This window comes from Rhinichthys klamathensis, unplaced genomic scaffold (assembly GCF_029890125.1).
Source record: "Rhinichthys klamathensis goyatoka isolate OS25496 unplaced genomic scaffold, OSU_Roscu_1.1 h1tg000111l_1, whole genome shotgun sequence".
Lineage (NCBI taxonomy): Eukaryota > Metazoa > Chordata > Actinopteri > Cypriniformes > Leuciscidae > Rhinichthys > Rhinichthys klamathensis.
This window is the reverse complement of record NW_026606649.1, coordinates 8,898,538-8,970,626: the sequence shown is the minus strand read 5'-3', so window position 1 is coordinate 8,970,626 and position 72,089 is coordinate 8,898,538. Positions and strand designations below refer to the sequence as shown.

Below are 72,089 nucleotides of genomic sequence, written 5' to 3'. Positions count from 1 at the left end.
TCATTGATCGCTCTGAGATACCGACGCCTGATGCAGCCTGCCACCATCCTCATCTACGAAGTGTAGCAGCACACATACCAGAACTCGACCCCAATGCGGAAATCCTCCTCTTGCTAGGCAGAGACATTGTGAGAGTCCATAAAGGACGACAGCAAGTGAGCGGATCAAACAACGCCCCATTTGCACAAAGACTGGATTTGGGATGGGTCCTGGTAGGAGACGTGTGCCTAGGAAATGCACACAAACCAGCTGTGAGCGCGTTTAAGACAAGTGTGTTAGAGAATGGTCGACCCTCTATTCTAAGACCATGTGAAGGCTTCATGAAGCTGACTGAAGATGTGTCCCATAGCAGGGAGCAGAAGAACAAAACACACAAGACATCGTTGGAGGCCCTTGAACTACAGGTCTTCAGCGAGACTGAGTCCGACAACAAAGCCGCCCCGTCCATGGAGGACACAATCTTTTTGGAAATCATAAGAACAAGAAATGTACAGAGACAAGTTAAACAACCGGGTCGCTCCTCTCCCCTTTAGAGTTCCCCATCAACGTTTGTCCAACAACCGTGAACAGGTGTTCACTCGCTTCACCGCCCTGGAGAAAACGCTGCGGAGAAAAACTGAGATGAGAGACCAGTTTCTAGAATTCATGAAGAAAATATTTGACAACAGACATGCATAAATGGCTCCTCCACTGGAGGAGAATGAAGAGTGTTGGTACCTGCCTACTTTCGGAGTCTACCACCCGCAGAAGCTTGGAAGCATCCGCGTGGTGTTTGACTCCAGTGCAAAGTACTTTGGCACATCTTTAAATGGTGTTCTTCTGTCAGGCCCAGACCTCAATAACTCACTCATTGGGGTGCTAATACGCTTCCGCAAGGAACAGGTAGCAGTGATCGCTGACATACAGCAAATGTTCCACTGCTTTCTTGTCCGCAGAGACCATAGAGACTACCTGAGGTTTTTGTGGTACAGAGACAATGACATGTCTAAGGACATTATCGACTACAGGATGAGGGTCCATGTTTTCGGCAACAGTCCGTCACCATCCGTAGCCATCTACGGATTAAGGAGAGCCATCCATGAAGGTGCACACAAACATGGAAAAGACACGGTCCAGTTTGTCGAACATCATTTTTATGTAGATGATGGGCTCATCAGTGTGCCAACTGAAGCCGAAGCCATCAGTCTGCTACAGAGAACACAGACCTCTCTCAGTGAATCGAACCTGAGGCTTCACAAGTTTGCCTCAAACAGTGAAGCCGTCCTTCAGGCCTTTGCACCAGAGGATAGAGCAGTTCAGAAAGACCTTGACCTTAGCGGTGAAGTTACACCAGTGCAACGCAGTTTGGGACTGCTGTGGGAGTCCTGTCAACAGTGAATAGCGTTTTCGATCCTTTAGGCATGGTTGCACCGGCGACTATTGAAGGCAAACGTCTCTTGAGGGAACTCCGTGTCAACACATGTGACTGGGATGCTCCTCTTCCAGACCAAAAGTTGAAGCAATGGGAAGCATGGCGTGAGTCACTGCATGACTTAAGCAAGCTGCATATCCCACGTTCATACACAGCAACGTCACTTTCCAATGCTGTACACACAGAGCTATGCGTGTTCTCCAATGCGTCCACAAAGGCAATTGGAGTTGTGGCGTATCCCAGGACCATTCAAGCTGAAGGACAAGTCGAAGTAGGATTCATCTTGAGGAAGGCTAAGCTGGCCCCACAGTCCGAACCATTCCTCGGTTGGAATTGTGTGCTGCAGTATTAGCCGTGGAAGTGGCCGAACTTATGCAAGATGAATTGGACCTGAAGCTGGATGAAATCAAGTTCTATTGTGACAGCAAGGTCGTGCTTGGATATATTCACAATCAGACAAAACGCTTCTACGTCTACGTTCACAATAGAGTCAGACGAATTTGTCAATCCACAAGACCTAACCAATGGTTCTACGTCAACACCGAGGACAACCCGGTTGACCATGCATCCAGGTCAGTTCCTGCATCTCAATTGACAAAGACTATGTGGTTTACTGGACCAGCGTTTTTACACAAACCAAATCCATCTGACATAGATACAAGCCGGACGTTTGAACTGGTTAACCCAGAATCAGACATGGAAATACGACCTGAAGTGAGTAGTTTTCTTACTCAGACTCAAAACCGAGGCCTTACCGCCACACGGTTACAGCGCTTTTCATGCATGTGCTCCCTCACCAGGGCTATTGCACTACTCATCCACATAGCCAGCACTTTCAAACACGACAAGTCCAGTGAATGTAAAGGATGGCATCACTGCAACCTCCCACGCACTGCGGATGAGTTGTCTCAGGCGAGAAACATCATCATCAGAGCCGCACAGGAAGATGTTTATGCAAAAGAGCTCACAGTTCTTGAGCTCGGACAAGCTGTAATCAAGGACAGTTCTTTTCACAAGCTCAGACCTGTTCTTGAAGGCGATTTGATTTGTGTTGGTGGCAGATTAAAACACGCCGACTTGAGCACTCAGGAAAAAAACCCCATAATTTTGCCCAAGACCAGCCACGTTTCTCTACTGTTGGTGCGACAATATCATGAAGAGGTAAAGCATCAAGGCCGCCACTTCACAGAAGGGGCCCTGAGAGCAGCGGGCTTCTGGGTCATGGGTGGAAAACGACTTATTGCCTCTGTCTTGCACAAATGTGTAGTGTGCCGAAAGATACGCCGAAGAACAGAGGAACAACTTATGGCAGACTTGCCTCCAGAACGCTTGCACACATGTCCACCCTTCAGCTATGTAGGAGTGGATGTGTTCGGACCGTGGCAAATCGTCTCCAGGCGTACACGAGGTGGACAGGCCCAAAGCAAACAATGGGCCATGCTCTTCTGCTGTATGGGCTCCCGAGCTGAGCTCATCGACTCCCTAGACACGTCCAGTTGCATCAATGCATTGAGACGTTTCTTTGCCATACGGGGACCTGCGAAGCAGATAAGATCGGACTGCGGAACAAACTTTGTAGCCGCTGCAAAGGAACTGGAATTAAGCCGACAACAACCTGACTTCACAGTGCAGAACTTCTTGAGTCAACAGGGTTGCTCATGGGTGTTCAATCCTCCTCATGCGTCCCATATGGGAGGATCATGGGAACGTATGATAGGCCTATCAAGACGGATCCTTAATGCAATCCTGCTTCAAGAGAACATCCAACTCACCCACGACGTCCTTTGCACACTCATGTGCAAGTGACTGCAATAATCAATGCCAGGCCTCTCGTTCCAGTCTCCACTGACCCAGAGTCACCGTTCATTTTGTCTCCTGCAATGATACTTACCCAGAAGGTTGGGGTGGCCCCACCGCACGGAGATTTCACAGATAAGGATCTTCTCAGCAGACAATGGAAACAAGTCCAAGCTCTCGCTGACAGATTCTGGCGTCGCTGGCGTCAGGAGTTCCTTCCCACTCTACAAGTCCGCCGAAAATGGAAAGATTCTTAACGTGACCTGAAAGAAGGGGACATTGTGCTCCTGAAGGACAGTCAAGCTGCGCGTAACACGTGGCCTATGGCAAGGACCACAGCTGTCTTCCCTGGTAGAGACAGCAAAGTAAGGAAGGTGGAGCTCAGGACATCGGATCAAGGTTCTGCGAAGGTGTTCTTGAGACCAGTGTCAGAAGTAGTTCTTCTTCTGCCCAAAGACTGAAGGTTCAGAGACATTTAATAGTTTATAGTGACCTTTAAGGTCAGACGGGGAGTGTTCTGCCTTCAGGCATTTAAGTTTAATTTTATGCTTTTATTTGGTATACTTTCAGTTTCTTTCAGACTCTTATTTCGACGTTTGTTTACTGAGCTAAAAACGGGAAGTAGGAAGCCACATTAGAAATGCATTAGAAAACGGCAGACTGGTTAAAAAATGCAGACGGTCATTGCGCCAGAGAAAATTCATCCTGCCCGTTGACTTCCCAGTAGAAGCATCGCTTGTATGTATATAATCTTTGTTCTGACTAAGTTATCTTTTAAGCATATTGGATTTGTGCTGTAAAAGTAATGTTCATGAAAGCTAGGTGGCTTAGCTAATTTCAGTATTTTGCTGTTTGTTTCCTAGTTTCACTCTCTCATCACTCATCTCATATGTATGGATTCAGTACAATGTGAAGAAAATAAAACTGCATACAAAGAATTCAGGATTTCTTCATGTTCATGAATAGAGAGAGTTTAGCTCACTGTTTAGTTGGAGTTGGTACACCTCATTGAGAACAGTACAATGCAAATTAATTTTTTTCAAAATGTTTTTTTTTACATTGATTTATTACATGGACCATGATGTGTTTCCATGCATTTTGTTAATGTCTTTTCTTGTATAGCCTATTGTATATACATGGTTGATTTATTCATGCTGCTTATGTATTATACTATTTTTTTGTGTATTCAATTAATTGATATTAATCTAGCTTTTTCTCCCAAGTGCATGGAAGTGTATGCAGGGTTTTTCCTGGGTCAAAATGAGGCGGAGGTGGTAAAACACTAGGGAGGTAATTTTGTACATTTTAAAGATAAATTCATTAATCTGGTGCACTTTGAGTCACTCGAATCTGTTGTTAAAAAATAAATAATAATCCACCCGCCAACCACCCATATTCTTTGATTTAGATATCTGCATCTGATCATCACATTACAATTATTCAATTAAGCATGATAATATGGTAACATCACACTGAAGTAGGCTGATTTAAAATTAACATTAATTTAAATTAAAAGTTCTTCTTTTGGCAAAATTACATTTCCTTTATAGCCTAAACAGAGTTACTCCCTTTAATCTTAAATTGTCAATGCTTCATTTTTGAAAACACTCTTATCGGAATATTATTTTGTGCCTTTATAAAGGGTATTTTCCCCCTAATTTTATTTAATGTATGCTCTAAATTTCATTTCAAATTCTTACATTTTATCAATACATTCAATTAAAATAATAAGACACTGGCTGTTACCAATCAAATTAAATAATTTACATTGAAAAAGTATAACTGTATTAAATGAGATTATGAGATGGTTTTAAATATTTTTTGAATATACAAATAAGGAATTGTAGCGTTTATACGCCCGTATAAATATAACTAATTATTATTCATAACGGATTATGATCAATAATTAATAGTTTAATTATTTTCAGAATTTACTGTAGCAGAATCAATAGTATGATCATTTTATCAGTTCATCCAATGAACGGAAAGCATAAACAATTATTAATTCTAGGAAATATAATATCTTCCTGGCCAAGAAAGACTAATTCCCAGCTAACAGCTAAATTAAGAAATAATCAAGGGTAATAGCATAGGTAACTTAGATCGCAGTTCAAGACAATAAATCTGTAAGCACATAACACAAGTAATTATCTTTTAAATATAAACAAGACTTTATTGATTATTCTAAAACATAAAACTAATATCTAACCCAAACACACGCACACACACATTCATACGAGTTGCAAAAAGAAAGAGAGTGAGGAAAGAAATTAGTTTTAAGAGTAAGATGGTGAAATCCCAAGTTTCTATATGCACTTATAAGACATGACCTGAACGAACCATCAATCATTAATTTAACCCTTCTATCGTTTCTTAGGCGGGTTATTCAATTTTATATCAATATACACCAGTTCAGCGAGTCTGGAGGTACTTGCTTGTCCTTGCGTTGCTTTGGGTGATTCCTTTTTCGTCATAAAGGGGGTTTCCCGGTCCTTTGCTTGGCTGGCGGTCTCCTCGTGCTTGCTAGATCTTGGGCAGCCAGTCACGTGGTGTGTTGGCGGATGGATGAAAGTCTTTGAAGTTGGAAGCGCGTTGCAGTCGAAACGTTTAAACGAAACTTTGCAGCAAAACTTAACTTAGAACCGAGACTTTTAACGGAAAAGAAAACAAAGGAAAAGAAAGGAAGGTGAGACGAGTTAGATGGCTTGAATAAATCTGTTTTAAACCCTGATTTTGAGTTGGGTCATTTGTCTCTATGCGTCTACATGGTTACTATAACCATCGTCTGCTCCACCCGACTTGTTGTTCTGCCGAGACCTTTTTCGAGAGAGAGCCCGCCCGACTTCTGTTCTATTCTTCTAGCGCATTATTCTACTACAGCTCTGTTCGGGTCTAAGGTTTTAAACTCCGATGTTTTGTCCCGCCTCCTGGAGGAATTTGGAATTCGGACAATAAGATACTATATGGTTATTTGAGAAGGGGGTCTTTTCTATTAATTTAAACGATTCGTTCAAACGGCTCATTTATTCAGAATGAGGCGGTTTAATAATGGGTAATTTGAATCTTTGACTCAAGCGATTAGGTCAAAACACTGAATCATTCAGTAATGCAACATGGATGAGTGTTGCTGTGAGATGTGCTATGGTTCTGTTGTTTGGAACTATTTTCGCTGCTGAAACAGAACAAAAACAGTCATTGCGTCTAAAAATGTAAGTAACTTAATTTTAACTATTTGTTTATTGAACTGTTATGAAATCAATATCTCGGTTTCAATCGTGATGGCATTCAGGTCGTGTGTAGCCTATTGTATACTAACTATAATTAATATAAATAACTGCGCGAGCCTCAACAGCGCAACTTTGTTACCGTCCATTACATTAGGTAGGCCTATATTATTATCAACTATAAGCTATATCAATTGCCATTTACATTAAATGAAATAAAACAGAATCTTCCTCGCGTTTTTCGGTGATGAACTAAAACAAACAAAAACAAGCGGACAAGCGTTAATGTCGAGCCTTGATATGTTTTCCATGATTGGTTTTCCCTGAGGAGAATTACGTTGTTGAAAACGAAACCAAAAGAGTGACACAGGTTAATTGCATTTTACCGTGATGGGAGTACCCTGTCTTTATTACACTTTATTACACATTATAATGATTTATCTGTCATCCACCCTCAATTGAATAGAATGTTTTTATTACTTGGCCCGCTCGACCTGCGGATTATGACCCGTGCAGTACTATCGGCAATATATACGGTTTGAGAATGGACACAAGCGGGAACCGCAACAGAACCCTCACGGTGGAAAAAGTGTATATGAGCACGTGACTGTCTGTCCGAGTTTTGTGGAGAGGCGGAGGCGGCACGAAATTTGACGGAGGCGGCCGCCTCATAATTGTCTATGAGTGTTTGTATTAAAATAGATCTAAAATATGTAATAAACAAATCTTATTTTGTAGAAAAGGGAATCCAAGGCACTCTTCTTTAGAAAATTAAAAAGCCTTTATTAAACTGGCTCTATCATGATTGAAAAAATTATTAAAACATGTGGGGGAAAATACAACCCACGCGTAGCGGCACAACCAGCCTTCTTCAGGGTATATTTTCCAAACAAACAATTTCCTCATTTATAGATGCTAATTGGGAACACCTGATTGACAAATAGCCTGCACATACAGAGAAGGTCCACTAGGAGGTAGTAAAAAAAAAAAAAAAAAAAAAAAACATCACAGAAAAGGGCTGTGATGGATATATATAAAATGTTTCTCTCTGTAGAAGTAATTTTAATCGGTCACCACCCCGAATACTCTTTTTGATTGTTTCTAAACCCTCAACCATTAGACCTTCTGGGTTGTTATTGTGCACGTTTTGGAAGTGTTTTGCCATAGGATAATCTAAATTGGCTTTTCTAATGGCATTCTTATGCTCAGATACTCTGTCTTTAAGACGTCTCTTGGTCCGGCCTACATAAAAGCATCCACATATGCATGATAACCTATATATCACGAAAGTGGTATTGCAATTAATGAATGTCTTTATGTCATACTTTTTATCTGTCTTAAAATTAAATAATTCTTTACATACTTTAATATTAGAGCAATGATTACAAGACCCACATTTGTAAACTCCTTTTAAATGTGTGTTAAGCCAAGTGGTCCGTTTTTCGGCAGGAAGATGGCTAGATACTAGCCTATCTCGTAGAGTTGGAGCCCTCTTGAAACTTATTTTTGGAGATGCAGAAAATACTTCTCTAAGAACAGGATCACTCTTAATAAGATTCCAATTAGAATATATAATTCTTTTTATGGAATTGGCCAAGGAGCTATATTCTGTCACAAAATAGGCCTGATTTTGTAAAGCGGATGGTTTTTTCTTCTTCTGGAATAACTCTGGTCTAGAGATGGCCTGGGCTTTCTTATAAGCATTTTGTATAATTTCTGTATGATAGCCCCTTTCTAAAAATCGGTTGGACAGAATTTTAGCTTGCACTTCATATTCGTTATCTGTATCACAAATCCGTCTAAGACGTTGAAACTGGCCAAAAGGTATGTTATTCTTTAGCCAATTTGGATGGAAACTATCTGCTTTTAACATGGTGTTCCTATCAGTTGTTTTGCGATATACAGTAGTGTGGAGTTTCCCATCTTTACCAATAGAAATGGTTAGGGACCGTTCGGAATTTATGGAAAGGGCCACCGGAGGAAAATAGGGGAGGGTCATGTCTTTTTATTCTTTGTTGAGGGGAGGGTCATCCAACTTTTTTTAGTCAATAGGGGAGGGTCACCCAACTTTTGTATTCATCAAAACAGCTAAATTTCAAAGTGGCTTGTTTGGTGCATATTTCTTTCCATGTAGCTACAGCTCTCTCGGTCTCGGCCCCCCATCGCTATCAGATTGGTCTGACCCAACAAAAATCCAGTTTGGCGCTGTCTGACAGTGCGCGCGCGCTTCAGTAGGCTACGCGCTCAGAAAAAGTGCATTAGAACAGAACGCCATGTTTACCCGGCAAAGCTTTAAAGCACGAGCAAATAATGAACTTTTTTTGGATTGCGAATAAGTGCAGTGTCCTGTGAGTGCTAGTCTACCGCTGCATTAACATGTGATGTGAATGTACGTCGAGTTTTACAGTAATGGGACTGAGGCGCCAGAACTGCAGCTGATGTGCGCTGTAGCACGATACTATTTTAGTTTCCATTCTTATTGTGTTTCCACAACAATGTTAGTGAGCAAATCTACTGAAATTGCCACAATAACAGTGGAGTGTGATGTGTTGGACATAGGGCTACCACATTTTTAAATTACTATTCGTATTATTTGAAGTTAACATAATAAAATACGTAGACTTAGGGTGTACTCACACTAGCCAGTTTGAACCGTGCCCGAGTGCGTTTGACCACCAAAGCGCGGTTCGTTTGACTAGTGTGAGTGCTCCGAACCGTGCCCGGGCGCGGCTCGATTAGCCGGCCCTGGCCCGCTTGGAAGAGGTGGGCCAGAGCACGGTTCAGTTGGACTCGGGCGCGGTTCGCATGCAGTGTGAGCGCTAACCGTGCTGGAGCACGGAACAGGACGCGTGATGTCATGGTTTTGCAACGCTCCAAAACCAACACAGTCCGTAATCAAAGCTGCAAAGTCCTTGCTGCACTTCAGCTGGTACCTTGCAAACCTCCTCATACGAGCAGCACGATTACGTGAAAATGTTCGCGCCACTAAGGCGACGCATCTGTTTAACAACAGGCTGTGAGAGGGCTGTGGACCACCGTGGACCAAACGACACAAAATTATCCACAAAGAAAACAGAGCGATGGACTAATTCTGTTCAGAGAGCGCCGCTCTTCTTGTTTATCCCGAAACCGTCGCACGCACCATAATGACGTAAGCGTGCTCCGGCACGAATGCTGAAACCCTATGTGAGTGCAGGCCAGAGGGGGTGTGGGGAGGGGGGACAATCGTACTCGGGCCCGGTTCATGGCAACCGTGCCTAGTGTGAGTACACCCCTACACCAAAAAAACTTGTTGAGGATAAATTCTTTAAAATTGGGCACTTCCAGCGTTGTGGACGTAACATTTGCAGTCAAAACTTGAAATATAAATTCTCAGAAAATGCATTTAATAACGTCTGAAACGTCTGTTTATATTCATACTCCCTTAAGGCGAGCTTACACAGTGCGATTTTTTTTGCTGTTTTACGAGCTCGCAGATGATTTTTTTCACTCGGGAGAAATCGCGTGGAAATCGGTTGTGGTCGCATGTTGCGGCTCGTGTGTGCTAGGAAGATACGAGCCGAGCCGAGCCGAGCCGAACCTCACGATAATTTTTAAACATGTCTAAAAAGTTCGGGAGCTGTAGGCTTGAATTCGTGAGGTGTGTGCGCTGTGCAGTTGAATGAGCCGATTTGTCGATCTATCTGAATTTGACCAATCGGGAGCTGAATAAATCCACAGAAGAAAGACGTAATAAGCGCATTTAGTTTCATATTTATTATAATGTTTTTTTTTCATCTATGTTTATTATGAAAAGTAGGCTATAGCCTATAGGCCTACGCAATATATCGGGAGACATGGCCAGACATGATTTTGACCACTTTATTAAGTGTTGTTTTGTAGAAAGCCTTTCTTTAAAGTGAATTTCGTTTTGTATAAATTGTATCTTAATTTTAATAAATTGTTCATCAACCAAACCTGGATTTAATTAATAAAAAGCAAATATAGCTGGATTTACAAATGCACATCTTGATTGTTGCATGCAGCACAAATATGTCGAAATAAAACATAACCACAACAAACATCGAATTGTCCTGGTTTGAGACTGTTAATAACACAAAATATTATTTTTATTTTTTCCTTGTTCGCATTTATGAGGGAATTTTTTTTTTTACTGACGTGACAGTTCTCCGTTACGGACATGACCGTTCTGAAAGTGACTTTAAAACTTTTACAGATAAATATATTGAAAGCTTGACATGTGTACTTTTTAACAGAATAATTCAAAACGAAAGAAAACAGCCTACAGACTCTGCTTCTGTAATCCGTAAATGTGCATTTCTCTCTGGCGCGTTCACTACTGCGAAGATCGCGAGTCAGCATAATCACCTTTATATTTGCAGCCACACTGACAAAGACTTCTTTATTAATAAACAATTAAAATGACCCCTTGAAATTATTCATAATCATTACTTTTGCCGGTTCTTTGTGGCAGCTTTAAGATACTGTATTGGCAGCGCCACCCACATTTTACATGAACGCATCACCACGGCATCAGCACCGAAAACATGATTTTTTAAAATTTTTTTTTTTTTTTTCAAATCAAAAATCGTGATACGAACCGAATTGTAGGTTTGGTCTATCGTGCAGCCGCAAGATGAGAAAGCAGGAGTTTAGTCGTTTATCGTGGAATGGCTATCTGAACATTATCGGGGAGGGTCATGCCTTTTTTCACAATCATTTTGGAGGGTAATAGAAAAAAATATTGCTGGCGAAGGGAGGGTCAAGTCTTTTTTGACAACAGATCTCAAAACTCCTCCGGTGGCCCCTTAAATAAATAACGAACAGTCCCTTAGATCTAAGAAGTTAATAGTCGTTTTGGAATGTTCCATACACAATTTTATATTCCTATCATTATTGTTCAAGTACTCATAAAATTGTAACAATTCATCAAAAGAACCTCCCCAAATCAAAAGAATATCATCAATATACCTCCCCCACCATTTAATCTTGTCAATATACCTGTGTGGATAGACGAGATCACTCTCCCACAAACCTAAAAAAAGGTTAGCATAGTTAGGGGCAAAACATGCACCCATCGCAGTGCCCTGAACTTGAATATACATTTGGTCCTGGAAAAGGAAAACATTGTTCTTAAGTGTCCATTCGGTAAGCTGAATGGAAACAGTCATCAGGAACTTCATATCGTTTAATACCTTCAACACATGAGTGGTATCATATCGTCCAATGGGTCCCTTACAGAACCAGCTTCACAATTTATAGACTTTCATATTAAGCCATTGGTTCAACGACTTCCTTCCTATATACAGGATACCACTCATGTGTTGAAGGTATTAAACGATATGAAAGTTCCTGATGACTGTTTCCTAGTCACATTGGATGTGGAATCTCTTTATACAAATATTGCTCACACTTTGCCTCCCTCCGAGTTCATCGTTCAGCTTACCGAATGGACACTTAAGAACAATGTTTTCCTTTTCCAGGACCAAATGTATATTCAAGTTCAGGGCACTGCGATGGGTGCATGTTTTGCCCCTAACTATGCTAACCTTTTTTTAGGTTTGTGGGAGAGTGATCTCGTCTATCCACACAGGTATATTGACAAGATTAAATGGTGGGGGAGGTATATTGATGATATTCTTTTGATTTGGGGAGGTTCTTTTGATGAATTGTTACAATTTTATGAGTACTTGAACAATAATGATAGGAATATAAAATTGTGTATGGAACATTCCAAAACGACTATTAACTTCTTAGATCTAACCATATTGGTAAAGATGGGAAACTCCACACTACTGTATATCGCAAAACAACTGATAGGAACACCATGTTAAAAGCAGATAGTTTCCATCCAAATTGGCTAAAGAATAACATACCTTTTGGCCAGTTTCAACGTCTTAGACGGATTTGTGATACAGATAACGAATATGAAGTGCAAGCTAAAATTCTGTCCAACCGATTTTTAGAAAGGGGCTATCATACAGAAATTATACAAAATGCTTATAAGAAAGCCCAGGCCATCTCTAGACCAGAGTTATTCCAGAAGAAGAAAAAACCATCCGCTTTACAAAATCAGGCCTATTTTGTGACAGAATATAGCTCCTTGGCCAATTCCATAAAAAGAATTATATATTCTAATTGGAATCTTATTAAGAGTGATCCTGTTCTTAGAGAAGTATTTTCTGCATCTCCAAAAATAAGTTTCAAGAGGGCTCCAACTCTACGAGATAGGCTAGTATCTAGCCATCTTCCTGCCGAAAAACGGACCACTTGGCTTAACACACATTTAAAAGGAGTTTACAAATGTGGGTCTTGTAATCATTGCTCTAATATTAAAGTATGTAAAGAATTATTTAATTTTAAGACAGATAAAAAGTATGACATAAAGACATTCATTAATTGCAATACCACTTTCGTGATATATAGGTTATCATGCATATGTGGATGCTTTTATGTAGGCCGGACCAAGAGACGTCTTAAAGACATAGCATAAGAATAGCATAGCAGATCTGAGCATAAGAATGCCATTAGAAAAGCCAATTTAGATTATCCTAGTGCAAAACACTTCCAAAACGTGCACAATAACAACCCAGAAGGTCTAATGGTTGAGGGTTTAGAAACAATCAAAAAGAGTATTCGGGGTGGTGACCGATTAAAATTACTTCTACAGAGAAACATTTTATATATATGAATTACAGGCCACAGTATATCCTGGTTTAAATGAAGAAATAGATTTCAGCCCTTTTCTGTGATGTTTTTTTTTTGTTTTGTTTTTTGTACTACCTCCTAGTGGACCTTCTCTGTATGTGCAGGCTATTTGTCAATCAGGTGTTCCCAATTAGCATCTATAAATGAGGAAATTGTTTGTTTGGAAAATATACCCTGAAGAAGGCTGGTTGTGCCGCTACGCGTGGGTTGTATTTTCCCCCACATGTTTTAATAATTTTTTCAATCATGATAGAGCCAGTTTAATAAAGGCTTTTTAATTTTCTAAAGAAGAGTGCCTTGGATTCCCTTTTCTACATGACATTGAACTCTCGACCCCAAAGAGCACCTTCTAATACTTTTTTTGAACTCCTTGAGCACCCTGGACTTTTTGTCTCTAAATCTTATTTTGTATTTGGTTCAGTTTGCTTATTATATATATACAGTTAACGGTAACCGTAGTAACAACATGAAAAAAAGAAAAGAAAAATTGGTTCCTTGAGGCACCCAAACCGGTTCCACACAGTGCCTAATATAAGAGTTCCTCAGGAAACCTGTGTGGTTCCTCAGAGAACCACCCGTTTTTAAATGGTGCCTAGAGGATCTATAGATGGTTCCGCAGGTGTGGCAAAGTGAAGAACCCCAAAAGGTTCCTTCAGGCACATTTTATTTTTACAGTGTACAGCACATCCTCTCAGGATGCAAGGTTGCGCTGACACAGAGATGATTTAGGTGGCGTCATGACCAAGCCCTCACTAAGCTGGCTGAAGTCTTGGAGAGGAGTAGGATAGCAGCAAAGTACATGCCTGAGACGCCAACGTTTACACTATCATCCTTTGTCAGACCAGATGACATCTACCGGGTACCGGCAGAAGAAAGAAATACTCTCCTCAAGGAGGGAGTGGCAAATGTTGGTGGACCTCAAAAAGCAGCTTGTCTTCCCAAGAGAGATAACAATAACTACTCTCCGGCCAGACATCGTCATGTGGTCAGCTGAGGATAAAACAGTCATCATCATTGAAGTTACCGTCCCATGGGAAGGAAACGTTATAGCAGCCCATGAAAGGAAACATCTAAAGTATTCCGAGCTGGTGGCGGAGTGCCAAGAGGCAGGCTGGAATGCCAAGCTTTACCCCGTGGAGGTCGGATGCCGGTGCTTTGTAGGGATGGCTCAATACCACAATTTTGGCTTCGGTGCGATACCAGAACCTAATACCTCGGTATCGATACTAAATCGATACCACAGGTTAAAAAAAAAAATTTCTGTCTCAATTTAAGTGACACTTAAAAAACACTGCTTGAAATTCTCCACTACCAAATGTGCAAAGAAAATGTACCAAATTGTAGAAGAAAAAAAAAAAAACAGTCAAGGAACATACAGTAGTTTAAATTTTGATTTTGAAAACAAAAAAACAGAAATTATACAATTAAAATAGGTTAATATCTATACTAATAGATTCACATATAATAATAATAATAATAATAGAATAATGAAATGACATGTAAACTATTAGCTGTCATGCATCAACAGAGATTTATCAACATTTATTGCATTTATTCATCTTGGTTTGGTTACTGTTTGGGTTCATATTAGTTTAATCATTAATGCATTGCATAAAGTAATGTTAACATGCTAAAAACATGTATTAGTCAATTTAATTTTCTAGGTAATTTAATTACTGATATAGATTAATAAATGCTATATTACTGTTAGGTCAGGTTACCTAATGAATGTTGACAAATGTAGCTTAATTGTAATATTAGTAATATTCATATTACTACTATTACTATCTCCCTCTCTCGGCTTATTGTTCTAGGGGTCACCACAGCGGCACTAATATGCCATTCATTGTACTATCACTAATACTAAAATTAATATTATTCACATTTCAATTAATATATGTTTGTTTGAAAGTGCAAAAATGATGAGACCTAAACTTAATTGGTTCTAGCGTCTCATGCAAGCAGATTTGAGCTTTCGTGTTTACCGTATCATGATAAGCTCGTATGTATGTGCGCTGTTCAATAAAAGTCTAAATTAAATCAGTTGAATGATGGACTAACCTGTCGATCTCTGGACTCTTTGAACAAGTCAAGATGAGCAACTGACAAGTCAAGTGCTTCGGCAGATTTGATGTGTTGCCTCCCCGTTTGCAGAGTGGTGAATTGAGATATGTTTCTTTACTTTTCTCATTACTTTTGTTGGCAAAGTAATGCCTTATTTCACTCATACTGCTCTCTCTATTTATTACGGTGGCCGAGAGAGCTCAACACGCTGCAACAGAAGAAAACACATACAAATAGAAAAAAACGCATGCAAATAGAAAAAAACGTGCGCAAATAGAAAAAAACACATGCAAATAAAAAAAACACCCGCAAATTAAGAAAACATCTTCATCAGTTTCACAACACACGTGTGCTCCAAATACTCACAACACCACCAATACAGAAACGCGCTGCAAAAGCTCACAACACAAATACATAAACGCGCTGCAAATAACACGGACCACAACGGAAATGTTTCCAGGGGAACCAAATAAGTGACGAACCCGGCTGTGACGTGCTGGCATAGATAGATATCCATAAATCTATGCGTGCTGGTGCTTACAGCTTAAAATTCTACTTTATTTATTTATTTATTTGTGCAAAACATACAGAGATTAATTTTTTTTATGACATACAACTTGTATACAATGTACAAAATGTATTAACAATATGTTCAATGTCATCAGAATACAAATGAGAAAAGAACAATGAGCTGGAAACTAAAATAAATAAATAAAAAAGATAAAGAAGAAAAACATGAAGGAAAGATATTTATCTATACATCAGTTACACTGTACAAATTGTTTCATGTTATGTTTACATTTTCATAAAGAAAAGTTTCGTAATAAATGTTAGGTAATGTAGGGTCCAAAATTTTAAAGTTGAGACACACAGATATATAACGCATATTTAAAAAAAAGTAAAAATACAAATGTAATTGCAACCGTTATGTTAACAGCATTATATTTCTGTCTTAAGACCAGCTCTTCAGCTGATGGACGCTGTGCTGCGTTGTCATGGGAACATCCCAGGTGAAAATAATGAGGAATTAATTACGTTGTCTTTAGTTGCTCCTTCATCAAGTGCGTTTCACACGGCTATAATGGCACACTAGAGCCCTGCTCACTCCAAAGTCCCACTTTAAGGGCTCTGCCGTCTGCCCTTCGAAGGGAGTAGGGCACAGAGACGCTCACGAGCAGTAAGCACGTCCTAGCCGGGTTCGTCACTTATTTGGTTCCCCTGGAAACATTTCCGTTGTGGTCTGTGTTATTTGCAGCGCGTTTATGTATTTGGTTGTGTTGTGAACTTTTGCAGCGCGTTTCTGGATTTGGAGCACACATGTGTTGTCAAAAACTGATGCAAGATGTTTTTTTTTTTATTTGCAGGTGTTTTTTTCTATTTGCACGCGTTTTTTTCTATTTGCATGTGTTTTTTTCTATTTGCATGTGTTTTTTTCTATTTGCACACGTTTTTTTCTATTTACATGTGTTTGCTTCAGTTGCAGCGCGTTGAGCTGTCTCGGCCACCGTAATTTATTAATTTCGGGCGTGTAGAAATTCGAATGAGCTTCGTTTGATCCATCGTGTTCCTCTGTTGTCACCGTTTGCCGGTTTCGCATGACCCGCGTCAGTTTAGGTAGTGCACTGCCGCCTAGCGGTGAACTTCGAAACAGCAGCGCATCAAATACCGAATTGAACAAAATTATGATATTGTACCGTTTGAAATATAATATATACCGGTATTTTTGCAGTACCGGTATACCGCGCATCCCTAGTGCTTTGTCAGCAGAGCAATGGAACTACTGTGTGAGTCTGGCACGGCGGGGGTAATAATAATAATTTGTTACATTTATATAGCGCTTTTTCTGGGACCTCAAAGCGCTTTACATATGGAAGGGGGAATCTCCTCAACCACCACCAATGTGCAGCATCCACCTGGATGATGCGACGGCAGCCATATTGTGCCAGAACGCCCACCACACACCAGCTTACTGGTGGAGAGGAGACAGAGTGATGAAGCCAATCAGTATATGGGGATGATTAGGAGGCCATGATGGACAGAGGCCAAGGGGCAAGTTTGGCCAGGATGCCGGGGTTACACTCCTACTCTTTTTCAAAGGACATCCTGGGATTTTTAATGACCACGAAGAGTCAAGACCTCGGTTTAACGTCTCATCCGAAGGACGGGTAAACCTGCGGAAGGCGGTGAATTAGTTTGAGGAGGAGCCAGAGAAAGCCAGCTTTTGGCTGTGGCTACAGAGGAAGGAGAAAGGCTGGGAGCTAACGCCCCAATAAAGGCAGGTGCAGGGGGTGGCAGGGAGATGTCCTTGATATGCCACTGCCCCCTCACCGGGAGATGTACTGGTATACTGGTGTGTATATATATATATATATATATATATATATATTAGGGGTGTAACGATACACATATTCATATTGAACCGTTCGGTACGAGGCTTTCGGTTCGGTTTTCGGTACGCATTTTCAAACCGAACGGTTCGTTGGACCATTTTTCCTGCCGACCAAAATTTTGTTATTTCAAATGTAGGCGCGTCCATAATGTAAGAGACGCTGACGCGACCACAACATTGCCCAACATCAAATGGCAAACGGCAAGCGGAACGAAACTGAGCTATTCGTTATTGTGTGGTTGACGGACCGTTTATCAGTTTGGACCAAAGCAGCGCGAGCCGATCTTGATCAAGCGACACTGTTACTACACAGCGCTAAGAGATCCAGTAAAGAAAGCATTGAATTCGCCACTGAAGTAATAACATCGCTGCGAGATCTAGTGAGAAGCATTCAAATTTCTCTGTTATTAACCGATCAAACAGCGCTAACGTGAAAACCAGGGATAAACATTGTGCCATGAATGAATCCAGTGTCCATCAGCAACATTCACCATGGATTTACTGTAGTAACAACACTAACTGCAACCATGGAAGTTTGGCAGGAATAGTAGGCTATAATGCTTTCAAGTAACATTACGTTGGTTTTATTTTGACATTATGAATACAATTGCTGCCCTCAAATGTTAATCTGAACTAAAATAAACCTTTGTTTATAACTACTACAATATTACATTTCATTTTTCCAAGGAGCTGTTTTGTTTTATATGCTCCTAAGAAGAGTCAATTATAGCTCCATCATTGCTCAAAGTAAAAAAATATCATACTTTATGATGTTAGTTTTAATAAATAAAGAATTAAAAAAATTAAATCAAGGAAATTTCTCTGGCATTTCTTTCTTTTTGCTCTATCGAAAACGTACCGAACCGTGACACAAGTGTATCATATCGAACAGAACCGTGAATTTTGTGAACCGTTACACCCCTAATATATATATATATACACTCACCGGCCACTTTATTAGGTACACCTGTCCAACTGCTCGTTAACACTTAATTTCTAAGCAGCCAATCACATGGCGGCAACTCAGTGCATTTAGGCATGTAGACATGGTCAAGACAATCTCCTGCAGTTCAAACCGAGCATCAGTATGGGGAAGAAAGTTGATTTGAGTGACTTTGAACGTGGCATGATTGTTGGTGCCAGAAGGGCTGGTCTGAGTATTTCAGAAACTGCTAATCTACTGGGATTTTCACGCACAACCATCTCTAGGATTTACAGAGAATGGTCCGAAAAAGAAAAAACATCCAGTGAGCGGCAGTTCTGTGGGCGGAAATGCCTTGTTGATGCCAGAGGTCAGAGGAGAATGGCCAGACTGGTTCGAGCTGATAGAAGGGCAACAGTGACTGAAATAACCACTCGTTACAACCGAGGTATGCAGCAAAGCATTTGTGAAGCCACAACACGCACAACCTTGAGGCGGATGGGCTACAACAGCAGAAGACTCCACCGGGTACCACTCATCTCCACTACAAATAGGAAAAAGAGGCTACAATTTGCAAGAGCTCACCAAAATTGAACAGTTGAAGACTGGAAAAATGTTGCCTGGTCTGATGAGTCTCGATTTCTGTTGAGACATTCAGATGTTAGAGTCAGAATTTGGCGTAAACAGAATGAGAACATGGAACCATCATGCCTTGTTACCACTGTGCAGGCTGGTGGTGGTGGTGTAATGGTGTGGGGGATGTTTTCCTGGCACACTTTAGGCCCCTTAGTGCCAATTGGGCATCGTTTAAATGCCACGGCCTACCTGAGCATTGTTTCTGACCATGTCCATCCCTTTATGGCCACCATGTACCCATCCTCTGATGGCTACTTCCACCATGTCACAAAGCTCTAATCATTTCAAATTGGTTTCTTGAACATGACAATGAGTTCACTCTACTAAAATGGCCTCCACAGTCACCAGATCTCAACCCAATAGAGCATCTTTGGGATGTGGTGGAACGGGAGATTCGCATCATGGATGTGCAGCCGACAAATCTGCGGCAACTGTGTGATGCCATCATGTCAATATGGACCAAACTCACTGAGGAATGCTTCCAGCACCTTGTTGAATCTATGCCACGAAGAATTGAGGCAGTTCTGAAGGCAAAAGGGGGTCCAACCCGTTACTAGCATGGGGTACCTAATAAAGTGGCCGGTGAGTGTATATATATATATATATATATGTGACCCTGGACCACAAAACCAGTCACATGGGTCAATTTGTCATTGAGATTTATACATCAATCTGAAAGCTGAATAAATAAGCTTTCCATTGATGTATGATTTGTTAGGATAGGACAATATTTGGCCGAGATACAACTAGAAAATCTGGAATCTGAGGGTGCAAAAAAATCGAAACATTGAGAAAATCGCCTTTAAAGCTCTCCATTTATGTTCGCGATTGTGCTGCATTCACTCACAAAAATAAATGTTTTATATATTTACGGTAGGAAATTTACAAAGTATCTTCATGGAACATGATCTTTACTTAATATCCTAGTGATTTTTGGTATAAAAGAAAAAACTTTAATTTTGACCCATACAATGTATTGTTGGCTATTGCCACAAATATACCCGTGTGACTGTTTTTGTGATCCAGGGTCACATATATTCATTATTATTATCCAGTTAAAGTCATATAATTTCTACTTTAATCCTCTGCAGTTACAATAAACATTCATTCTGAGAAATTTATAAACTCTCAGAAGTATAAACTTCTTAAGAAGCCCAGCAGGCTTAATGGTCAAATAAGGACACGTGTCTCTGCCTGCCCCTCCCCATCAGACTGTCTGAAGGAGGCTCTCTAATAAGCTCAAACCCTGAGGGCCTGTGGGAGGGTAAGAGACACTGCTGTTGTTCCAGCATCCCCTCCACCCACGCTCTGCTTTCAGCCAGCAGCCTCAACTCTAAACATTGTCCCTTAAGGCCCCAGCTCTTCCTATTGTGGCTTCCTCTGATGTACCATAAATTGTAAGGTGCCAGAACCCTCTGCAAAGTACAGTTTTGGAGAGCGCAATCTTCAAATGGAAGCTTCCATTTAAATGGCATCAAAAAGAGAATGCATTTTTGTATTCAGTTAGAATTCGAGTTGAAATCCATTAAGGGCCTTTAGTTGCCCATTTTGACATAAACACAGCACAAGAATGGTGTTGCTCTGATTTTTTGTTTTGCATGGTTACAATGCATTGCATTGCATTGTAGCATGGTCTCAGCTGACTTCTAGACAATTAATAAAGTATGTGTACTAATGTAAACCCATGCGATTCAATAACAATATCATGACATTATTTTAAAAATGTGCTTAATATTTTGTGTGGAAACCATGATACACATTTTTTACAGCATTCTTTGATTAATATATAATGTTCAAAAGACCAGCATTTTTTGTTTGTTTAAATATAATTTTTTTGTTACATATTAAATGCTTTTGTCACCTTTGATCAATTTAAAAAAAATTATATCTATCTATCTATCTATCTATCTATCTATCTATCTATCTATCTATCTATCTATCTATCTATCTATCTATCTATCTATCTATCTATCTATCCCCATAATGATTTGATCTCTTTCTGTCTTGTGTTGTCTGTTGTAGTGTGTTGTTCTTGTGTTGTCATGTCATGTTCTCATCTTGTTTTCGGTGTTCCTCATTAGGGATGCCAGGTGGCCCACCTGGACCACTTCTGACTGGACCACCATGTCACTTCGGTCTAGTTTATTCTTGGTTTTGTGACAGAACCCTGATGCTCCTGTATTGTCTTGTCTTGTGTGTTTCGAGCGTGCTTGAGCTGTGCGCAGTTCTGTCCATGTGAGTTGTCTTGTGTGCGGGGCGTGGTGTTTGGATCCTGGCACTTCAGTCTAGTTTGGTTTCGGTTCTGTGTCGGAATTCGGACATTCATGCTCTGCGTGTTTGTATTTGTGTGTGCAAGCGGTTTCAAGTAGTGTTGCTTTCGTCAACGAAAATTATGACTAAATATCGTCGTCAACGAACCTTTTACACGTGACGAAAACCAGCTGCGTGAGTTACGGCTGTTTCACACGGGTGTAGTGCTTATGTTGTTGCGTGTTGCGGTGTGTATGCAGGAGCAGCACGCGCTATTGTGCTTTCACGTGTGCTGCGTTTGCAGTGCGCAACTGATCTACGGCTGTACCACCACAATCAATATTCAAATCAATATTTTTAGCCTACATCCATTATGTCGCGTTGTTGAGGTACTGTGTAGATCTCTGCTCTGCTGTTATGCACGCACCGCTCCTGGAGCGCATTGCCGGACCGCATCTGCGTGCGGTGTGAGCGCTCTAACCTATTAACATGGGTGCGGGGAAAAATACGCACCACCACATACGCACTGCAAACGGAGTGTGAAACAGGCATTAGCATAAACGACAACAAACAAAGTTAAGTCTGACACAGAGAAAGGGATTCGTCTTTGGGAGAAAAAGAAATGACATTTGGAAAATCTTTCATTTCATGTAGGCTACTTCTAACATGTTTGGTTGGCAAAATAAATATGTTGTAAATTCAAATCAGAGCGTCTTCCGTGTCTGGAATGGATGTATTCTTGAGTCTATAATCTAACAATAATATAATAAGATAACTATAATAAGATAATATTGTTTGAAATGGGTTTGGCTAAAATAAAATTTTGGTTTTGTCTATAGGCTACTACTAGGTACTTATACTATATTGACTGGGTTAAATAGAATTTCATTACTAAAAAGAGACAAATACAATTTTCATTGACTAAAACTAGACTATGTCTTTCGTCGACTAAAACTAGACTAAAATGTCATCAGTTCTCTTACGAGAGGTTGTCTCGTATTGCGTAAGCTAGCTTACGCTACGGGAAAGATTCATCTTTTCTGAGATATTGAAGCCAAAAAATTATCCTTAATTTTGTATCCATTGTCAACGCAGTGCAGCAGCTGCAGACCTTGAGCGGGCTAGCTAGCGAGCTCATTGGTTGCTCTGCGGCAACTGCTGCAGCCTATAGACGAACTTGAGTGAACTCGCGTCCAATGAGAGGCGCTCGCGCCTTCATCGCATCATAGCCCGCCAGAATGGGCGTGGCTAGAGTGTATATAAGCGATGTTCGTAGGCTGTATCCCTGATTTTCATCTCTTCAGCGAAGCTTTTCGCATCTCTGAACTGCAGAAGCCGTGTCGCCGTTCGAGGGGCATCAAGCAAGCTTGGACAGCGCTTGAAGAAGCCGGCCGTCTTCGCCACCTTCAGCCATCCGGCGAGCTACGCTATCCGGCGACATATCCTTTTAAGCTCTATATTCTGTGTTCTACACTTCCTAAAAGAGCAGCGAGACGTCTTTTTCAAGATGTCTCGCACTTCCTGTGGCTCGTGCAGAGCCGCTCAGCGTTGGAGACCGTCATCTGCGCTCTCTGCCTGGGCCAGGAACACGCAGCCCTCGCCCTCTCGTGGAGGATGCGAGCACTACGAGGAACTTCCGATGTTGACCCTGCGGGCTCGAATCGAAGTCTTTAACCACAGCGCCACGCGGCTAGCTCTCTTTACGTTACAAGAGAGCTACCCCGCCCCCGTTTCGCGCGTCATGCAGAGCCCTCTCGAGCTCTCTGCATGACCCGGACGGGCATCATCTGTGTCACATGTAGGTCCCGTGCCCACTACTAGTGTGCGCGCGCCCTCATACAAACACTATTCCCAGTAACTGCTCGACCAACGACCACGCGGCTAGCTCTCTTTACGTTACAAGAGAGCTACCCCGCCCTCGCGTCCCCGTTTCGCGCGTCATGCAGAGCCCTCTCGAGCTCTCTGCATGACCCGGACGGGCTTGCGCGCCACCGTCGAAATGTCTCGCCCTGTCAGTCCCCTTAAAAAAGGCTACTGCAGTGGTGTATTCGGCAGCCAACGAGCCGGTAATGCAACCCGCTCGCCTGCACACATCCGCCGTTTTCGCGGCGGCCCAGAGAAATCTCAAAGTGTGTATAATGTCTGGTTATCCGGCTCATGCCGTTGGTGTCTTGAGTGTAGAAAATGTGCCCACATCTCGGTGTTCACCCCTACACACAAGCACGATACCCCCCGTGTCTCTCGCAGAGCCCGCTCATAAAGCTGGCAAATGCCGCTCGAGTGCTAGATGTTGGAAACGTGCCCACAACTATGTGCTCACGCCTATTTTCTGCCCGCTCTGTCACGGCCAGAACAGCCTCATACATGTCAGGTTAAGAATGTAAGTCACGTGCCCCCTCACGAGCGCTCACGCTTACTAACAGACACATCGCCTTCGGCGCTGCTCGCTCATTACAAGTTTTCATAAACGTTCCCCGTTCAAAGCAGCCGGGACGTCACATGTAAAACAGCCAGCTGTCACTGTCAGCGAGCCGCCGTATTTGAGTACTCATATTGGTCAGGCTGTGAATGAAAGTTACGTGCCCTCCCACGAGCGCTCACGCTTACTAAGCAGGCACACCGCCTCCGGCGCTGCTCGCACATTACAATGTTTTCACAAAACGTTCCCCGTTCAAGCAACCGGGACGTCACATGTAAAACAGCCAGCTGTCGCTGTCAGCGAGCCGCCGTACTCAAGTGCTCATAACTGGTCGGGCTGTGAATGTAAGTCACGTGTCCGCTCACGAGCGCGCACGCTTACTGGCAACGCTCACACAGCCATTAAAGACTCATATCAGTCAGGTTATGAATGTAAGTCACGTGCCCGCCCACGAGCGTTCACGCTTACTAACACATACCTCTCCCCGAGCGCCGCCCGCGCATCTAAGAGTGACTATAAAACGCCGCCCATCCCAAGCGATCGGGGCGTCACTTATAACTGTAAGTCCTGTGCCCGCTCAGAAGCACTCACGCTTACTAATAAACACTGCCAATAGTGCCGTGCTCGCGTCTCAAGGCGATCATAAAAAATAAAAAAATAAAATAAAAACGCTCCCCATCCAAAGCGATCGGGGCGTCACACTCATATGTAAGTCTCGTGCCCGCACACAAGCGCTCACGCTTACTAATAGACAATTACACTCCCCGTGTCCCTATCAGAGCCCACTCCCATAAAGCGGGCACAGCCCGCTCGAGTGTTAGAGTCAATAAGCGCGCCCACGAGCCCGTGCGCGCGCTCCTTCTCTGCCCGCTCTGTCACACGGCCAGCAATCAACTCTCTGTATGCAAGTCCTGTGCCTGTGACTATGCTTGCGCATCACTTAACAGATGTGACTCTTTCCCCATTCACTTCAATCGGGAAGTCACTCACAGAACAGCCTGTCCCTGCTGTTTGCGAGGCATCATGCATAAGCACAGTAAGCGCGCTCACACATTCTTGTTCAGCTCGCTGTGTGCGGCAATCAGGGCGATTTGGCCATTCACCCTCTAGCGTTACGCTTCAAAGCGTGGGAAGCTATCCCAGGGATATCCAAATGGGTGTTAAGCACGATAAAACAGGGCTATTTGCTACAGTTCGATCGCCGCCCTCCCCGCTTCCGAGCGCGGCTCGAAACTACTGTGAACACGGAAGCAGCCTGCATGCTCCGTTCAGAAATAGCAAACCTCATGTGCAAAAGGGCCATAGAGAGAGTGCCGCCTTCTCTGAGCGAGTCGGGGTTTTACAGCCGTTATTTTCTTGTCCCCAAGAAAGACGGCGGCCTCAGACCAATTTTGGATCTCAGATTTTTTTAACAAAGTGCTTGCAAAAAGACCGTTCAAAAATCTTACAGTCAGGAAACTCCTCGCGCACGTGCGCCAGGGGGACTGGTTTATTTCTCTCGATCTGAAAGATGCCTACTTTCAGATTCAGATAAATCCCCGTCACAGGCCATTCTTGAGATTCGCCTTCGACGGCCAGGTTTATCAATACACCGTCCTTCCGTTCGGCCTGTCCCTAGCACCCCGTACTTTCAAGAAGTGCATGGATGCGGCGCTCGCACCCCTGTGGGGCCAGGGCTTGCGAATCTTGAACTGTTTAGATGATTGGCTGATTTTGGCACAATCACACACGGAGCTTCTGTCTCACAGGACAGTTCTCCTCAGTCATCTGAACAGCTTGGGTCTCACAGTCATTGGACCAAGAGCTCACTACAGCCCAGTCAGGCGATTTCCTTCCTTGGAATAGAACTAGACTCCGTGGCTATGACGGCTCGCTTATCAACACAGCGCGCGCGCCGTGTTCAGCGACTAGCCGCATCTTTTCAGATGAACAGCCTCACACCTCTGATAAATTTTCAGAGAATGCTAGGTTACATGGCCTCAGCCTCAGCAGTACTCCAGCTGGGTTTACTGCGCATGCGCCCGCTTCAACATTGGCTAAACACCCGTGCGTCTCGCCGGGCTTGGGGCCACAGGCCGCCAGCCGATCAGAGTGATTCAGACCTGTATCTCAGCTCTGCAGCCTTGGACAGTGGCCGGATGGTATCAGCGGGGAGTGACGATGGGAGCTGTATCTCGCCGAAAAGTCCTCTCGACAGACGCGTCCAACACGGGTTGGGGCGCGGTCTGTGAGGGCTCACCGGCTTTTGGCCTATGGTCAGTTCAGGAAAAGCTCCTTCACATAAATTGTCTGGAAATGATAGCGGTCGAGTACGCGCTCGTGCGCTTCCTCCTGATCATTCAGGGTCACCACGTCCTGGTCCGCTCGGACAACAGATATGTGGTATCCTATCTAAACCGTCAGGGCGGTGTCAGATCCAGGAAACTCTTCCATCTGACAGAACGCATACTGAGTTGGTCCCAGTGCCATCTGCGCTCGCTGAGGGCAACGCACGTGCCAGGCCACCTGAACGACGGTCCAGACAGACTGTCCAGAGACAATATTCACCCAGGGGAATGGTCCCTGCATGCTCAAACAGTCCAGAAGTTATGGCGCATATTCGGCAAAGCAGAGATAGACCTCTTTGCGTCAGAGGAGAACTCTCACTGCTCAGTATGTTTCTCGAAAAGCGAGGACGCGCTGGCCCAGGACTGGTCCAATCGCCCGCTTTAAGCCTTCCCTCCCGTCTCGCTATTGGCATCCCCACCCAGAGCGCTGGGCGCTGCACGCGTGGGTGATCAACGACTACCCGTCGCTTTGCCAGAGGGAGTACTAAACACTATCATACACGCTAGAGCTCCTTCCACAAGAAGACTCTACGCGTCCAAATGGTCTGTGTTTTCTAAATGGTGCACCGACAGAGATCTGGACCCACGGACATATAGGGTGTCGTCGCTGCTTGTGTTTTTACAAGAGCTGTTGGATAAGGGCAGGTCCCCATCCACGCTCAAAGTATATGTGGTGGCCGGCGCGGCGTTCGCTGAACCCCTGCACGGCCAGTCATGGGGAAAAAACGAGCTGGTCATCCACTTCCTCAGGGGAGCTAGAAGGATGAACCCCCCGCGCCCCCCATCGGTTCCTATCTGGGATCTTTCTATAGTTCTCGAAGCTATGAAAGCCCCCCCCCCCCTTTCGAACCGCTTCAATCCGTGGACCTTAAATACCTTTCACTCAAAATCGTTTTTCTGACTGCCCTGTCATCAGTTAAACGTGTGGGAGACCTTCACGCGCTGTCTGTCAGCGCTGCGTGTCTTGAGTTTGGACCAAATTACTCCAAGGTCATTTTAAAGCCTATACACGGCTATGTCCCCAAAGTGATTGGTACTCTTTTCAGAGCACAGATCATTTCCCTATCGGCTCTGCCAGCATCCGATAGCGAATGCGACGCCAATCTCCTCTGCCCAGTTAGAGCACTGAGATTGTATACTGCGCGCTCTGCCTCTTTCAGACGCTCTGAGCAGCTTTTCGTTTCGTTCGGAGGGCGCACTAAGGGTATCGCCGCCTCGAAACAGACACTGTCTAGATGGATAGTGGACGCTATTGCTGCTGCGTACGCGTCAAAAGACCTGCCATGCCCGTTAGGCATTAGGGCTCACTCCACTAGAGGCATGGCCTCCTCGTGGGCATGGTCCAGCGGGATTTCCATTCACGACATATGTGTGGCAGCGGGCTGGGCTTCCCCCTCCACCTTTGTCAGATTTTACAATCTGGAAGTGCCCGCCCTGCAGGCAAAATTACTAGCGGTTTAATACGCTACAGCTCTCCTGGTGAGCTGCACTGATGGGACACATTCCACACAGACCGGCACCGCCGCTCTGTCTTCTCTTCCCACTATGTCCTTATGTATTACATACACACTGGCCCGCACTCTTGCCGGCCAAATATTATTCCCCCACTCATAGGGCTCCCCGGGGTCGCCCCGGGGCTCATGCAGTGGATGCTTGGGGCGCACGGCGTTGACAATGGGTTCCCATAGCGTAAGCTAGCTTACGCAATACGAGAGAACCTCTCGTAAGAGAACGAATCGGTTACCTAATGTAAAGTTTTTGGGCCATTGGGGAATATGTATTCAATATTTAGTAATTACAAATTAATAACTATTGATACGGGTTTGACCCAGATAACAATACATGTTAAAAATCACCCGGCAAAGGGGGTTACGTTGCCAATCTGTTATGGACGACTGAATACAATGGATGTATAATCAATTATTCATACAGATCGGCAAGATAGATCAATTTTATTTATCAATAATCAAATCATAACGAATTATAATTCAATATTCATATACAAATTGTCTAGAATATATAGATTCTCAGGATACTCCTCAATGGAATTAATTAGTATCGAATAATCTGTTTGTCCAGCAAACTGGTCATGGATCTTCATCAATTTCCACAGAGAAATTACCTTTAAGAGACTCGCAGGAAGAGACGATCTTTACGGCCGTAAAAGATAGCTTTCCTGTTTTGTCACAATACTATTTAAAGTATTATACCATTTCAAAGCTTGTAGCTGATCGAAACATTTAAGTGATTTGAAGTATGAGCACAGGCAGAATCAATCAATGAATATATGTATTTAATAAAGGTGATTACGTATACGGTTAATAAACGTTACAAGGAATAAATGTATTTACAAACACAATAAAACATCGAGGAAGGAGAATGCATATAGAAAGAGAGAGAGAGAGAGATTGTGAGTTTGGCAAAATTCATCAGACACAGAACCGTTAAGAGAGACAACTACAGTCAAATCGTACCCTAATTAGGGCAGGCAATCTTAGCAGTATTTAGATCTCGGTAAGAAACGAATACTTGCTGATCATGTTCTCTCGTGTGTGTGTGTGCGTGTGTTCCGGACCCGGTCAGAGGTCCTTTCCGGCGCGCCCGTGTGGCGGGATGTTCAAATCGTCCGTTGAAGGTGTTGCCAAAGAGATGATTCAAACTAAGTTCATTTCACTCGCCGGTGAGAATGAACAAAGGAGAATACAAAAAGGAAAATAAAACTAAACTAGACAAACAAAGGAAAGATGGGTCATCGCATGAACACGAGGTCCCGATGGACCAAGGAGTCACATGATGAAGGAAGGGAGAGTCCAGAGTATGAGCGAGCGAGAGAGTCAAGCGCGCGTCACATGTTGGAGGAAGAGCAGTCCAGGGTACCAGCCAGAGAGGGAAGACAGGGGTACCGGCCAGAGAGGGAAGAGAGGGCAGGAAGAGCGAGTCCAGTTCTCTTTAAAGGAACTGGAGTCCACACCTCTGAGGTGCGAACTGGCCAATGACATTCAACGAAACTCTTGGCGGCAAAATTCTCTTTGTCTTGTCAAAGCTAAATTATGGCCGAATTCACAGGTTTTACGATCAGTCAGAATTTGTTCAGAATCATTCCAAAGATGGTAAAACATAGTAAAATACATTTTATGGCTTGTTCAATTACATAAATGACCTTGTCAGATCACACGGATTCTGAACATAGGAAGAAATACATTTAAGGAGAGTTATATTGCAAAGTTACATTAAAAGCATAATTAACTGCCCTTTTAGTTTGTTTTAAACTAACACACACTCATAGATCCCTTCATAGGACCTGGGCAATCGACAAACATAACAACATATCAAATATACCTCAGTAAATGTCTTTAAATGAGGAGAGTAGTAAAAGTTCATATATGTGTGTGTGTTTGTATCTGCGTGCATTGAGCACCCAACAGGGGGGGGTTCTCTGGAATTCCTTTGAAGCTTGGACTACGTGAGTGGGAGAATGCAGGGTTAGTCTCTGGCGAGTGTTCCAGGGTCGTAAAAGTGTTAGGAGCAGACTTGTTGGCACCAAAGTCCAGTAATTTTCATTAATCCTAAAAACTTTGGGTTTTAGGAAGAATGTGCTTTATTTGCGTTCAGGACAGAGTCAATGATTTACCCCAGATACCTTACACTAACGTAACCTCGGTTCTTTCTAGATGAGGGAACGAGTATTGCGTAGCCGGCCGTGCTCGCGCCACGAGCATCTTTCGCTTCATTCAATGAAAACCAGGGATGCAGCCTACGAACCTCGCTTATATACACTCTAGCCACGCCCATTCTGGCGGGCTATGATGCGATGAAGGCGCGAGCACCTCTCATTGGACGCGAGTTCACTCAAGTTCGTCTATAGGCTGCAGCAGTTGCCGCAGAGCAACCAATGAGCTCGCTAGCTAGCCCGCTCAAGGTCTGCAGCTGCTGCACTGCGTTGACAATGGATACAAAATTAAGGATAATTTTTTGGCTTCAATATCTCAGAAAAGTTTAATCTTTCCCGTAGCGTAAGCTAGCTTACGCAATACTCGTTCCCTCATCTAGAGAGAACCGAGGCTACGTTAGGTAACCGATTCGTTTTCGTCGACTAAAACTAGACTAGACTAAAAAGAGTATGAACGTGACTAAAACTAATAAAAACTAAAATGACAGCTTGACACAAAGACTAGACTAAAACTAAAATTAAAACAGGCCGCCAAAAACAACACTAGTTTCAAGTTCGCTCGGGCCGTACGCTCTTCTGTCCGCGTGTGTTGTTGTGTTCTGCGTAGCACGTGGTTCGTGTTTACATCGGCTGCATGCTTTCATATTATGTTTTATCTTGTGCTGTATAAGACACAGCTTGGGTTTTCACTGACTGTGTGTTCTCATTAGTCACATGTTCCTCTCTTGTTTTGTTTGAGCACATGGCCTGTGATTGTGTTCGCTGGACATGTGCTCGTGTTTTTGTCATGTTTGGTGTGAGCACATGGCTTGTCAATTGTGGTTCCTTGTGCCATTTTCTCTGCACATGAGTCCTCACTTCATCCCTTCACCCAACCTTGACAGTTGCAGGCCTTAAAGTATTCCGGCACCGTGCCTGAACTCCAGCGTGCGGCCGTGAGGGAAAAAATAAAATTGGGAACTTGCATGCGGTTTAATATTTTCGAGTCAATTGATTTCACCTACCAATCATATGAGAGGATCGCAGCTCTAACTAACGTTACAAGCCTATCAGAAGCAGAACAGGGCGGGTCCTGGCAACACAGTGTGATAGAGATCCATACGTCACGTTAGCGTCGTCGCTGAAAGCATGGAGCGCAAGTTCATAAAGCCCGGGGATGATGTCTTACACAACAAATGACCAACAGTAAACTGAGAGCGCACGCTCTGTTTCTGACGCACTTCAAGCACTCGCTGGCCGGGGGAAGATTGATGCGCCTTAGGGGACTTAGTTAAGTTTTTGTGGAGTTGTTTTACTTTATTTTGTAGTATTTCGAATGAATGGTTTTAAAATAGTATTAGTAAAATAATAATAATTTTAAAAAAAAATCCCTATTGAGTGGTGGCGCCCCTAGCATTTGCCTATGCCGCCTATGCCACGGGCCGGCCCTGTACAGCACCACAATGCTAGTTTTGCTAATCACGGAGAGCATGAGGTATATGATGCCCATGCTTATTGAGTGAAATTGTCAACACATTAAATGTAACACTGTGTTAATTTGATTTATGTTAATGTGTATTGGTAGCTCTCAAATTTCAAAAAGATGGTTTAAAGCAGGTTTGTTTCATAAAGTTTATTTCATAAGAGAAGGAAAACTATGACTGTTAAAAATGCATGTGATCTCTCTCATCAAGTGTTTTGATGTTGTTGATGTAATCAATTTGAAATGTATATTTGTGCAGACTGTTTTTTTCCTTGGACTGTTTGTTGGGTGATCAATTTGGGACCCGAATCATTCCTCCGGAACAGATTATCTTCATCATCTCATTGCAAACTATCAACTCTTCATATCTTCATCATCGATCAACAATTCAGCTCTTCTTTCCTTCGTCCTTGATTAACTGAATGCTTTGCTTGGGGAAGTGGTAGGACTGAGATGTATTTTGTTTTACACACATTACATGGGACTGAGACATTTATTTTATTTTACACGTTTTTTTTGTCCCCAAGAAAAGTGAACTGAACTTTCCAAATTTGAACTTCCAAAATAAATGTTTTGGGTTACAATTGTATTGTTGTTATCTGTTATCCAGCCCAATTAATTATTGGAGCTAAGTAACACATATTCCCAAAAAAAAAAAAAAAAAAAACGAATAACAAAACAAACCAATAAAATATGTAATTCATGGGGATAAACACAGAATATGGGGATAGCCTCATTATGAAGCCTCTTATTAAACAGATGTCAACTTATTTATATTATATTGGTCACTTTTTGTAGAGATTCTAATCTAAAGTGTTCTCCGTCAAGGGGTCTGGACACATAAATGGGTCTTCCAATATAATAGGCTGGAGGTGAGGTGAACATGACTGCATAGTATACATCTGTTTGTATTGTTAAGAATGGATCAGTTGAGACTTGAGAGCCTTTTCTGTGTCTGCCTCTGTTTTCTGATTATGTGCTGTCTGTGTTTTCTTTGATTGTAGTTTCTTTGTCTTTTTTCCTTCGTTCAATCTTTGGAATGTTTTTATTTTTTCCTTCTCAGCTTGCCTGGTCATGGCTTCTGGAGAAGTTAAATATTTGCCATACTTTAGTGTATTCTCTGTTTTTTTTGTCGCTTTCTTTATTGTTTTGTGTAATATAATGCTAGAAGCAGAGTTGGTGCCCTCTGAAGTGCATGCCTGAGCTACGGGAGTTATCTCTTGTGGTGGACTGGTAACATGGATGTTTTTTTATGTTGAGAATGTTTGATCCATGGATTGTTTCCGAACTCAGAAGAATCTGGGACATGGAATCCACACAGTTCACTGGCAATGTTGGGAGCGGAGATAAACTTCTGTTAGTCTGAAGACTTGTGTTGGTACTCTGATCAGTAGTGGGCTCTGGTGGTTGGTGCTGTGTAGGAACCCTCTCTGAAGAATTAGTGACTGCCTCTGCATATGGTGTATAGGCCTCTGTTATTTGTCTTTTTACCCGATTTGGGTTCCGTGGAAAAATCCCAGTGGCTTCAAACCCACAATACCTCTCTGATCTTTGCAGGGACATCTTCTCTCCTAATCTTGTCCCTGGACACCCGCGTGTGACGCAACAATTTCTTTCTCCACTGCCTTTTAACCTCTCTAAATAATGCCTTTTCCAAAGGATGAAGAATGTGAGTGAGTTGAGATGGAAGTCACAGGAGTTTGACATTGTTTTCCTCTGCCATTTGAGCCAACTTGAGGGAGATGTGTGATGCATGACCATTGAAAATGAGAATCCTTGGAAAGTTTGGGACTGAATACTTTGCAGACTCCGGCAGTAAAAGGTTTTTGAAGTTATCCTCAAACAATGCTCTCTCCATCCATCCATGATGGGACACAGCATACCTGGCAGGTGTTTTGCCTTGTAGACTGTAAAGGGTGGCAAACTTTAACCTGCTGCGTTGCCTGTAATGCACACAGTTATCTGCTCTTTACCACTTCCTCCTGTGTTTTGGTAGACATTTTTGTAACATTTTGGTGCAAGGACCCTCTCTGAGGCAGGATTGATCTTGAAGCCAGTTTCATCCACATTGTATATGTTCTGTGGTTTAAAATGCAGCTGTGAGTTATCCATTGTTTTTCTAAAAACTTCATTAAACCAGTGGTCAAGAATGGCAGTGTCATTCATTGCCTTGGCCCTTGACAACTGAAAACTGCTCAGATTGTCTGACCGTCAACTTGGGATGGTCTCTCATAAATCTCTGAAACCACTTGCGACTAGGCCTCTCAAGTGTAAAAGGCATATCCAGATCATTCACCTGCTCATACTCTTGCACCATATCTAAAAGATCAGATCTGGTAAAGCCCCAGCCCAATTGAGAAAGGATCTGCACAAAGAATAAATTAATAAATAAATAAATACATTCGCACACAAATATATTCAGACACATTAATATCATGCACCTCTCTCTTTTAACAGTTCAGTTTGTCTAACTTTTACCAAGCCTACCTGAAGACAACCCGAGATTTCCCTTTCTGTCTCTGCACTCAGATAAACACACTGCCCTTGTTGCGCATCAACACTGACGTGGTCCTTTACTGTCTGGGTCAGAGCTTTCCTGTCTACTCCAAACTTCCTGGACAGACACGACAGGTTTCTGATGGCTCCTTCATTGCACAGACGACATGCCTCTTTCATCTTTGGGCATAAACTATAGTTATGTCTAGATTTTGTCATCTTAAGGCTGTGAAAATAAGTTATTAATCATTTTATAAAGATAAACTTAAAGTGACAACCATCAGTTAATATTTAAAGTCTGTTGTAGTATTGTTGTAGTAAAGTATTTACATAGACATTCCTATGTGGATGAGCTTAAAGGGAGCAGCAACAATTTGCAATTAATAAATATTACATGAAATTTGAAGGACAAGATTTTGTTAAATAAACAATCTATGTCATGTATCAAGTTTATACATGTTTTAACATGAACAAATATTATTGACAATATGTATGAAATTATACTTTTTCTTATTGATGTCACACTGAAGCTGTGTGATTTTCATAGTAGTGCACCCTTTAAGCTCACCTTACAATAAAATGCCTTTAAAAACCACAGCAGTGTAAACCCACTGACCATCATTAAACTGTAAATTTATAATATTATGGATTTAAAAATTCAAGCCAGTAATGCCTGTGAAGTGATATATTAGTGTAGCACTAAAATTATCTTTTGTATCTAACTGTAATTATTTCCCACATCCAGGTTCCAGGTTATAAAATGCAAAAGTCTAAACAACAACAAGGGGCTCCTCTTCTGGTGAAAGTTTTCAGACAGCTTTCAAAATGGCCGCCAGACAGTGCGAACACATACCCATATCTCAGTGTGCAATGGTCCGATTGGCTTGAAACAAATTACAGAAGGTATGTAGTAACAAACACATAAATTGGTTAAGACATCAACAAGGATAATACATATTTTTTTTCTTTTTATAATCGGAGCTCAAAGATGGTAGAGTGCTCAATGGTTACTTGAGTTTAATATGTAAAGATATATTGGCATCGGCATATATGACGCAGATATGCCGCTGATATTAACTTCTTTTTTTTTACAGAACATATAACGCAGATAAAATGCTTGTAAATAGTGTAGCTACGTTTGTCCAGCAGAGCACTCTCCATTGTTTGCTACTGGAGACCCAGGTCACTGTAGTGACACCAGCCAACCCTTTCACTTCAGTAAGAAGGTCTCTTCTTCAGACACTGTGTAAGATGCACACACATTAGCTTCCACTCCACTGGCAAGATATGAAACATGGCTAGCTAGCTAATGTAGCAAACGAGTATGATAAGATCAATGTGAGAGTAAAAAACAGCGACAGTGTTTATTTACTTTATAGCATTGCGTCTCACCAGGTGACAACGTAGCGTTAAATCACCATTAAACAGACTCATGCCACCACCGTACTGGTAACTAGTTTGCAACTTACCTTTAAGACACCACTTGACTGCTGGTCTGCTGCTGCCTGAACAAGACACCGGACGCGAGCGGCGCGATGCGACCAGGGTTCTAAATTAACAATAATAAATACTTACTAGCCAGTTTGGCCGGTGATGCATAAGGCTCTGTTCTCGGTCATTTATCCCCCTGGCAGTACTTCCTATATTTCCCATGAACACTGTGCCGTAATGCTACGTGATGACGTTTCATACGCCCATTGGCTGTGCGCAGTTTGCAGTGAAACCAGCGCGAGAAATGATCATGGAAATTGGAAACGTACGGAGCGTACGCGTACGTCCACCAGAAAACACAAGGAAGATGAAGAATGAGCCAGACCAGGGAGCATAGACTGAAAGAGGAGGGAGCTAGTAAAGTAAAAAGTTAAGTTTAAACTAAAGGCGGCGGTGGTTGGGACAGACTTCTGGGTTTAAATTTAAATGTCGTTTAACAAGAGATACGTTATTTTTTTTTAAGTTTAAGGTTTTTGTCATTATTTCTCAACAAGCTTTTAGACAGGGCTTAAAGAGATCCGGCACCGTGCCGGATCTCCGGCGTGCGGCCGTGAAGGGGAAAAATAATTGTGAACTTGCATGCGGTTTTATATTTTCGAGTCAATTGATTTCACCTACCAATCATATGAGAGGAATGCAGCTCTAACTAACGTTAGAAGCCTATCAGAAGCAGAGCAGGGAGGGTCCTGGCAACACACACTGTAAATTCTAACAAGTTCAGTTTACTTAAAAAAAGTTTGGAAACCGATTGCCTTATTTTTGCAAAGCAAACTTAAAAGGAAACCTGAAGTTAAGTTAATAATCAGTTAAAAGTAAAGAAAGCAAACTCTTCCCAAGTAAATTAAGTAGTAAATATCAAGTTAGTTTAATATAAAGTTCTAGTTAACATACTCAATAATATTTACTAATACTACTTAAGATTTAATATTAAGATCACTTGAGTAATTCCATTTAACTAACAGTGTTATAATGTGTTCTGCAAACATCTTAAATACTATTATTCTCAACATGGTTTTAATTTGCCATTTTAAGCTACAGAGACTTAAAAAAATATGTGCAATCGGTTTCCACATTTTCTTCAAGTAAAGTAAACGTATTTTTGGTAGTTCAACTAGCATGGAATGCACTTAACACAAGTGTGAAATTCTCAACTGTTTATTTTTTGTAAAAAACATGTTTTTACAGATTAAGAACATCACAATAAAAAATACTTTAAAACATCCGTGTTCTCTTGACCTCTTGGCTAGCAACATTCTGCTATCATGACATTTTAAAAACAGGCATATGCAAACAAAACAGCAAAAATAACATAAAATAGGCCTTTACAACCCATAAATACAGACCTTTTTTTTTTACCTTGAAACAGTATGTGGCTTACTAACCCTAACTTATTTGAACTAGTGGCCACTTGAAATTAGTGCAAATGAATGTGCCAATATGCAGGGGCGTCACTAGGATTTTCATTTTAGGGGGGCTAAGCCCCCAATATGATTTTTAAAAAAATTATAAAAAAGTAACACTTTAGTTTAGGATCTAAAGCTCACTATTAACCATTTTCATTACGATGCAAAGGCACGGTTTTATAATAACTGTGGTCCCAAATGTGAGGCAGGGCAAATACGGGGGTTCGGGGTCTCCCCGAGAAAAATTTGATTTCTCTGATCTACATATGTGTATTTTAAGATGTTCTGAAGGCCAAAAAACTTGGATAGTGGGCAGCTGATTATTTTTCTCTCCTCATCAGCATCACACTCTTTTTCTCTTTGTTTTTCTCTTGCCCTGTCTCTTCCCCTCCTAAAGCTGAGCTTTGACTGATATAGGCTTTTCATTTTTGTCTGTCAGTGAAGAAAGTAAACATAGGGTCAACTGATAGGGTGATTTTGCCTATGAATCATTTTCTCAGACGCGTTTATTTACTGAAAGCAACTAAAGGTAATTAAGTTTATTAAATGCATTCACAATATGTAGGCTACACATTTATTATTGATCTTATGCCTAATACAGGGCCGTAGACAGGGCTTTATAATCACAGAGGTTCTAAATTTGAGGTTGGTAGGGGGTTCAAATTTTTTATTTCTCTGATATGTGCATTTCAAGACGTTTGAAGACCAAAAAAAAAGGATAAGAAATAGCTTTAAAACCATGTCAGTGGGCAGATTATTTTTTTGTCAATACCTGCTGCTCTCTTCTCATCTCCATCACTCTTTCTTTTTTTCTCAGTCTCTTCATCCCTCTTCCCCTCCTAAAGCTGAGCTTTTTTAATTTACTAAAGGCTACAATTTGTATTATATTCTCAATATGTACACATTCATTATTAATCTTGTGCCTAACATGATGAAAACGGCTTTGTTAATGTTTCTTGTAAACTAATTATTACATGAGTCACGTTACATAGGCCTATTTTCAGCTCAAAATTGCGAAATTAGACACAACTATATTAGTTTGCCTAATTATATTTTGTCATTCGTTTAACATTTATGACATAAAAAAAGTAAAATATGAAATGTTAAGTTTAGCTACTTACATCTTATCTCGCACTTGACCGTACGCGTCGAGTCGCACTGTTAAAATTCGCCAAAGTTCGCGCTCAGCAGCATCTGTGAACATAAAGCCCGCCTACTTTGATTTGATTGGTCATCTCAAATATTCTGACATTGACGAGCAGTGACAGACCAATGAGGCTCAGATAAACACACACATGAACACACACACACACCCTGTCCTCTGTTTCTGACGTGCTCTCTGCTCGGCGCCGCTGCGGATTGAAGATGAAGAACGCGCTGATTCTGATTATAACAAGACTGAAGCGAACACGAATTTGTGTAGCCTACATTAATCTCACATTTTTAGGGGGGCTAGGCAGAAGTTTAGGGGGGCTGAAACTGGCCGGCCCCAAAGTTATTAAAGAAATCGTTAAAATAGTCCAAGTGACTACAGTGGCTCAATCTTAAGCTTATCAAGCGACGAGAATACTTTTTGTGCGCAATAAAAAAACAAAAATAACGACTTTATTCAACTATTAATTTTCTTCTTTGTCTGTCTTGAGTGAGTTCTCATAGTGTATCAGCGCAGCGCTTCTGTGTTATACGTCACACGCATCACACACATGACCAGCGTCGGCCAATAGTGAGCCTGTGTGTGACGTACAACACAGAAGCGCTGTGCTGATACACTACGTGAACTCACTCAAGGCCCACAGAGAAGGAAATTAATAGTTGAATAAAGTCGTTATTTTTGTTTGTTTTTTGCGCACAAAAAATATTCTCGTCGCTTGATAAACTTGAGATTGAGCCACTGTAGTCACTTGAACTATTTTAACGATGTCTTTAATAACTTTTCTGGGCTGGCCAGTTTCGATCCCTTAGAAGCTTATAGAGGAGTGAGACAGCTCCCAGATTTAATCAAACCTATCTTAATTTGTGTTACGAAGATGAACAAAAGTATTACGGGGTTGGAACAACATGAGGGAGAGTAATTACTGACAGAATTTTCATTTTGGGGTGAACTATCTCCTTAAACACAGCAGCTTAGCCATCCAAGGCAGAAAGTAAGGAGAAAAGTTTAGCTTAAAAGCTGATTTTTAAGGGTTTGGAGTTTGGGTTTGAGATTCTTCCCTCCCAAAGACAGAAATACCCGCTGAATGAAATCAAATGTGTTCCTCATTGTCTTTGGGTAGTCTAAATTTAGAGCATAGATCAAGGCAAAAAGGAGACATACAGCATGTGGCAAATTTGGGACATCATCCACGACAATTGTTCCCTCCAAAACGATTGCTCTCATTGCGTCCACGTTGAGGGCATTTGGACGTTTGGCAGGCATTTCTTCAGGTACAATTGTGAGCAGGCCAACATCTACTTCACTGAAGTCTGCTTCTACATCCACATCCTAAGTAGAGAAGGAATAATCAGAATTGTTTCACAAGAGACAAATATAGTATCTACTGCAAAACTACAAATTTTTACCCAGAATTATTATTTTTCCTAACATGAGCTATACTCTCATGGAATAAAACAAAATGGCAATTTAAGAAAGCAGAAACACCAATATCATTACTTACAAAGCACGTCCTGAAAAATTCTTCTGGGTCATCCCCCAAGAGGATTGGAAGTCCCTGAAGTACTGCGGTGCGAACAAATGTTACATCAGATGGCTAAGAAAAAGTAGACAGGTAGACACGTTATTGGCCGAGGGTATCAATCATATGCAAATCATGATTCAAACACAGCATCATAAAAGAATACCTTTGAATTTACTTGTTGCAAAATTTCATTAAGTATTCTTCCCTGGTTTCCTCCTTTTTTCCGGAAAATTTCAAACAAGCGGGCAGAGTGCGTGTCCACGCTGCGTAGAACTGAGATCTCAGATTTTTCCCAGATATGCGATTGAATTCTGCAAAGATCTAAGCACAAACATAGAGTGGTTGTTAACATTAAAACACACAATTCATTAAAACACACAATTCATTAAAAAACACAGGGTTTTGAAGAGGAAAAGTAAACAAACCTGGCTTTCCGTGAAAAGTGCTGGCCACTTCTTCAAAATCTCACAAACAGGAGGTTCAGAGTGGATGATTTCTTTCCGTCTCAAAGCAAATGTGCTGTCCATCTTCTTGCCAATCAGGCTCACGTTTGGGGGCCTCTTTTTCATTTCTTCTATAAGTTCTATTCTTGTGCATTCTTGACTTTCTTCATCTTCCCCATTAGGAAAGTTTGGCAAGAAATTTAATTCAAATCGCCTGGGTTTTTTAAATCCTGACTTTGTTGCCATCGTTGCACCTCTCTTTCCACCAACTGCAACATCACTACAGCCACATTTACGCAGTTTTGTTCTATAGTTGGCCATTTTAAATTTCAGGCTGTTTTTCCAGCCAGCTGAGCCTGTTGGAGAGCCCTGTTCAGTCAAACAGGGATGTGCTTTGATTAGAGCTGCAGCAACTTGGGCAAAATCTTCATCTCTTGGATATGCCTTAAAGGTGTACATGGCCCCAGCAAGTGCTTCCAGTATGTCATGTTTTATGTCTCTTCCAACATTAAGAGTTGTTCCATCCTTCATAAAAGCAAGGTTTCCCTGACGGAGACGGTACTCAACATTAACAGATAATTTGGATATTTCAAATTCCTCAGGCCATTCAAGCAGTCGTTCAGCAGACAACTGCTCTGATGTATCAGAACCTGAGAGAAGTACAGTGCTAGCTTGACTTGAGGAGGGAGATGTTTGTTGAGGAATTATTTTCAGTGTTGCCTTCTCTGGCAAATCATTAATGTCACTGACATTACATAATGCATTATTAAAGTCAGGGTCTTCAAATTGGACACTGAAGGTGTAGGTGAGCTGCAGCTTCTCTTGCAACACATGTTTCAAAGCATCAACATCAGCTGGTTTTTCAGGAATGGTTACTTTTCTGATGTCACTGTCGTGCACAATAACGCGGAGTACCATCGGCATGGCTAAGTGAAATTCTAAAATGGGGAAAAAAAAGAAGAGAAGTAGTAAAAAAAAAACAAGAAATAATACAAAAGAATGTCATTTAGCAGCAGATGAAATACTTCAATGTGATATAGAATTGGCCTCGGAGATTATAAGCTGCCAAAGGGAAGGGGTCATTTAGTTCAGATGGCAAAACAACTTGCAGTGAATGTAAGCTGCACAATTCATAAGAGCGCAAATGCTCAATGTACCATGCAGTCTGAGGTTTGCACAGGAAAATTATGTCAGTGTTGATCGTCAAGATTTTCTCAATCTGCTTGAATTCTGGCAAACCTGAACAAGATCCAACTGAAACCACCATGTTTGGGCAGTACTTAATTCCATCAATGTAAACACTGGATGAAACTAGCACAGTACTACAATTTGGACTCCGCAGCTCTAGATATTCCTGAACATTTTCAGGAAAGGCTGTGATAAGTGAACTATAGACCCTGTCCATTTGTACTCTTGGCTTGAAAAAAGAACTGCCATCCATGTGATAGCCAATTGCCATTTGATGCTTCTTGGCCAGCATTAGGGGAACATTTTTGAAATTTTGTGCATCACGGATGACTTTTTTGAAGAATTTATGTTTCCCCTCAAATCTGATTGTCCATAAATTCCTCAATGGCCCATACATTCTGATCAGCTGAGGATAATGCTCCATGTAGTGATGCTTTGGACGCAGCACAAAGTTTGGAAACACTTCTTTAAGCAAAGCTCTGTGTTCTGAGATCTTGCAATTCAAGAATTCCACAGTGTCATCAGAAAAGTGAGTAGACAAAGCCAATTCAACTATCTTTCAACAACATTAGAATTTCCCAGGTATGGTCATTCTCTCCCACTTTATGGCCAATCAAAAGTGGGAGGAGCCTCAAGAGGGCCCAATTCTCATGGCCGTTTCCCCCTATTGTTCGCTTACTTGTGTATGATTTTGGAATTGGCTGTGGCTGGTCAGTCCTGTCTGAAAATTTGTATGGGAATCGTTCGATGGCACCATTTAAGGAATCCAGGGAAAAGTAATGTTTGCCAATTAAATCCTGCAAACACACCGCCATCTCTACAGGAACAACACCCTCCAAGAGATCATGCAACAGATCTGGGGGGAAACCACCAATTGCATTAAAGTGTTTCAAATTGTCACTCAATGGACAGCTACTCTTCACGCCATACTGTGCCACCAAAGTACTATCCAGTAGAACATCTTGAACATGCTGTTGGTGTTTTTCTTTTGTCCTCATTTCAAAAGAGCCGGACCTAACTTATTTGACTTGAATGTCATCCCTTGTGGCCATGCAAAATCTGCAAGGAAAATTCACTCTAAAGCTCTCCTGAAATCCTGCCAAAGAATGGGCACCCAGATTATCTGCCAGGACATGCAGAACAGATCCCCTTACACATGATCCCAACTGCTCAACATATACTCCCTGCTCTTCAAGACATTTCAGGTCTTCAATTAGTGGATGGAGTACTTTTGAGTAGCCATGTTGCTTAACTACATTTGTTTTACACAAAAGAGCTAGCTGAATGGTGTGCAAAGATGATGTGTGTTTTGCAGGCAAGTTCGCTAGAACCCAGTAGATTGCACACAATTTGTGTTTTTTTCGTGACGTTCCAAGTGGATTGGCCACTTCAAAATCATCTATGTAGAGATTAAGGGATATTCTACAATCACCTTCTGCGAAAAATGAATTATCCCTATAATGGGTACCATCCCTGTAACTACTGTATCCCCTTGAGGTCTCACCAGCAGCCATCACCTCATCAAGAACTTCCTGTTTATTTAGCAATTTCTGCAACATTTGAATAATTGGGACATAAACATAATATTGATCATCTCCATCTATTTTGTACTCAAAAGGAATAACAACTGGAAATTCACTCATAAAGTATGATGCTCTCCTATTAGTTGTTGATAGAGGACCTCCTTCCTTTGTACAGTGAAACAGCACACTGGTGTCAGTAACTGTCCTGACAAGCTCTTTCACAACTGTGCTTTCTACCTCACCACAGTGCTTAACAATAGTCTGCTGTATTGTGCTATATAACAGTGGCCCAGACAATAAATGAATTTGATTCAACTGTTGGATCATTTCTTGTGTCGCACTATCAGAAATATGCAAGATTGTTTGCATTTTCAGAAAAAGTGATGCCAAATTGTGTTCCAACTTTTGTTTTGTGTCATCCAAATTGTCTTGTTCCTCTGCCACATTACAATCATCTTCACTGCCTGAGCTGTCAACAACTGGATAAGCTGTATCTTCTTCTGTGTGACTACGTTGAGTGCTTAAAACAACCCCTACTTTAAAATCTTTATAGCAGTGGTGGTGGTGTGCCTTACTTTTATGTGCATTAAACGTGGAATACACATTAGTCTCAAATGAACAGTCTTTGAAAGGACACTGAACTTTCTCGTTATTCCTCAAATGAGTACGCAAATGGGCAAAATAATCTGATTCGCTACATGGCTCAGTTAAGTCACAAACATGGCACTTGTAACAAACTAGACCAGCATGACCAGAACTATTCGATTCTGCAATTCTATGCTGGGAATGGATTTTTGATAAATGCACTTTTAATGCATTAAATGACTTAAAAGTACATGGACACTCAGAATGGAGACATGGTACTGGAACAATTCGTGAATATGTTCCATGGCTTATGCGATAGTGTTTAAGAAGTTGTGCCCTCTTTTCTGATGTGTAAGTGCATAACTTACATTTCCACTGCATAGCAGCCCATCAACTGGTATTCTAAAAGATAAAAAATAAATAAGTTATTCCATCAATCAAAAGTCAATGAACAAACAACATAATCAGATGCATAGACCAGTGTTTCTCTCCCTCTCTTTTTTTCCCCAAATTGTGAGACACATGCAAAGCAGTTAGTCAATGAGTTAAATGGAAACAGCACATGCATTAGGTATTAATTTAAAACTAAGACTGTTAAAGTTTATGAGCTAACTTATATTTAAATAAGTTTATACAAATGTTATATAAAATGTTATATTATGTGTTTATACTCTGCTTGAGGAGGTGGGTTAAGGGGTCTGCTAAATACTCCGTAACAAACTCGATAAAAAAACACCTCACAATTTCCTTGTTGTGCTGCCTGCATATTGCCGTAATTATCATAATAAGCACGCATTTAATTTTCGAAGCAACCGGCCTGACTGGAGTTCAGCATTTATCGTTGCGTTTTTAACGTGCCCTGTCAAGTTAAATTGTTATTTTAAAGATTTTAAAATAACTGATCTGTTAGCGGTCTTTTCCATCCATTTGTAACTTACTTTGCCTGGATTGTGCGCCCTCTTTCGAAATTGGCGCGTCCAGCTATCCTACAGTAGGCCTATATGCTGAGCGTCAACGAAAATCATTCCATAAACACAAAATTCAAAACGAGGTGACCCATTTGACACGTTTTGTACAGTTGTCACTGAATTTTGAATTCTGTAACGTTAAACCATCGCGTCTGCAGAATCATTCATGGCCAATCATCAGTTCAAATTACTGGCTAACGTTGCCCATCACTAAAACAAATTAATTAATTAACGTTAATAGTAATTAATAGGCAACCAGACAGCTGGATTTACAGATATAAAGCGGAAAATAACTAGTTTGAGCAGAAATTGCTTCAGATGATGCAGTGGTCAAAACGTGTTTGTATAAGTTCTTAACATGGGCTAATATATTCAACAAAACAGAATGCAACTAACAACGTGCAGAAAATGTAACGATTATTAAGACTAGCACACAAACAAATTAGAAAATGAGGTTTAAATTAAAAGAGTTTACCTTGAACTTCACGACGTGCGATCCTCTCGGCAAAAGCTGCATGTGCTTCTGTGCTGTGTGTGGGGGAGGGGGAAATTGTGGACCAGTACGCATGCGTAACAGCACCTCTTGGACATTTTGAGTAATTTTACTTAAATTACGTTAGTTATGGGAGCTATATTTTCTAATATTTCAGCAACAATATAAAATTTGTAGTAAACTCAACATTTTGGTTAAAATCAAGTAAACCTACTAGTATTTTTATAGTAAGGAGTATGATTTGATTTTACAGTGCAGTGTTATTGAGATCCATACGTCACGTTGGCGTCGTCGGTGAAAGCATGGAGCGCAAGTTCATGAAGCCTGGGGATGATGTCCTACCCACGGGCGTAATTTCCTATGCGGACAGGGGGGACATGAATTTTTTTCACTTTAACCCCTATATACATTAGGCAATATACACAACAAGCTTACTATATATCTTAAGGTTTTCTTTTAGTTGAAAACAGTAAACAATATGTGTAAACAAAAAAATATTAACAACAAAAGCATTTAAGCTCAAGCAGCGCAAACGGGGAAAAAACACAAAAAAAGAAAAGAAAAAGAAAAGCAGACTAGAAAAGCAGTTATCGTACAGAACGTACATACTCGAGTCAGCATATGATTAACGTGTTTATATTGTTTCACGTTCATGTTGAGAAAAACAATAATATCCACATGCTCGAGTGAGAAAACGCGCTGCGCTGACACAGACGTTGCAGAGACACGTGTGTGTGTGCAAAGTGAAGTAACAGCATGCGTTTTTCTTTTCTTATGGTACGTTCTATTATTGTCAACGAACTGACTCGGCCCTCGGATATGACGCCATTTCCACACTTCAAGCGTTCTGGTATGTTTTGCACATCCGAGTTGGAGAAAAAACATGGACGCCAACCGGAAAGCTGTTGCTATGGTAGCACTGGCCGAGTACCAGGCGCTTATCAAAACTCAGCCATTTGAACTTCTAAAATTTTCACTTTATTTCATGTTTTAGTTTATCTTCTGTTAGCAACGCTAGCCACGTTAGTAGCACCCGTTTGAAACAAGGCTTCATTCAATATTGCACTCACAACAAGACCGATTCCCATACCCACAGGCAGTGATACGGACGCAGTAAGATATTGCAGTAATACGAGTGATTCAAATCTTCATTTAAACAACCAAAGCGGTCCAAAAACAATGACAAGAATTCATACTAAGTCACACAGGGCGCAGCCATCTTGGATTCCGTATCAGAATTCTTGCTCGGTGTCTTCACGGTTGTTCGAAATCCGAGCGGGAAAATCCGAGGAAAGGGGGCGTGTTGGTGCGTGTTGCTAGGCAACGTCTGTCTTCCTAGTCAGAACTCCGACACGGATAAATAATAGAACGCACCATCAAACCTGTCTCCCTCAACGAAACTTAAAGGAAGCATATGTCTCAAAATCATTTTGCTACCAGAAGATATCGGGGTACAGCTGCTGACCTGCAGTCGTTAATGCAGTGATGGACAGCTGCTTCCTCAGTCGACTGGTGTTTCTTTGGATTTCATGTGATTTCTCATTGTGGTGATGATATTAGGATAACTCAGTTTAATTAATAATTAGTGCTGGGCAACGATTAAAAAATTTAATCGCGATTAATCGCATGATTTTCTTGCGATTAATCGCGATTAATAGCATTGTTACGCGCAAAATTGAATAATGAATTCTAGTAGTGTATTGCGCACTTTTGATTTAAATGTACTGCTACAAAAGTGCAATAACATGTGGTTTGCAAAAACTTTAAACAAATAAGGTGCTTTTATACCAGCAGTATTCCCTTTACACAGTATCAATAAAATATTTCTTGTAAATCTCAACTTAAACATTAATGTAATCAAATCAAATATTTAAACAAAGCTATTTGCCACTGCCAGGGCATTACCTTTTATCTAGCTTGTTAAAACGAGTCCAGTTTTCTTTTTTTCTGAACAGGTATCTTGTATCAGGGAGTAGCAGAAACAGTCTATGTAGTCAAAGGGTCATGATCACTACTACAGATATAAGTCGACCAACGTTACTTCTCTGATAGCAGCTTAGGTTTGGTCATGGCATGCCATGGTTTCCCACGTAAGATTACATTAAACAGAGGTAAAGCCCAATTTATTCTTCTGCATCGAACTCACGCCGTAGCTGTGTAGCGCGCGTACCCTGACGTGCATCTCTCCAAAAATGTAACGTCAATTCTACGCGTACCGCAAGCGCTGTGATTGCTAGAACCGCTCCCCGGGTTTCACACTCTCCCTCATGTGTAATTGCGCGTCAACGCGGACAACGACGCAGATATATAAATGAAAACCAACGCGTAGTCTATAGCGTAGAGAGGCTCCGGTGTAGGTCCGACGCAGAAGTATAAATCAGCCTAGAGTGACGAGTGAGGTGAAGTGGTCGAGCACAGGTGCAGCGACAAGCGGGTGCGTTCCTGTGAAACTGTTGCGGTCATGCTCGCCTCACGCACGCGCCCGCGCGTTGCCGAAGTTGAACTGTCTAACTTTTTGTACACGACGCGCAGCACAAATCATTGGAGACTGATCCTCGGCTCGCTGTTTGTGAGTTTCCAGAATCTAAATAGTTATCAGGACATCAACAGGAGGGAATTCACATGGCAGAGCATCCCCGCTAAACTAAACGCAGGCCTATCAGGTAAAGTTATGTATAATTTTAATTTAAGTTAAAAAGGCTACTGCGTAGCGCACAGAAGCCGGTGCCATGGTTACTATCCATAGAGCGCCTGTCATTCACTTGCGGAGCGCTGTCTCCCTTTCTGTTCACCTGAGAGAACCTGCCAAAGCCTCTCCACTGCTTGTTTGGGTGGGTTATTTGCTGGCTGACCAACATCCCACCCCTCCTGTGATCATGGTTTGACTGTAGGCCTATGTGTATTCAGAGGCAGTGAGCAACAGACTTTCAAAATAAAATAAAAAAAAACCTCTGCGTTAACGCGCGATAAAAAAATTGTCGGCATTAATTCATAAATGCGTTCACGCGATAATAACGCGTTAACTTGCCCAGCACTATTAATAATTGATTAGGCCTAAACGTAATTCCATTTTGTAATAGGCTATCATTTTCATCTAAGCAATTCCAAACTTCGCGAGGCAGACAATGACGTTATGTGATCAAATACAATCCAAACGCTCCACCCAGTGCATTTAATTATAACTGCGAAAAAAAAATTGAATAGTATTTTATTTTTTTAATAATAATTACAGATCGAAAATTCAAATATTCGTGCACATCCCTAATAGATAGATAGATAGATCCCAAACTTGAAATGAAATGTTTGCACTTTCTGTGTTGTATTGTACTTTATATGCAGGGATGTAGTGGAGGCTAAACGCATGTAAACGCCGTTTACGCACCTCCCAATATTCGGGAATAGCGTTTACCCACCTCCAAAGTGCGTTTATCCCCCTCTAAATTGCGTTTATCCACCTCTAAATAGCTATAAATTAAGGTTATGTCGTTTTACTTTCATATTGTTCATTATTAGTTTCATAGGTTGGTAAACCTAAGACGAACTCTTTCATATTGCGCTGCATTACTGTCAGTTTTGTTGACTATTACTGACGGTAAGGTTGCGCTGTTGACGCTCGCGCAGCCTCTCGAGGAGAAATCTACACAAATGAGCACGCACACACACTCAGTTAACAACATACTGCCTATAAAAAATCTAAATGTGGAGTTTTTATATTTTTAACATATGTTGGTAACACTTTAGAATACTGTATCTTACTTAATGCATAATTAATACGGAATTATTGCAGAACTAATAGGTAATTATTTATGAACACTTCAGTCACTACTATTAACTACTAAGGAAGATGTGTTAACTAATCGGTAAGTAATATCATTTTTTTTATTGGGTTAAGTAACAATTAACTAATCAATAACTACTGAATTCAGTCATGCCTCCTGAAGAACTACTATTAAGTATCTACTAATTAAGGTTCATCAAAAATAACTATGAAGTAACTACTAATGAACAGTCACACAATTAGCCATTACAATAATCAGGTTGGTCTTTTTCTTTACTACCAATGCTAGTATTATTATTATGTATGTATGTATCATTATTTTTACTACTATAGAAATGCAATATGGATTTAGTGGAATTACTGCACTCCCAAAAATAGTCATTTAAGCAACATTTTTTTTCCTGTATGGTCTATTGCTTTGTGAGTGAGGTCTTTAAGAAGAAATAAACTTAGGAATGGAACCCCATCCCAACTCTAAGTGCCTTGCCATAACTAGCCAACTTACCGCAGGTAGGATTATGAATTTATATACAATACAGTATGTGTGTCTGTATTGGGTAAACTATTTAAAATTAGGCAATGACTGAGGGGAAGTGAAAATACAGGAAACCCATGAATATTTAAAAAAGAATTACTACATAATTCTTAAGGAATTACTTAAAAATTACTGAAGGAAAGTGAAAATATAGGGAAACCATTAGTAATTACTGCATAACTCTGGGGTAATTATCTAGAACCTGGAACAGTATTCTAAAGTGAAAATATAGGGAACCCATTAGTAATTACTGCATAACTCTGAGGTAATTATCTAGAACCTGGAACAGTATTCTAAAGTGAAAATATAGGGAACCCATTAGTAATTACTGCATAACTCTGAGGTAATTATCTAGAACCTGGAACAGTATTCTAAAGTGAAAATATAGGGAAACCATTAGTAATTACTGCATAACTCTGAGGGAATTATCTAGAACCTGGAACAGTATTCTAAAGTGAAAATATAGGGAACCCATTAGTAATTACTGCATAACTCTGAGGTAATTATCTAGAACCTGGAACAGTATTCTAAAGTGAAAATATAGGGAACCCATTAGTAATTACTGCATAACTCTGAGGGAATTATCTAGAACCTGGAACAGTATTCTAAAGTGAAAATATAGGGAAACCATTAGTAATTACTGCATAACTCTGAGGGAATTATCTAGAACCTGGAACAGTATTCTAAAGTGAAAATATAGGGAACCCATTAGTAATTAATAAATAATTACCACAAAATTCTGAGGGAATATCTTAGAAAGTGGAACAGTATTCTAAAGTGAAAAAGGGAACCCATGCATTAGTAATGAGTGATTGTTTTAGTATTTCAATAAAGTTATGGCTCAAGTGTCAGTTTAATTATTTTTTATTAGCTTCATATCCTCAAACAACTTTACTGAACAATGTTTGAATTACAACATCTGTTGTAATGTCTTAAATGCAGTAATATTTTCTAATATCCTTCAACAAACGCCCCAGAGGACCATATCTGTGCTCCATCCCCATCCAATAAGTCCATTCAATACAAGCCAGGTGTTCCTTCAAGAGCTTCTCGGTCTTGTTGCCTCTCAATCTCCAGATCTGACTTTTGTATGTAGACCATGCCCTTTCAATATGTTGTGTGTGTCCTCCATGATTTGGGTTCACAAAGAACTTGCTGTGATTCACAGAGTAGTGAGAGTAGCCCAGCCCTGTCAAAGCCCTGTAGGGTCTCCACTCATCACTTAAAATTGTGGATCCTGGGCGAACATGTCTTCTGATAATGGGAATGAGATGATTTCTTGAACGGCGTTCTACGAGTCGCAAAATCGGTCGTCGTCTTTGAGCTTTAATGGCCAGCATGCCAAACACCCACTTTTTCCTTTTCCATGTTCCACCTACTCTCCCACGTCCATACTAGAAATACAAAAATACTGTTAATAACTGCTTTTTCTGATTGGCTGCATAAGCATTGTCCTTTAAAATAATAATAAAATAAAAAAATTCTACAGAACTTTCATCCAAACCACAGTAAAATAATAACATTTTATGTTTTGCAAAGAAACATGTCAAATTCATTGTAGTAACAAGAATATATCATTTTTTTTTATTTTTAAATATTAAAATACTGTAACAAACAAATAAATAAATCAAATGCAAGGGTGCTATTTTACTAAATACAATTTTAAGTTCCAGGTTTGTTCCTCAATTTGCTTACTATTGCACATTAAAGACTGATACTGAAATCAGAGTACATTAAAGGAATAGTTCAGCCTAAAATTACAATACTATTATTTAGTCATACTCATTCCAGCATTCCAGATGTGTATTACTTTTTTTTTTGCTCAACACAAATGAAGCTTTTTAGAATATATTAGCTCTATACTTCCACACAATGCAAATGAATGGCTGCAAACACTTCAAAAACATACAAATAGTCTTTAATAAGTATCTTCTGAAGTAATTCAAAAGTATTTGGGTGAAAACAAAACAAAATATATCTCCTTTCTCAATGTAAATCAGTGTAAATGTTTTTAGCCTTAATCTCGATCATGATGAATTTTTAGCTTTGGAGTGTTGGCACCCATTCACTTGCAATGTATGACATACAGAGCTGAGATATTCTTTTGAAGATTTAACAGTTTAACAGAAGAAAGAAAGTCATTCAGATCTGGATTTTTTTTTAATTATAGGGTGTATAATGTATTTAAGTTTTAATTAGTGAATTACTGAATGCGTGAGATACTGTATTGAATTTAATAAAATTAATAAAAAATGTAATGTCATTCTTGACTGAGCTATTTCAATGCAATCAATTTTCAGAGGGTTTAATATTATAATGTAAAAAATAATAAAATATTAGTGTCTGTTATATTGTAAAGATCATATTCTACAGTACTTCAAGGAATTTTACAGTATTTAACACTTAATGGAGATTACCATAGGAACAGTAAAATAACATTAACAGTATAATTGTATGTAAATCTTGTACTGTATTCTATACAGCACAGTAGTCTAATGTTTTTAACAGTAATAAACTGTGATTACAGTACACTGTAGAATTATATGCTGGTAAATGTACCTGCCAGTAGGTTACTGTAATTTAACATGGACATATTTTACAGTAGGCCTACATGTATTTTTAAATTGTTTAATTATTACGCACATTTAAATTGAAGTTTGTTTAAAAGCTATATTTGACTTTTTTTTCAATGTTGGCATCATCTGTGAAATTTCCCTTGAACTCATAAACATAAAATTATTAATAATAATACAATATATCCCACCTTCCTTTTATGGCGGAAGTTGCTTTCATCTATAACAATGAACTCTGTTCTTCCACCCATACTCTGTCCAGTCTTCTTTTTATATCTCTTTAAAGCATCTTTACAGACCAATCTGAGCTTTTGACTCATTTTACTCAGGGTTGCTGAACTTCCAGCTATGCCATCCTGCATCATGTCGACCTGCCTTAATCTTAGTCCTTGACAGTATCTGAAAAAAAAAAAAGAAGTTAATTTCATTACTGTTTTTTTTACGGTACTTTAACTAGCACCTACATATTCACAGCTTAAACTAACACCGTCTACATCAGAGATCCGTGACAAAAGCAAATTTAACCCATGTAATCAGTGATGCTGCTACACTGGATGCGACTGGATGTCTGGTGTAGAGTAGAGACATGATCGAAGATCAAGATATTAAATCTGTGAATTATTTTTACAGCCTATTATTACCAGTGACGTGCGGTGATGTCTTAAAGAGGGTAGGCACTGAGTTATGAAAGCCAGATTATCTGATTTATTGTTTAGGATAATAATACGTAATAACAGTAAACGTTACGCACAAGCACGACATATCAAATAACATTAACAGTATAATTGTATACATACATCGATATTTTCGATATTCATACAAAAAACGTATTCTTACCATTCTTAATCCTTAATTGTTGTGCAACGGCCAATTATGTTTGTCAGTCAGCAAAAGTAAAATCACACACTGCTCAATTGAAAGGCAAATGGCTTGCATTAATTCAACCACATCAATTCAATATTAGCCTAAGCCCAAAATAGTTTTTGACTCACCAATCGGTAGATTATTTGTCCTTGATGTGTTTGTATTTGTAAAATCGAGCTTGGAAAAAATTCTTAACTCTATACAATAATAATATAATAATATAATGTCATTATATAGATCAGTGTTATTACCTACCGGTACATGAACTTCATCCAGTTTTGTAAGGTGACCTTGCTTTTCTCAAAAACTGATCCCGCCCTGCATGTCTTTTTCACTTTCTTACTATGTGTTCGCTTTTTACATTCCCTGAAATCACCATAAACATAATTTAGATTAGAAATTCAATATCGTAAAATATACAATAAACATGATAAATTGTAGTTATAAAAAAAAAAAAAGATGTATTAATATTGTTACCATTGGTATCCATCTCCTGTTTGTGTCTTCTGGAATTTCATTTTTTTTTTACACAGTCTGCATTTCATCCTTGACTTCATGAGTCTATGTTTTTGTAGCCATTCAATTAATCGTCTGGTCCCTCTTCTGCTGGTTTGCTCACAAAGTGAAACAACTTTCGTTCCAAGTGCCATTATTTTGCTGTTCAAAAACCTGCAACCAAGCAAAACTATACAGCAAGGGGATATGAAATAAAGGGGGGAGGGAGACCTACAATATCCGGTTCAGTAGGCGCCTTTTTGTCCTTATTTGGAAAAGTTACGTAATACCCTAAAGCCACTTAATATCTGAAAAAGCAATGCCCTCATTGGACAATTGAGTTTTTCGTGATAGTATTATAATAACTTAACATTTAGAAGCTTTACTTTTCTACTTTTGAAATTTCAGGGAAAGTGCATGTGATCCCAGGACGATTACAAAATTATCTAAATCTTAAAGCATATACCTAAAAGGGATTTGGATGCATTTGCCCATTCCGGATCAGTATTTGCGAACCGGTTGAAAAGATCCGGAAAGAAGCGTTTCATTTAAGAGCCATTTAGCGGACCAAACATGGCATACACACAGCTTAAGCAAGACAGAATAAAAAACAAAAACGTTATTAAAATGTTGGAAGATGTTAAAAGAACTGGGATAAAGCCAGTCATTAATATCATTACACTTTGGAGTAATGAACTCGACGAGTCACACCAAATGATTGAATTCATTAGCCGAGATGGGCGTTGTACGCAAATAGGATTGGAGAACCGTATGACATACAGTTCCAGCTCGGAAGAAAGCGTGGCGATGGAGAAGAAAAATCCGCGGAAAAGGGCTCGACCTCAACGTCTGATCGACGAGAATAACGAAGAAGCCGGTAATTGTATATTTCATTATATGTTTTCTTAAAGTTGTACAGTATATTAGTATGTAACGTTGCGTCTTAATCAGACATATCATGCCTGTGTTGTGCCGAATTCTGTGGCCCACCAAAGTGACCGCAGTAATTGAACTGTATTGAGCTAATCCTAAACTTACCATCACTATAAGAATTCGGTATAACACCGGTAATCGGTAATACGATATCGCTGTAATGAACAAGCGGTTTTGTTAACGTGATTTGTGGCCACTTCTAAATACCGCAAATAAGTATAGTAGGCCTACATCATTATCAGAATTATTTAGTGTTTTAGAACGCACTTAACTTATTTTACGTATGCCAGCTGGCACCAAATGGCATACCGTTAAATAAGTTAAGTGCGTTCTAAAACACTAAATAATTCTGATAATGATTGCCCATGACCACCATGGGCCGAATGAAATTCTAATTTACTCCCTGACAGCAGATGGCGCTATGGACCGGTTACCCTGGTAACCACTACAGCACTGGGCAACTTTCTGTTTGATTATCAGTTTAATGAGTACAATGAAAACTGTGGGAACTATTACTTAGATTACATGCATTAGATTATCAATTTCTACATTGTAAAACTTGTTTTCGCAGGGTGAAAACAATAAATGCTCTTTTTAGGGAAGTGGAACACTTAGAGCTCTGTAACTTTTTAATTATAAATTATTATATCACAACATCAAGGCAAATTTTATTTTTTATGACATTTTGATTTCATATGACATGTTATATTTAATCTAATAATAAATCCAATCAACTTTGGCTGTTCTCTTAACATAAATAAAATGTTTGTGTTTTGTTTCAACAGAAGCATCAACACCACCAACACCACCTGCACCAACCCTGCAGGTGTCCTTAATGAAAATTAAGGAAGAAAACATATTTTTGCTATCAAAAATCAAAGTCCTTGAGGACAAATGCAGAGATCTAGAGAGCGAGAGGGATTTCCTGCGCAGCAGTCTGACAAATGGTAAAATGCTCTCTGTCTAATAAAAAGTACTGTACATTTTTTAATATGCACTCATTAAAACATAAAAATAAAGTATAAGTCAATCTCTATAACGATTGAAGAGCATACAAATTTGCTTAAAATTCTGAGGACTCAATTGACATTTCAATCACATGTCACATTATGGAGAGGGTACACTCGTGGTTTTGGACCCTTTCGTTAACGAGTTAAATGAATCATCATGGCTAACTGAGACTGGACCCTTTTTCATCTCCACAGTTAACAACATCGCAAGTCTAGTTAGGTGAAAAGGCTGCAAATGCATTCAATATACAATGACAGATTTAAGCCCTATTTGGACGAGACTATTTAATCATGGAAAGGAGGGTAAAGTAATTATTACCAGAGGTTCTCAGTGATTTTAGTCCCGTTCAAATGTGCAATCTCAGTTATAATTACGGACAATGTCAGTAAAGATTACGGCGACTTTTACCTTCTTTAAAAAGGTCCGGGAAAATCACCTCAGGTAATACCGTGCGAATAGTTTTACTGAGATTTCTTATCCCATGCAAATTGGCCATTAAAGGGATAGTTCACCCAAAAATTAAAATGAGCAATTACTGTCCCTCAAGTTGATCCAACCCCGTAAGACCTTCGTTCATCTTCGGAACACAAATTACGATATTTTTGATTCAATCTGAGAGCTGTCTCACTCCTCCATAGGCTTCTATTGTAATTGAAACTTGACGGCCCAGGCAATTAGAAAAGACAATGTTTGTAATAGTCTAAGTGACTAAAGTAGCTCAACCATAAGTTTATCAAGTGAAGAAAATACTTTTTGTGCGCAAAAATAAAAAATAATAATGAAGAAAATGAATAGTTAAATACAGTCATTATTTTTGTTGTTTTTTTGTGCACAAAATGTATTCTCATTACTGATAAACTTATGGTTGAGCTACATCGCTGTGGGAACACCTCTGCGTGATTGCTTCGTGAAGCACATATGGAACCAATAGCGAGGATGCAGCGGTTCTTCAGGGAACTAAGGGTACATGCATAACTGAGACGTGTTTTTTTTCTGTATTTCTTGTCAGCATTGTCAGCAAAGGATGAGATGCAAGGAGCTTCCTCCAAAATGCGAAATATGATTGTTAACCCTGACTCTTCTGATGAAGTAGACAACCTGAATGAAAAAAAGGGCAAAAGAAGGGCAAGAAAGGAAAAGAAAAAAAAGTCAAACAAAGTTGACTCTTCATCCTCTTCCAATGAATCAGTGTCTTATTCCACCTCTGATTCATCTGTTTCGTCTTCACCCCACAAATCAAGGAAACATAAGAAAAAATCAAAGAAAGCTGGACAAAAAATGCAAAAAAGCAGAAGAGGTATGTTCTTATTGTCATAATGTCATAATAACTATGCCATCATCAAGGTTATACTTATAATGGGGTCCTAAAGTACTGGGAAAACGTTTTAAATACTAGTGTAAAATGTTGTCTAGTAAGTGCATTATCAAAAAAAATGTCATAAATAGTTTTAACTTCTCAATTAACATCATAGAAAGCTAAATGAATATTTGGTGTAACAATATTTGTTCATGTAAAAACAGACTCAATAATGATATTTAAATTGATATTGAAAAAAATGAAAAACCTTTGTGTGACATGTAATGTGCCTTGGATTTTCCACATTATTAAGAGTTCTTTCTGCTCTCAAATAGCATTCAGTATTGTGTAATTACATATTTAAAAAACATTTCTTGAATTTCAAATTTGATTTGTGAATAAGTTCAAGCACACTATTTGGGACACTGTTTTGATAACTCTATTGCATTGTTTTGAATCCTATCGAGAGCGTTTCATCGTATCATATCATGAAACATATTTATTGTTAGGAAAAAGTAAAAAAAAAAATATATATATATATATATATATATATATATGTATGTGTGTGTGTGTGTGTGTGTGTGTGTGTGTGTGTGTGTGTGTGTGTGTGTGTGTGTGTGTGTGTGAGAAATATAGTCTTATTTGAGTTATTTACCAATCATGCACCTTTGTTCTCTCCCAGTGTTTCTACCAGAGCATGCAATCCAAAGATATAAAAAGGTCCTGCAGTACTTGCAACAGGGAATCACCAAAACGCTGGCATACCACAAGTGTGGGGTTGACCGCAAAACAATAGTGGATACTGCAGCGATAGCTGAGCTAGAGGCTTGTGACGGTGAAGCCTACAAGACCTTGCGAGAAACATTCCACAGAGGCCAGAAACTGTCACAGTTTGCAGAACAATGCAAAGAAATGTGCATGAAGGAGCCACTTCAAAGTGTCATTGAGCAAAAAAAGAAAAATGGCTTGCTCATTGACCTTTGCCAAAAACAAAAGTAACTTTTGTTCAAAAGTGTGTTAGAGAAACATTGGCAAGGTTGAAGTTCAGGCCTTGGGAGTGCATACACATTAATTTTATTTGTTGACATTTTATTTGGTCAGTTTTTTTTTTGTAATTTGGTGTAAAAGTTTTGGAATTTAAACAATTCTTTATGACAGTGATTACCTGCTGTTTTGTTGTGGAATTTTTTTTTTTTTTTTTTGAAAACATGTTTTCAACACTTTTTTGCAATAAATTTCAATGTTCTAATAATTTGTCATCTTGTAATGTGGAATTACAGTTCAGCACCCGATAATCATTCATTATCCCCTATATTTTCACTTTAGAATACGGTTCCAGGTTCTAGATAATTCCCTCAGAGTTATGCAGTAATTACTAATGGGTTCCCTATATTTTCACTTTAGAATACTGTTCCAGGTTCTAGATAATTACCTCAGAGTTATGCAGTAATTACTAATGGGTTCCCTATATTTTCACTTTAGAATACTGTTCCAGGTTCTAGATAATTCCCTCAGAGTTATGCAGTAATTACTAATGGGTTCCCTATATTTTCACTTTAGAATACTGTTCCAGGTTCTAGATAATTACCTCAGAGTTATGCAGTAATTACTAATGGTTTCCCTATATTTTCACTTTAGAATACTGTTCCAGGTTCTAGATAATTACCTCAGATTTATGCAGTAATTACTAATGGTTTCCCTATATTTTCACTTTAGAATACGGTTCCAGGTTCTAGATAATTCCCTCAGAGTTATGCAGTAATTACTAATGGTTTCCCTATATTTTCACTTTAGAATACTGTTCCAGGTTCTAGATAATTACCTCAGATTTATACAGTAATTACTAATGGGTTCCCTATATTTTCACTTTAGAATACTGTTCCAGGTTCTAGATAATTCCCTCAGAGTTATGCAGTAATTACTAATGGGTTCCCTATATTTTCACTTTAGAATACTGTTCCAGGTTCTAGATAATTCCCTCAGAGTTATGCAGTAATTACTAATGGTTTCCCTATATTTTCACTTTCCTTCAGTAATTTTTAAGTAATTCCTTAAGAATTATGTAGTAATTCTTTTTTAAATATTCATGGGTTTCCTGTATTTTCACTTCCCCTCAGTCATTGCCTAATTTGAAATAGTTTACCCAATACAGACACACATACTGTATTGTATATAAATTCATAATCCTACCTGCGGTAAGTTGGCTAGTTATGGCAAGGCACTTAGAGTTGGGATGGGGTTCCATTCCTAAGTTTATTTCTTCTTAAAGACCTCACTCACAAAGCAATAGACCATACAGGAAAAAAAATGTTGCTTAAATGACTATTTTTGGGAGTGCAGTAATTCCACTAAATCCATATTGCATTTCTATAGTAGTAAAAATAATGATATATACATACATAATAATAATACTAGCATTGGTAGTAAAGAAAAAGACCAACCTGATTATTGTAATGGCTAATTGTGTGACTGTTCATTAGTAGTTACTTCATAGTTATTTTTGATGAACCTTAATTAGTAGATACTTAATAGTAGTTCTTCAGGAGGCATGACTGAATTCAGTAGTTATTGATTAGTTAATTGTTACTTAACCCAATAAAAAAAATGATATTACTTACCGATTAGTTAACACATCTTCCTTAGTAGTTAATAGTAGTGACTGAAGTGTTCATAAATAATTACCTATTAGTTCTGCAATAATTCCGTATTAATTATGCATTAAGTAAGATACAGTATTCTAAAGTGTTACCCATATGTTAAGCAACCTCAATTATTTTTCCTGAACACCATCACGATTGAAAATGTGACATTGATTTCCTACAACAGTTCAATAAACAGTTAGCCTGGGAAAACCCAGACAACTTCCGGCAAATTTAGATTTGCTCTGAAAGTTAGTCTGGCAAAGAGCTCATTCAAGCCCATTTCCAATCCGCCGAAATCGAGGCACCAATCAGAAACGTTGGGGCGGGCTTTACACGATGATGACAGCGCTGGGATTTTGAAGCAGATTTTGTAGCCTACATTACAAAGATGGATGCCGCCGTCGAACATCACTCGTTCGAATCAGCTATCGCGTCTGTTTTAAGCGATTTGAACGTTTCCTTTTTGTTAAAAACCGAGCAAAGAACAACACTCGGAGATTCTCCGCCGTTCTGCATACGTCATCTCCTTCATCGCTCTGATTGGTTTTAGGTCTATCCGCGACGTCCGTTGGTGACGCCCCTCTGGAAATGATTTGTCTATGACGCTTTGCCAGACCATAACTCAGTTACAACTGAGAATGGTCTGGTTTTAACCAGGCTAATAAACAGTTAAAATTAAGTCACTTACATTTTAGATGCAATATTGGCTGTTTTTGTTCTGTTTCAGCAGCGAAAATAGTTCCAAACAAAAATCACAGCAGAACCACGGCGCATCTCACAGGAACACTCAACCTGTTTTCATTACTGAATGATTCAGCATTTTGAAACGAATCGATTGAGTCAAAGATTCAATGACCCATTCATAAACATCTGTCTCATTCTTGAATGAATCAGCTGTTTGAACAAATCGTTTGAATGAATGAATCAATGACTCACTCATTAAGACGGTCGCCTGCCACCACACCACCTACTGGCGGTTTCGTGTTATGTTTAAAAGTAGATCATTCTTTCCAACGTTTCTTATTTGTAAATTTAAATCAATTTCATAACATTATTTTATGCAATTGTAATTTTTCAGTGTAAATGATTTAATTTGATCAGCCCTATAGTGTCTTATTCGAAATAATTGAATTTATTGATCAAATTTAGGAATTTAAAATGAAAGATGAAGCATACATTTAATAATATTGGGGGAGGGGATGCCCTTTAAAGGTGCAGAAATTACAATATGCCAATTTAAATATCAAAGCTGATTGAACACTGATGAGAATATTGTTCAGAATAAATTAACACAAAAAAAAAAAAAATCCGGACGAGAAACATTTTTACTCTGAGAAGTGAATGACAGATTTACTTGTCCGAAGTACAAGCGTATGAAAAGGCTTAATGTCGAGCCCTGCCTATAGCAATGTCATCAGGAGATACACATACACCGGTAGGCAGTGGCCCACCTTACCGGGTGACCACGTCGTGGTCCACCAGAATTTATAGTTTACCCACCTCTTTTTTTTACCACTACACCTCTGTTTATATGTGTTTTTCATGCAAACAATGTTAATAAAATGATCAAATGCATTCAGTGGCACTCATAATTTCTCTTATTTTCACCGGAAAAAAATTTGGCTAGTGGAAATTCTAAATGGCTGGTAACTTTAGAAAGTTACCAGTCACATTGGCTGGTGATCAAAAAAGTTAATTTAGAACCCTGGATGCGACAAAAGACAGTTGAACCCATTATAATCAGTGATGCGTCTACACTGAATGTGGCGCGACGCAAGCGACAAATCTCCGACAGTAAGCTGATGCCTCATTCTATTTATGACGTACTGACACAAAGGACAAATTCTTTGTAACGGTTGCTTTTTCGCGTCCAGGGTAAACAGCTTTTACTGTTGGGACGCGAGTAACAACGGCCGCGTCCGGTGTAGAGACAGTTGTCAGCCCATTCTGCCTTTAATGCTACATTACAACATCAAGCAATATTCCAATAATTTATATAATTATAACACTTTATATAAGGCCATTTTGCATAATGAGTAGTTTAACGTTTAGTATATTTTGCTGACTACTTAGGGCAGGCCTACTTATTTAAAATAGTATTTAAGTAAAAGTACATATGTAATTAAACATGTTTTCATTATGATATTATTACTTTTACTTTGGTAAAAGATCTGAGTACTTCTTCCACCACTGGTAGAGACTAGAGGAATTAAGACTAATAATAGAAGATAATAAGGGTTTGTCAGTAACACTTTTTATATATAAATTGATATAAGTTATTTTTTATATAATGTGACTAAATAAAAAGACAAACTCATTAGTGAAGATTATGCAACAGTATTTAGAATAGAATATAGAATAGAACATAGAATAGAACATGCAATGCAAACTAGTTTCGTTACAGCTCAAATGTATCATTCTCATTCTATCATTCACCCTGCCTCCATTACATATCTTTGTCATACAAGTGTTTGATCACCACATTTGAGTGATCATTGCAAAAGTTGTGTTTATATATATATATTCTGTTTATGTATTCCATACAGTACCAGTCAAAAGTTAGTACACACGAATGTCCAAACTTTTGACTGGTACTGTACTATAATATTTGATTCGATTTGATTTTATTAGACAGTAAAAAATAAATGCATAACAAGATGCCATCACAGTGACATTATACATTTATCAGAACAGTTGCGGATAACACAAGAAAGTTACAAACTTACTTATTTATTCACAAAAATAATATTGCTACTGTATTATAATATACACATAAATAATGTCGGCCAATATCAATATCTGGCATTTTTTACTCCCTAAAATCGCCATTGGCGCCCAAAGATCCATATCGGTTGGGCTCTATTGCTAATGTTGAGATTATTTCAACTTCGAACAAAGTTTGCTTTGTACATTTAGTTTAACTGCATTGTTAACCCTTGTGCATCCTTATGAAAATGTTTGTCTCTTTCAGTTTTTTTTTTTTTTTTTTATCACTTTGCCTGTGTTTATGCTAACTGCATCAAGTTTGGCACAGGTGTGAATTTTACTAATTCACCCCATTTCCTTTTAAAAATCTTTTTTGCACTAGGTACAATACTTTCTCTCAGCACCTTTTGGACTAAAATATCCGCATTGAAACACATTAAAACTGCATTTTTTAATCCCAGGACCATTTAACTATAAAATGATGCAATCTTTGTTAAGAGGCTTTCATTCTGTTGGCAAGGCTTCAAAATTAAATGAGCCATTTTCTCAGGTTTGGCATATAAAGCAAATACTCGCTTTATTCCTGTTTTCTGCTTCGGCATATTATAGAGCCAATTGGATAAATTGTGCAATGATAATTGTGTGGGTGTGTTGGTATGGATGGCAGAGTGTGGTTTGTGTGTGTAATAAAACAAAAAAAGTGTGTGTTTGTAATATTTGAGAGAGAAAAACTCTACTGCAAATAAGAAATCCAACCACTGTGTGCACCAGTGGAGTTGTGCTGGCATCCAATGGGGAAAATATGGTACTGTACTTTTTAATTATTTTTTACATCAGCAATAATCTGCCAAGGGTCTTCTTTAAAATGAGACCAAACATTAGTCTGTGCTCCTAAGCATCACATTTTTATGACAGTTTTTTGACACAGACATTTTTGTCCACTATGGACCTATGTGTAACTTTTTTTTAATTGATGCACAAGAGTTAAAGAAGGCAAGCTTAACCATTCAACTGAACTGTGTACATGCATTTTAGACACTTACATTGTTCTTGCTCTGTCCATGCAATAACTGCTAGAGTTGGGGTACTCAAACTCAATTTTGAATGAACTCGGACTTGTCACGCACTCGTATGAATTTGTACTCGGACTTGACACGGACTCTGACATTTTAGACTCGGAAAAATCCAGTCTACTCGAGTCCGGGCACTGGAGGACACAATATTATTCAAAAACGAAACAAAACTACTTGTGTTGTTTCCGTGTTGAGCATTGTAGCCAATCACAGACATGTATATTAAGCACATGAACACAGTGGCAAATCAGAGGCATTTTAGAGTCAACATGCGGAGAATTCGCTCAAAATGTATGTTCAGAATCAGCACAAGCTTTATCCTTTCACAAATCCCTTCATAAACAAAGTCTAGACGCGATATAAATGAGAGATTCACTGTGCAGTGCGGACAACTTCAGTGTTTATGACGAGAGTTTTAGGGAGAGTGCAGAACGCGGTAAGTAAGTGTTGGCTTAAAGGGAGCGCTATTTACAATCTAAATAATAGTTTTATTTTTCGTTCTTCTAGAGGACCAGTGGTTACGTTCACACTGTAAATTATAAAAAGTGATAAATGCATTTAAATGTGGGAGTAAATCCGCAAAATTTTAGTCCTGTGAGTCATGAAATTGCGATGATTGACACAGTAACCATAGCAACATGAGAACGTGATAACCATAGCAACATTTTGGCGTCTAATAGAGCATCACAGTCCCGCCCACAGCCGGTGCCGGAAGTAAAAATTCAATACAATTTCTCCATTGACTGTTGGGGTATAAGCCATAAAAACGTAACCATACATGGAAGACTTAAAACCAGCTACAGCTGTACTAAGTGATTGTATATGTTCATATAAACACCTGTAACTGCCTCACAGTTTTAGTTGGGTTTGTTACTGTTTTTTTGGTTCCTACCTGAAAAATAATAGATCGTAGAAGCGGAACTAATTAGCGCCGATTTTGTGTCCGCACGTAACTAATAGGAAAAAACACCTGCAAGTGAAGCGCTAAAAGCATAGCATGACGAGCTCTCCGGGCTAGGTTAATATTAAGAATATAAAACACATCTAGATGCGTATTATCTGAGGCAAGGAAGACGTTAAAGATTTAGCCCCTCTTAGTAGAAAGGAGCCTACGAGGTATGTTCTTTTGTATCTGGTTTTACATAATATGTTTTGTGTGAATGCTTGTGTTATCTAGTGTGTAACAATAACGTCACAATTTGTATTCAAGACATACATACATGCATTGTATTTATATTATCCTTTTATTTTTCTCTCTTCCAACCCAGTTCTCACGGGTTGAGGGTTGACATATGTTGGAGAAATAAACCCCGTATTTTAAACAAGACCTCGTGTTTCGTGTTGACTACTGAGGGAGCTACAACGCCAAAAGTTCATGGGGCACTACCTTGTTTTAAGATAAATGCATTTTATTCGCGATGTATTGGATAAGTACTTCAGTGCACAATCCTGAACAATCCCACAGTGATGCATCTGATTGGTGGAAGTCGTGTAACATGTCTCGTTAAACCCCGCGAAGGTCTGTGAAGACTGAAGATCGTGTAATGACGTAGGTCTAGTTCATTGGTCGCACGTCAGAGGCGCCCGCGCCATTGGATGTGCAGGTGCCGCAGCGCACAGCCACGTGGCCGTCGTCAGATTTGGAAGTCGCTCAAAAGGCTCTTTCGCGGTTGTGGCTTCAGTCGACTTCAGTGAGGCGCGGTGGTTTATGGGATGAGTAGTTCCTTCGCTCGGAAATGAAAATATGTACACAGTCTTGTACCTTTGACTTTTTTTGGATTTTCTCTTCGTTTTTTCACTCGAAATGATATGTTGTATGCTTATGAGTTCAGCCGTAGCTGGTTATCCTCAGACATGCTCTAAAACTCTTTAGATACGGATTTTCCAAAACGTCAATGGGAGAAATTAATGGGAAATTTACTTCCGGCACCAAAGCTCAGGGCCGGCCATTGCTATAGGCGAACTAGGCGGTTGCCTAGGGCGACAAAATGTGTTGGGGGCGCGGGCGCCCTCTAGTGTCGCCCTTGGCCTACTTCCCATTAATCATAGAATTACAATGACAAGCGAAACAAAAACATGTTTATTAAACATGATCATCCTAAGGCGCCCCTCAGCCATACGTTTAATTGTCAACCTGATTATTAGATTGAATGGATGATTATTGTCGATCATTTCCTAAAGGGGGGGCAGGGGTTAGTTGCGTTACGTTACGTTCTATGGTTACGTTAGGCAAGTGCTCGGCTGCTGCGCGCGCTGATCGGAAGCGGTCTAAACCCTCTGGTGCACAGGGACGAAAACGGAGAAAGCAACAAGATAAAAAGAAAAGCCCAGGATAGAGGTAAGTCTTCTCATCTCATCCATTAAGGTGTCAAATGTTCTGGCCATCGGGACAACCGGGAGATTCCCGCGGGCCCGACGTGCTTTTTGGGCCGATACATACATCTCATACTTTTATTTTTCTATTTTTGTCTTAACGGCCCATAAAACTCGTACATCGGTGGCCCATTCGTTTTGTTTTGTTTTGCTTTATTGGCGGCGCTGGGTTACTTCCAAATATATAACTCACTTTCAAGTATAGAAATTTGTACAATACTCATGAAAGTTTCCTTTATTTTTCAGTGCATTTGTTTTACAATATAGCCTATGGAAATTACTGTCATGGGATTAATATTATATCTATTATTATGTAGTAGTGTAATGTAGACAGACACTGTAATTAAAAGAGGTTTGAATTTTTCTTTGTTCAATTTGCACACTGAATATGGGTTGGAGCTTTTAGTTTTGAACTCTCAAAACTCAATATCGCCTAGGGCAACCAAAGGGTTAGAGCCGGCCCTGCCAAAGCTCTCTCGGGCTGTGGGCGGGACTGTGAAGCTCTATAATTGTATGATTTGTTACATTTACACTTTAGTCATACGTTTACATACACCTTTCAGAATCTCTAAAATGTAATTTTTATTTATTTATTAATAAGAAGGATCATAAAAACATTGTTTCTATTTACAGTAGTACTGCACTGAAAAAGCTTTTTCACATAACAGATGTTTAATAGCCTAGTCCACAAGACAAAATATAAGACAAATTACTTGATTTTAATATTATTGTGTGTCATTACCTGAATGATCCACAACTGTTTTGTTAATGGTTGTTCATGAGGAAAAATCTTCCAGCTCCTGCACATTCTATGCTTTTCCAGCATCTTCTGCTGGAAATATTTGACTCCTTACTAGCAGTGACTATGGTTGTCATACACAACTATTACAAACCCTGCAAACATTTAGTGATGCTCAAGAAGGAAGCATCCGTTACGGATGGAACTGGATGTAAATTGGTTGCCTGCTTGCTTACAGCATATTCATAACGGTAATCTCTCTCTCTTTCGCTGAGTAATTCTCCTCCTCTGCATAACATAGAATTTACCACCATATAACTAGGGATGGGCACGAGTACTCGGTCATGACAGCGACGATCGATCATGAGAAAGATGATCGCCTGACTTTAAAAAATATATTAGTCTATTTGTCTGATTGGTTATTGCAGCATTTTTGGGCGGTACCTGAGGTCTGATTGGTTAGCATTAGACAGCATGCCATCCAGACCTGCGAAATAAAGTGAAACTGGATTTGAACTGGAATCACTTTGATCTTGAAAAAACAGTGAAGTGCAAGATGTGTAGCGCCAATCAGTCATAGCATTATAATGAGAAAACGATTGTAATAGATTAGAATGTTGTAAATTCTTTGTGCTTCAGTTGCCCGTGTATCAGCGCACTGTTAAGGGAAAACACAACGAGAGTTTTACATCAGACTAGCACGGTCAAGATCACGTGTGCATTCGTGTCCCTTTGAGCAGATGTAAGTTGTAAGATTACTTTTATGTTGTCTATATCTGATTATAGTCTAATCTCATATAGGAGGTGTTTGGTTGAGTATATTAACCAGCTAGCAAAGCTCTGGAGTTTACCGAGTGTTCATTCACTCTTTAGTTTCAGCTCAAATGCAATGCCCGACATATTGACTGAGTTATTTGAGACGGTTAATTTCTTTTTCAAAATCATCATCTAGCAGTGCTGTTTTTCTAGTCATATGTTCATGATTTCATAGACATGTTTTTATGTCATATTTTTATTAGTTAACATTAATTTTCGTAACAGTCTTAAAATATTTTCATTATCTCCATAATGATGAAGAGTTTGGTTCCAAAACGCAATAAATCCATTTAGATTAATTTGTGTAAAAATGTGTTCTCTTACGAGAGGTTCTCTCGTATTGCGTAAGCTAGCTTACGCTGCGGGAAAGATTCATCTTTGCTGAGATATTGAAGCCAAAAAATTATTTCATAATTTGTATCCATTGACAACGCAGTTCCTCTGCGGCAGACCTAGAGCAGGCTAGCTAGCAGCTCATTGGTTCGCTCAGAGAGAACTGCTTAAGCCTATGGGAGAGCGGGGCTGAACCCACTTCCAATGAGAGGCGCCCGCGCGCTCATTGCGTCATGGCCCGCCAGAATGGGCGTGGCTATGGTGTATATAACAGTCTCTCCCAGGCTTATATGTTGATTCATTTCATCTTCAGCAAGCTGCACGCTTCTGCTGTCCTGAGAAAAGCCGTCGCCGTCGAGAAGGCATCACTCTAGCGAGCTCCCGGACCCTGAAGAAGCCGGCCGTCTTCGCCACCTTCAGCCGCCCTGCAAGCTAGCGCCATCCGACGACTGTATCCTTCTCTTTTCTCTATTTATATCTAAAAGAGCCGAGCGTCTTTTTAAAGATGTCTCGTTTTTCCTGCGGCTCTTGCCGCGCTCGTCTCGAGGACGGAGACCGCCATGTCATCTGCGCTCTCTGCCTGGGACTCGAGCACGCAGAACTCGCCCTCGCGGATGGAGGATGCGACTTCTGTGAGAGCCTGCCGTTGTCGTCCCTGCGGGCACGACTTCTGGCAGCAAAATCCGCTCCCGCGCCGCCTCCCTCTTCGCCGCGTAAGAAGAAACGCCGCTCCCAGAGGCCGCCGGAGCCCCCTGCGGAACCATGCGGGCCGCCGCCGCCGCTTCCCGCTTCCCGCTCTCCCTCCCCGCCCCTGCCGGACATACAGTTGCCGCCGAGTGGCCGCTCTGTCGCTTCCGATGACGCCGCGGAGGAGAAGGACTCCTGTCCACTGCTCGCATCAGACAGTGAAGAATGGTCATCTCTCGGATCCACGAGAGAGTCGGCGGGGATCCGCGCCAGGATAGAGGAGGAACTAATGCGCCTCCTCTCACAGGCCGTCGAACGCCTCGGTCTCGAGTGGTCTCCTCCACCCGAGCAGGCCCCGAACCGGATGGACGGCAGCTTTTTTCATCGGCGCTCGACCCCCGCGTGCAACCGGGCCGCCCCATTCCTGCCTGAACTTCACACAGAGCTGACGAAGTCCTGGAATGCCCCGCTCTCGGCTAGAAACCGCTCCGATATATCCGCCTCGCTGCGCTCGGTGGACGGAGCCGCCGAAAAAGGTTACTCAGCCATGCCGCCCGTTGAGGACTTGGTCGCCGCACACCTCTGCCCGCCCTCTGCTAGATGGCGCTCTTCCCCCACGCTTCCTTCGAAAGCTTGCAGAGCGACCTCGAGCTTTCATGCTCGCGCCTACGCCGCCGCCGGTCAGGCCGCCGCAGCGCTACATTCTATGTCTGTCCTCCAAGTATTACAGAGCGATATTCTCCGCGAGTGGGCCGAAAGCGGTAGAAACCCCTCCCCCGCTGTCACGGATCTGAGAAGTGCTACGGATCTCGCCCTTCGCGCCACTAAAGCCGCCGCACAAGCTCTGGGGAGATGCATGGCCAGCCTTTGTGTTGCCGAGAGACACTTATGGCTCACGCTCGCCGACATGGGAGATTCTGAGCGCGCCGCGTTTCTTAACGCGCCCCTCTCCCGACGGGCCTTTTTGGATCTGCTGTCACGGGAATCGTCGATCGCTTTTCTGAGGTCCAGAAAGCTACTCAGGCGATGAATTTGTTTCTGCCCCGCCGCGCTAGCTCTTCCGCGGGCCGCTCTCGCGAGCCTCCTGCCAGAGCTCCACCACAGCGCCCCCCTCCGCAGACTCAAACCCCTCAAGTCCCCTCTCTGCTCGCTCTGTTTCACGGCCCATAGACTCCTCTCTGAGTGCAAATCCCGTTGCCACACACATTCAAAGCGCGCCCACACACTGTGTCCAGCCCGCTATGTGCAGCAATCAGGGCGATATAGCCATTCGGCCACTAGCCGCATGCTCCAAAGCGTGGGAAGCCATTCCAGGCATTTCCCCGTGGGTACTAAGCATTATAAAGAACGGCTATCTGCTACAGTTTCGCCGCCGCCCGCCTCGTGCGCGCGCGCGGCTCGAATCTACTGTCAGCCCGCTGGCCGCCGGCACGCTCCGCTCAGAAATTGCGACGCTGTTGCAAAAGGGCGCCATAGAGAGAGTCCCACCATCTATGACCGAGTCGGGGTTTTACGGCCGTTATTTTCTGGTTCCCAAGAAAGACGGCGGCCTCAGACCGATTTTAGATCTCAGGTCTTTGAACAAAGTGCTCATGAAGAGACCGTTCAAGATGCTCACTACCAGGAAACTCCTCGCGCAGGTGCGCCAGGGGGACTGGTTCATCTCTCTAGACCTGAAAGACGCCTATTTTCAGATCCAGATAAATCCCCGTCACAGGCCATTCTTACGTTTCGCCTTCGAGGGTCATGTTTATCAATACGCCGTTCTCCCGTTCGGCTTATCCCTGGCGCCCCGCACATTTACGAAGTGCATGGATACGGCGCTCGCCCCCCTGCGGAGCCAGGGGCTGCGCATATTGAATTATCTGGACGACTGGCTGATTTTGGCCCAATCACAGACGGAGCTTCTGTCGCACCGCGCAGTTCTCCTCGGCCATCTGAAAACGCTGGGCCTCTCTGTCAACTGGACAAAGAGCTCCCTTCAACCCAGTCAATCGATTTCCTTTCTAGGAATAGATTTGAACTCGGTCACGATGACGGCTCGCCTGTCTACACAGCGCGCGCGCAGTGTACAGCGACTGGCCGCCTCGTTTCAGATGGGCACCCGCTCACCTCTGAAAATGTTTCAGAGGATGCTGGGTTACATGGCCTCAGCCTCCGCTGTGCTTCAGCTGGGCCTTCTGCACATGCGTCCGCTTCAGCTTTGGTTAAACAGCCGTGTACCCCACCGCGCGTGGAACACGGGCCGCCAGCTGATCAGAGTTACGCAGACATGTCTCACGGCGCTGCAGCCATGGACAGTAGCAGAATGGTTTCGACAGGGCGTCACGATGGGGACCTTTTCCCGCCGAAAGGTCATCTCGACAGATGCATCCAACACGGGTTGGGGTGCAGTCTGCGAGGGCTCACCGGCCTTCGGCCATTGGTCGACACAGGAAAGCCCCCTACACATAAACTGTCTGGAAATGCTTGCGGTCGAGAACACGCTTTCGCGCTTCCTCCCGCTCATTCGGGGACACCACGTCCTGATCCGTTTGGACAACATGGCTGTGGTCTCCTATCTCAACCGTCAGGGCGGTGTCAGGTCCAGGAATCTCTTCCTACTGACACACCGCATTTTAGTTTGGTCTCAGAGCCGCCTGCTCTCGCTCAGAGCGACGCATGTGCCGGGCCATCTGAACGACGGTCCAGACATACTGTCCAGGAACCTCATTTCCTCAGGAGAATGGTCCCTGAACACACAAACGGTCCAAATACTGTGGCGGCTATTCGGCAGAGCAGAGGTGGACCTCTTCGCGTCAGAAGAGAACGCTCACTGCCCAATATTTTTCTCAAGGAGCGAGGACGCGCTAGCCCAGGAATGGCCTCGCCGCCCGCTCTATGCATTCCCTCCGATCGCTCTGCTACCACAGGTAATTCAGAGGATCAGGGACACACGCCACTCGGTGCTCCTCATAGCCCCGCGTTGGGAGAGTCAGAATTGGGTTCCGGAGCTCACTCAGCTGTCGCAGACAGCCCCGTGGCCCATCCCAGTCAGAGTAGATCTCCTCTCTCAAGCTCGCGGCACGATCTGGCACCCCCATCCACGGCGCTGGGCGCTACATGCATGGGTGATCAACGACTATTCGTCGATTTGCCAGAAGGAGTAAGAAACACTATCATACAGGCTAGAGCACCTTCCACGAGAAGGCTCTATGCGTCTAAATGGTCTGTTTTCTCAAAATGGTGCACCGACAAACATCTGGACCCACGGTCATGCGAGGTGCCGTCTTTGCTTGTTTTCCTTCAAGAGATGCTGGACAAGGGCAGGTCCCCCTCCACTCTCAAGGTTTACGTGGCAGCCGTCGCGGCGTTCTCTGAACCCCGACACGCTCAGTCCCTGGGCAAAGACGAGTTAGTCATCCGCTTCCTCAGGGGAGCTAAGAGGATGAACCCTCCGCGCCCCCCTTCGGTTCCTATCTGGGATCTTTCTATAGTTCTCGAAGCTATGAAAGCACCCCCGTTCGAACCGCTCGAGTCTGTGGACCTAAAATACCTCTCGCTCAAAACCGTTTTTCTGACGGCTCTGTCCTCAGTAAAACGCGTGGGGGATCTTCACGCGCTCTCATCCAGCGCCGCGTGTCTCGAGTTTGGTCCGAATGATTCTGTTGTCATTCTCAAACCTAGACATGGCTATGTCCCGAAGGCGATTGGTACCCCGTTCAGGGCTCAGATTATTTCCCTATCGGCTCTGCCTTCATCCGATAGTGAGCGCGACGCCAATCTCCTCTGCCCGGTGCGGGCTCTGAGATTGTACACTACGCGCGCTGCCGCGTTCAGACGCGCTGAGCAGCTTTTCGTGTCGTTTGGGGGGCGCACCAAAGGTCTGGCCGCCTCTAAACAGACACTGTCTAGATGGATAGTAGACGCTATCGCCTCTGCATCTAAATGCCTGCCCTGCCCTCTGGGCATCAGGGCGCACTCCACTAGAGGCATGGCCTCATCGTGGGCATGGTCCTGTGGAATTTCCATTCATGACATTTGTGTGGCCGCGGGATGGGCCTCCCCGTCCACTTTTGTCAGATTTTACAACTTGGAAGTTCCCGCCTTGCAGGCAAAATTACTAGCTGTCTAACGACCAGCTCCCTAAGAAGCTGCATTACTGGGAGTCCCTCACACAACCGGTTCGCCCCTTGTGCTCTCCTTAAATGCTTATACACTTCATGTGCCCGCTCTGCCGGCCTCATAGATGCTTATGTATACACTTCATGTGCCCGCTCTGCCGGCCTCATAATACATTCACTCCACGTTAAAAATCCCCCGGTATCACCCTGGGATTCATGAGTGGATTCATAGCACGCACGGCGTTGACCAGGTGTTCCCGCAGCGTAAGCTAGCTTACGCAATACGAGAGAACCTCTCGTAAGAGAACGAATCGGTTACCTAACGTAACCTCGGTTCTCTCTAGAAGAGGGAACGAGTATTGCGTTCCCGGCCGTGCTTGCGCTACTAGCGTTTCGCTTCACGCTGAAATAAATCAACATATAAGCCTGGGAGAGACTGTTATATACACCATAGCCACGCCCATTTTGGCGGGCCATGATGCAATGAGCGCGGGCGCCTCTCATTGGAAGCGGGTTCAGCCCCGCTCTCCCATAGGCTTAAGCAGTTCTCTCTGAGTGAACCAATGAGCTGCTAGCTAGCCTGCTCT

General features: G+C 41.1%; 3 protein-coding genes across 3 annotated transcripts; 1 reads left to right on the top strand and 2 right to left on the bottom strand.

Moving 5' to 3' along the window:
- Positions 1 to 39,513: 39,513 nt before the first annotated feature.
- On the bottom strand, positions 39,514 to 40,735 carry LOC130087756 (uncharacterized). Its single transcript, XM_056254239.1, has 2 exons — positions 39,770 to 40,735; positions 39,514 to 39,665 (listed from the first exon to the last, which is right to left on the bottom strand). The coding sequence occupies exons 1-2, from the start codon at positions 40,709 to 40,711 to the stop codon at positions 39,516 to 39,518; spliced, it is 1,092 nt and encodes a 363-aa protein (XP_056110214.1). The 5' UTR covers positions 40,712 to 40,735; the 3' UTR covers positions 39,514 to 39,515.
- Positions 40,736 to 49,709: 8,974 nt separating this feature from the next.
- Positions 49,710 to 53,107, bottom strand: LOC130087881 (uncharacterized). The gene is made up of 4 exons (XM_056254406.1): positions 52,772 to 53,107; positions 52,550 to 52,660; positions 51,622 to 51,829; positions 49,710 to 50,251 (listed from the first exon to the last, which is right to left on the bottom strand). Exons 1-4 carry the CDS (start codon positions 52,942 to 52,944, stop codon positions 49,790 to 49,792), a joined length of 954 nt encoding a protein of 317 aa, XP_056110381.1. The 5' UTR covers positions 52,945 to 53,107; the 3' UTR covers positions 49,710 to 49,789.
- Positions 53,108 to 55,758: 2,651 nt separating this feature from the next.
- LOC130087755 (coiled-coil domain-containing protein 106-like) lies at positions 55,759 to 57,128 on the top strand. Its single transcript, XM_056254238.1, has 2 exons — positions 55,759 to 56,030; positions 56,713 to 57,128. Exons 1-2 carry the CDS (start codon positions 55,763 to 55,765, stop codon positions 57,027 to 57,029), a joined length of 585 nt encoding a protein of 194 aa, XP_056110213.1. The 5' UTR covers positions 55,759 to 55,762; the 3' UTR covers positions 57,030 to 57,128.
- Positions 57,129 to 72,089: the final 14,961 nt, after the last annotated feature.

What these genes read in the sequence shown, in the direction of transcription:
- LOC130087756 (XM_056254239.1), bottom strand. Translation starts at nt 40,711, where the DNA reads ATGCCGATGGTACTCCGCGTTATTGTGCACGACAGTGACATCAGAAAA. An exon ending in CACTTTTCACGGAAAGCCAG is followed by an intron (nt 39,666 to 39,769) that starts GTTTGTTTACTT and finishes GTTTGTGCTTAG; the next exon opens with ATCTTTGCAGAATTCAATCG.
- LOC130087881 (XM_056254406.1), bottom strand. Translation starts at nt 52,944, where the DNA reads ATGGCACTTGGAACGAAAGTTGTTTCACTTTGTGAGCAAACCAGCAGA. An exon ending in ACAGGAGATGGATACCAATG is followed by an intron (nt 52,661 to 52,771) that starts GTAACAATATTA and finishes TGGTGATTTCAG; the next exon opens with GGAATGTAAAAAGCGAACAC. An exon ending in TGGATGAAGTTCATGTACCG is followed by an intron (nt 51,830 to 52,549) that starts GTAGGTAATAAC and finishes TTTTTTTTTCAG; the next exon opens with ATACTGTCAAGGACTAAGAT.
- LOC130087755 (XM_056254238.1), top strand. Translation starts at nt 55,763, where the DNA reads ATGCAAGGAGCTTCCTCCAAAATGCGAAATATGATTGTTAACCCTGAC. An exon ending in AATGCAAAAAAGCAGAAGAG is followed by an intron (nt 56,031 to 56,712) that starts GTATGTTCTTAT and finishes GTTCTCTCCCAG; the next exon opens with TGTTTCTACCAGAGCATGCA.